Genomic DNA, 59,804 nt, shown 5'->3' on the forward strand with positions numbered 1-59,804 from the left:
TCACAGATACTGTTGGACTTCCAAACCAACTAACCCAGTGATTTTACAAAATAATATAATACTAATTACAGTTAGCAATTCTACAGAAGCGGATTAGGGCCACTGAAATGACAGAGATTTCTTCTCAGAATTTTGATTTTTTTCTTAGGAGTCTGAGATTAAAGTCAGAACTACAGGTACCTGTAAGCCAGTGACTTGGTGACGAGACTGTGGTGGACAGATTCTGACGAAGAGAAGGAGGATGGCCACAATGTCCGATTTAACCGATTTTTTGAAAGCTTGTGGGGTTCCAGATGAAGCAGTGGCTTTAATGGAAAAGCAAAAGGTGAGTAAAGAATTGCAATATGTGTTGAGTTGGTAGGCTACCTGACGCTCCTAAAACAGAAAGGCTTTGGTTAGCAGGTAGCTTGTTGGCTAGCATGTAATGCTGGCAGGACAGAATACTGTATGAAGTAACACAGAATTTGTTGCGTTTTATTTAGTTTCTCTTTCGTTTGAACTACAGTAAGGACTGTGTGCACTGTATTGTGGGCGCAGATGTACTCAGAGTTCTGAGGAAAAAAAGTCAGAATACATTTACAATTTTTTTTCTGTTATTACAATTTTTTTTTATTTTTTCAGTGGCCCTAATCCTCTTCCGTAGTCTTGTCATCAAGTCCCTGGCTTACAGGTACCCGTAGTTCTGACGTAATTCTGAGAAAAAAGTCAGAATTCTGAGATTAAAGAAAAGAAATTTTTTTTTGTCATGACAATTTTTTTTTCAGTGTTCCTAATCCTCTTCCGTACGATTCACTGGCTCTTTGTACAGTAAACTTTTCCATCTCTCTTAACCGAGGACCTTGTTTTCAACAATGATCCTTCTGAAAATGTTATTTATTTGATTAATTGATACTACTGTTGCATATTTTAATGGCATCGACCTTAATGATGTGTAATTATTCCTGTTTCACTCATACATCATAGAAATCCAATTGAAATGCAGCTATCCATCAGTACATCATCAACAGACTTTCTTATATTACATTCAAATATAATAATACTGGCTTGTTTTCCTTCTGATGCAACATGACTCAACATCTCCCGGAGATGCAATTAAAGCCTCTTTTATATTTGACTAAGACTTGAGGTTAATGTGGGCTGGGTTTAAATCCAGCTCTGGGAACATGCTGCGCCATAAGCAGTAACATACACCGCCATGATGTGTTACTTCCTTTCAACAGCAGCTTGTATTTCAGCTCCAGGTGTGAGAGCTTTTCAATCGGTAGGTGGGTCTGGTAAAAAGGAGTTGTTTTTGCCAAGCAGTGGGAGGCGATTTTTTTTTTTTTCCTCCGAATATAATCGCAGAGCTGTTTTACATCAAAGAGAGCTGCTTATTCACCGGGCCTCCCAGCACAGAGAAGCACCGAAGATGGTACTGAGGCAGATAATGAAGTGCGCCAGGTGGTTACAGTATCCAGCAGGGGAGCTCGACATTACAGCCAGCAGGTGTTGTAGATGTGACTCATGCTCTATCCCTTGATTTATGAGTGGCCACATAATTCAACCCACACTGTAATCCTCCTCTAAAGTGTCTGCTCGCTCATCCACAAGAGAGAGGAACCATCCTTTGTTAAATGATGACTTCTACTGACTCATTACATTAATTACTGAATAATATGAAGGTTGACTTACCCCCTGATGATGTGTGGAATCCTGGCTCCTTTATTTGATGTTAAGAACGGGGCACCATAGAAAATATTTACACATCTACCTACAGTTTAATATGACTATAGTGTGATAAAGCACAACAGTAAATTATTCTAAATTTATTATTATTCAGTGTGGAAAGGGCCAATGAGCTGAATCAATTTTTTAACAGATTTGATACAGTGACCCCAGTTCACCCTGCTAAGGACTCTTCAGCAGCTGAGCAACAACGACCAGCCACTTCACCCGCCCTCTCTTCCCCCACAGCTCATCCAGATGGCCCTGCTCGCACCTCGTCCTCAGACCCCTCGGATGACAGTCATCACCTGGTAATTACTGGTTCCCCACCTCCACCGATCACCTTCACCACAGAGCAGGTGAGAAGACAGCTGCAGAGACTCCACACAGGCAAAGCTGCTGGCCCTGATGGCGTGAGCCCGTGCCCCCCAGCTAAGTGGAGTACTTCATAATGTCTTAAACCTCAGCCTAAGTCTTCAGAGAGTCCCCGTCATGTGGAAGACATCATGCCTCGTTCCTGTTCCAAAGACGCCGCGTCCCAGCGACTTGAAGGACTACAGGCCCGTGGCTCTGACGTCACACATTATGAAGACTCTGGAAAGACTCATCCTGGAACAGCTCCGGCCCATGGTCCAACCACTTCTTGATCCCCTCCAGTTCGCCTACCAGCCCAGCCTAGGAGTGGAGGACGCTGTCATCTTCCTGCTGGACAGAGTCTACACCCACCTAGATAAGCCGGCAAGCACTGCTGACAGCTGACAGCGATGCAGGTGGATGCCCCACTGGTGTCCTTGATGGTGGACTATCTGACTGGCAGACCACAGTAAGGCGTACATACTGTGGTCTGCCAGTCAGATAGTCCACCATCCAGGACACCAGTGGGGCATTCACCTGCAGAGCTGTATGTCTGACAGACTGATCAGCCACACTGGGGCTCCACAGGGGACCGTCCTCTCTCCCTTCCTCTTCACTCTCTACACCACAGACTTCAACTACCGCACAGAGACCTGCCACCTCCAGAAATTCTCTGATGACTCTGCAGTGGTTGGATGTATTACTGGTGGTGATGAGAGGGAGTACAGGTCCGTGGTGGATAACTTTGTCACCTGGAGCGAGAGCAACCACCTACTGCTCAATGTGACAAAGACAAAGAAACTAGTGGTGGATCTGAGGAGGACAAAGGCTGCAGTGACCCCTACCAGCATCAAATGGGTCAGTGTGGAGGTGGTGGAGGAGTACAAATACCTGGGAATGTACTTGGACCACAAACTGGACTGGAGTAAGAACGTGGACACTGTTTACAGGAAGGGCCAGAGTCGCCTCTACTTTCTGAGGCAGCTGAGGTCCTTCAACATCTGCAGGACGATGATGAGGATGTTCTATGAGTCTGTGGTGGCCAGTGCCATCATGTATGCTGTTGTCTGCTGGGGCAGCAGTCTGAGGGTGAGGGACATAAACAGACTCAACAGAATCATCAGGAAGGCGGCCATGTTGTGGGAGAGGAACTGGACTCTCTGACAGAGGTGTGTCAGAGGAGGATGTTGTCTAAAATGAAGACCATACTAGACTGTCCCTCCCACCCACTCCACACTGTACTGACCAGCTACAGGAGCTCGTTCAGCAACAGACTCTGACTCCCACAATGCACCACTGAGAGACACAGGAAGTCATCCCTGCCCGTCTCAATCAAACTACTGAACTCTGAACTGTAACAGTCACTCAGACACTGTACATTCATACTGGTACATTCATGTCATGCTCTTTACTATGTAAAGGTTTTTATACAATAGTAAATATGTTCCTTAGATACAACTCAGGGATTTAAATGCTGTCTAGGTATTTAGATATAGATAGAATTTACCCTCGGGGATAAATAAAGTAATTTCTAATTCTGTCTCTCTATATATAAAACAATCTTAGTGTCACTTCCTGTATCTGTCACACAAGTTTCAACATTGCCCCTCCCCTTTAAGGCCCCGTTCACACTGGAGAAAGTCATTCCAGCTAGAGTAGGATTGAGCCCAGACAGCCTTTAAGCTGGATGCGTTCAGACCTATTTTCAAATCTGGCTAGCACACAGTTGTGTCCGCACTCAATCCGGCTTCATCCAGCGTGTTTGCTGTTCTCCAAACCACTAGGTGGCGCCTCGTAATATGGCTAATAATGTGGCAAGCCGGATTCGCTAGCCACATTTGCGTTCATACCTGAGCCACATTTGAGCCAATCCTGCTAGATCCACCTCTCGAGGGTGGATCTAGCCGGCTTGAAATCAAACTGGATTCAGCTGGATTGGAGGTGTTCACACTCGGAAAAAAACACATCTGGATTGATCTGGATGCGGCCAAATCCTGCTTGTTCACGCCTGGGCTCTGTCTGGGCTCAATCCTACTCTAGCTGGAATGACTTTCTCCAGTGTGAACGGGGCCTAAGAGACCAGCTGCAGAGTCTATTGACTGGAAGACGCGAACATTGAGGAAGTCCTTCCCATCATTGGACCATATTTCTTATATCTCTTTATATGAATAGTGGTCAATACAATAAAAATACAATAGACTTACCATTGGTTTAACCACTGACTGATTGATCATGCATGATTGATCAATAACGATCCACCCACACTGCAGCATTACACCTTAAGAACTACTCTGTACATTTACTCTTTGGGTTCGTGGTGAGTTCTCAACTTGAGCGAACTTGTTTGATTCTCACCTCTTTTTCAACTCTTTCTCTTTTCAAATGGAAAACTTTCAGGTTGACCAAGGTTGACACATACTGGGTCTGATGTAGAGAGGCGGTTCACCCAGCAATTTCACACAAAACTAAACATTTCTCTTGCCAAAGAGTCCTGCAGAGTCCATCGAAAGCAGTGTGACTCTGTCACTTTCTCTAAACTATCATCTATCATCTTGCCGCCAACTTGATTTTTTAATACTACAATAATCTATATCTAATTTTAAAAAATATCTAATAAAACCACAGTACACATTAATTTTGACTTTTCCTTACCTAATAAAGGAATAATCTGCATCATTTCATACCACCAGTGTGTTTGTAAAGCATCATATTTCAGTGTCTCTGCTGAATTTTAACTAACTTTGTTTTATAGTTACTATTTAAAACCTTGTCCCATTGTTTGACAAAAGCAGCTTTGCTGCTGCTCAGAGGCAAGGAAGCAGGCACACAGATGTTAGGAGCTGACGGGATAACTCTAACTTTATACATGCATACTTTATTTTCTTTAGCATTCTACATAATTACACAGGAGGTGGAGTTACACACTTCTCTCCACATTGCTGAATCATTCACACTAAGTTGCCCCACTATGTGTCATTTGACTATTTTTAAACTTCTTTCCATTGGAACTTGACACACTTGGCTGCAGCAGGCGATTTCTAAAGAAGGAAAATACTGCAAGTTTTATCTGAGCCAAACAGAGTATGACAGAATGAAGTGGTCTACAGCAGGGCTTAATCCAAGCCTTTTGTGGCAGCGAAGCAGGGAATGAAGGCTTTGAAGCTGAAGACTTCATCCCAATGGAAAGTCACATATGTCCAGCAACTGGGTGTGTGCTTTACATGCATGTAAAAATGAGTTTTTTGATTAACTGTAATGGTTACTCTCACTCTGTGTAAATATAAACCTATTCTAAATACTGAAAATTGGGCTGGTATATATGTCAGTCATGTGTGTAAAAATACCTTTATTTAGAGCAAAAAAAAGGTGACATGCTGGTATTTGCTGTATTTAGGGTATCAGCGAAAATTCAATACCGTACTATTTTTATCACTGGCCCCTCGATCCACTTTGTTCCTCTGGTGTGCAGCAGTAGATAGCTTATCCAATTAGGCCCTATCCTAATCCATCTTCTGTCCCCTGCAGCGCTGTACGTAGCCTGTGCCACCATGATCTCCATTTGGATGTTGCAGTGTTTTGATGGTAGACATCCCACTGTGGGGCTCCCACTACCATTGAGAAATGCAGGGCACATGTGGACTACACATACTGTGGGTATATGTCACATTTTATTTAAAGTGTAAATTACGTGCCTCTCTTCCCAACTGTTCTGAGTTATAGGCCCAGAAGGGAAGAAGATGTGAAAGAGGATCGTAGTCGTAGATCTTACTTTTTTTATATTTCTTAATGATTATTTATTCAACAGTTGTTGATGAACACTAATCTGACACAAAACATTTATAATTACAATTGTCAGGGTTTGAGGATGTGGCCAGCAGGCAGTAGTATGGCAATACAATGGCAATGGTTAGTTCACTAAGGCGATCTCCTCAAACACAAAGCTTGGTACAAAGTTCAAAAGGCACTCACAAGGGTCATAGGGTCATAGACAAAGGTTTCAGACAAGGGAGCAGACAAGAACAAAGGAGAGCACAGGACTTAAGTAGACATGGGTGACAAGACACAGGTGAACACAATCAGGGCGAAGCAGGTAATCACAAAAGGCGGGAGACCACAAGAAGCGGGAAACACAAGGGAATACCAAAGAAAGACAGGACTTTCAAAATAAAACAGGAAGCACAAGACACAACACAGCTCAGACAGGCACCACTAAGGACAGAGTAACAAAAACACCAACACTAATGCTACAAGGAAAATAATAACTGAACACAGGATTAAATAGACAGCCAAACCAAAGAGAACAATGCACAAAAGAAACACAGGATCATGACCATAATAACTAGTATGATGATGATTATTATTATTATTCTTCCCTTTATCTTTCCTCATTACAAATGCACAACATGAATTGGCACAAGTCAAGCAGGTTCCTTCAGGAAAGACTCCTTGACACATTGTCACTGGGTAGTTTAAATTCTGCAGAACAGCACATCTGTTGATGAAAAGTTCTAAATATCACTGAAAATAAGAAGCTAATAAGAACATTCATGACACAATCATTTGTACTTAGGTGTCATGACTGAGACATGAATTAATTACCATCATCAATACAACAGGGAAGAATGTGTGCCTAGTCCCAAAATATATTTGTCAACCCGTGGTTCCTCACAGAGGAAACAGTGTCCTCCTGTTGGCCTAGAACATACACAGACTCATCTCCAAACATACCAGTATTTTAGTCCTTGAGAAGTGAGAACAGAACAATGTCATCCTTTCATCAGCTACGAGCATAAGTGTCAGAGACCTCCTCCTCCAGCACATTGTTTTTTTTTTTTTTTTGAGTGAGAAATATTGAGGTCATGATACCGTGGGAAAATTAGCACACAGGAAATTCCATCAGAGCTTTTCTGCAGATTTAACCATGTGCCTTTTTTTTTTAACTTTCTCTCTCTGTACAACTTTTCACAGAGCAGGTGGGGAACCAAGGGGGCACAGTTTCCCTGAACAAGAGTGAGTAATAGCTCTGCGTGATTAGTTTCACAGACAGGCACATTCTTGTCCATCCTACACATGTGAACAAAATGCACTCAGAAAGAAACTCACCGAGCACTCTCATTTACTGGCTTCACGACTCATTTTTCTAAAAGCAAGAACTAATCTGCCGGTAGCTCAAGATAATTTAGCTTCTTCCATCCAACCATATATGGTTGAATATGGTTTAAATAATGAAAGAACCTGCAATATTATTTATGAACAGTGCTTAGAAAAACACAACTATACTACTGACAATATGGGATGGCATTTTAGCCGTAACTAACCCAATGCACCTCATCTTACATAAATCAGAATGATACATGACACAAAATCAAGATGGATGAACCTTACATGATGTCACCCAGTTGTTTTTGTACCAGGCTCTATGAGGATTAACTGACTTTTGGAGCCACCTTCAAGTGACCACTAGTAAAAACTGCAGTGGAAAGTGCATTGTGGCCTCATTTGATAGCCCCAAATGTTGGCCCAGGTACTTATACTTTTTAAATAAGCCAAACAAAAGATTAGTGGCCACATGTATCATGTAGCATCCAGCTTTGTCTCTATTGTGCAACTGCTCCAAACTGAAAGCAGTGGTGTCATCACCGTTATCCAGGTAACCAAGAAAACTGAGCAATAGATTATTCTGGCTGCTATCTGTCTTTTGGTAGCTGTAAGCTATGCTCTGTGAGATGGAAATTATCATAACAAAGTCAGAAAAGTTCCTTTGTGGAAGCAGATGGCTGGATATGAATGTTGCTTGGTGTTGCTATGTTTCCATAATGATACAGTAAAGACACAAAACCCAGAGGGGCATCACCCTGTCAGCACTTACACATCAATACTTCTTTCCACCATTTTCTCGGTCACCATGGAGACAAGACGCACCAGGCATACATGCAGAGATGTTTCTGTCAATCATTAAGTATCACAGGGTCATGCAGAGCGGGCTGTATGGGGTTCGCTGCTATGAATGTTGCTTTGACCGATAACCTTTAGATTTAAAACCTTGATACTGGTCTATGAAAACAAAATAGTCATAGTTTGTTCAGGATGTGTAGATGTGACTCATACAACTAACATAGCAGTATCACTCTCATCTTTTTTTCTTGAAATGATTTGATTATCAAACATTTGCCAGTGATCATCACTGCTCTTTCTTCCTCAATATTACACATATATGTTCTCACATAGTCTCCTCAGGGAGCTGACCAAGTATGACCTCTATCCTGCTGCTGGCTGTTTACGAGCTCTGTGAGAGCTGTTGGGGTTTAGGAGGCTGGCTTCATGGCACCTCAGTGTGCCTGTAGAGACAGGAAACAAATATTAACTTTCCCCATGCAGATTTTCCCAGCTGTTCTGGGGACGTGAACCAGGACCTCCTGTCCAAACAGAGAGTTTGTCTTGGCAACAGAGGATAGTACAATAAGAGTGAGAGTGGCCAACCGGATTTTGAACAAAGGTCAGTTTGTGGTATCATTATCTGAATGTCTTAAAGTTTCTGTTGGACAATTTATCTTCTATCTACCACATTTCTTACATTTAACTGAATACCGAAACTTATTAAAGAGTGGAGAAGATATGCACATTCATACTGGACTGAGGGTAAACAATTTGATGTGGACATAAAGACTAACACATACTAAGGAACTGAAAGAATTCAAAAGTTTACAGACAAGACTAGTAAGAAGGAATAACATGACAGGGTCCAGGGCAGTGGTGGAGGAAGTGCTGAAGCTTGGTACTTAAGTAAAAGTACAAATACCCAGCGAAATATATACTTCAGTAAAAGTAGAAGTGCTACATCAACAATCCTACTTAAGTAAAAGTCTTAAGTACTTACTTTAAATGTACTTAAAATATTAAAAGTAAAAGTACTCATGCACAGAATACATATATTTGATTTCCATTGCAAAGAATATCTGAACAGATTAAAATAAAGAAATAATCTTAAAATTAAAATGGACAATGTGTAGTTAATTTCCATTTTCAATACAGAAATCTTTGAAATGTAACCAGAAGCAGCTATGGACAGGTCTGTGCGTCATAAGGCAGGCTGTGGGCATCAAATGAACAGAGAGGCTGCTAATAACAAACAGGCATTCAGCATTTTTACTATGTCAGTATTCCTGCTGGAGATTCATGTTATGATTCATGTTAATCAGACATTAATGGATGGATCTGTGTTAGCAGACAGTAGCTAACTAGTCAGCTAACTGAGCCAGAGCTTCATGACTGAGGCACATTATAGTAACACAGCTACCAGCATGACACCATCTTCATGTTTGACCTCACATCAGTCCAGCACAGCTGTATGAACACGACTGTATTCATAAAAGTACTTGTAACTACAGAAATTGTAACAATCTGTAGTGGAGTAGAAAGTACAGATAATAGCTGCAAAATGAATTGGAGTAAAAGTATAAAGTATGCACTATTATCTTTACTTACGTAAAGTATAATTACATTAAAAAAAATTACTTAAGTACAGTGACAAAGTACAAATACTTAGTTACATTCCACCACTGGTCCATCTTTTCGGCAGCACCAGTAAGAGAAGCTTTGGCTTCACTTTTGTACAATGTGCAGAGGTGGAACCTAATTGTCCATCTAGTCTACGGGTAAAGTAAGAAACCAGCCCTATCTCACACAGAAATAACATCTGAATAAACTTAACAGTGTTTACAGCTTTGAAGTCTGTACCAAATCGCCTTGCATGACAGTCACAGCACGATGTTTTTATTCTGGTCCACCCCCACCTGTGTATCAAATCCCCAGCCTTGGCAGCAGCGCTGCCACCCTTATTTTGTTGTACATAAATCCAGGGCTGTATTTAACACAGTGTAAATGAATTCATTCAACTTATGAAAGTATGGTGTGCAAAGAGATGGCTGGAAGACTATAATTTCAGTGTATATGTGCCAACTGGAAGCTCAATTACAGTATGTGTCACCAGCAGTGGCCTGGAGGAGCTGCGAGAGGGTTTGAGGAGCTCTCCAAAGGCCATAACTCAGGTACACATTTCCTGAATGAAAAAGACAGCCGAGTGCCGGTAATGGGATGAAAATTTCTCATCACTGTGAGATGAATTGCCTCAGATTAAAGTGTTGTTGAGTGGTTGAAGTGCTGCAAAACCTGGGGCCCTGCTTACAACAGAGAGAGAGAGAGAAAAAGAGAGAGAGAGAGAGAGAGAGTATGTGTGTGTGTGTTCAATGGTCAGATCAGGTTTTTGTGCTGTACAACAAAGGTTCAGCCAAGTCCTAAAACTAATAGGGTTTCAATTACTTCACACTCCTCACACGCCAGAAATGATAAGAGATGAAGACGGGTAATATGTGATGACAGACAGTATCAGGCAGTCTTTCGTTTTCCAGTAAGATTTTATTTTCTTATATCTAAGTGGAGTCCCCTCCAGGAAATTATTGGGATTTTCAATTTCACTGCGCCTGCAGACTGGCACTGTGTTATCAAACGGAAGTACGCACCCACCACACACATACACACATACACGCACACACGAACTTCAGCCCTTCAACTTGATGGAAGTTTCCCTCTAAACTTTACATTCCGCGTGGCTCAGCCCCCCAGTTCAGCAGCATGGCTCTGTCCAACAAGTGGTGGATTTTGTGCGCCGTTTCGCTCTCCTGTCTCATAAGTTTTGGGTCTTGCAGAAGAAACAGAGGTAAGAAAATAATATGTGTATTCAGATTATAATTATTATCTGGTTTCTACTCGTTCGCACTTCCTCTACATTGCTTTAGTTCCGTACAGTAAGTGGAAGTTTTCCATAAAAGTCGTGCGTAAAATCATCCTGCGCCCGGAGTTTATGCATATGTTTATCTTATTTTGGGTTCTAGGTTGAGTTTATTGCTGTTGGAACGTTGGATATAGTTTCCTGTCTTTCTATATGAGTTGTTGTTGATGACATATTTCTACAATACTGGATGTTAATATAGAATAATAAATGCGTAAACCTATAAATAAACGGGATGTTTGCGCCAGAAAAAAAACGCATTATAATGCACATATTTTCTGCTGTATCGTGCAGTTTTGCAAAAAAAAAAGTGATTGATTATAAACTCTCCACACACTCCAGCTGAACTGAGCTCGGGATCAACGCCTCAGATGGCGCATTGAGTGTGTTTGTTTGTTGTGTTGGAAGCTTTTTAAAATCCTGATTAGTGAGGGAGAGAGAGAGAGAGGGAGTATGTGTGTGTGTGTGTGTGGCGTCAGGCGAGGCCAAAGTCCAGCTCGACAGCAGTTCTCATACCGGCCACGACCCACACCTGAACCGCCTGGCACCTCCTCCTGTACTGTCATGTCGCAACAACAGCGGTAACGAGGCTGCTGGGACTGTGTGTGTCAGATATCCAATAAGCTGAGGAAGGGCTGAGTTGGGGCAGGTCTGGTGTTAACTGTTATACTGAAACTCTGAAAGTCCAATCCCTGCAAGCAAACACTGGCATTCACTAATGAATGCTGTGTACTTAATAAGGATGAAGTGTGGTATAGGTCAGATATTGGCTGAAGACAGTGAGAGAGGTTTGCCTCTGTTATCTCTCACTGACATGCTTGTTTTATGCATCACTTCCAGTATGGAAGGAACATTTCAGGCAATGATTAGACTTTGTAATCCTGGAAACCTTCTTATGGAAACAAACTTGACATTTTCCAAATAACTATGCACAGTGTTCACAGTGTCAGAACCTTTGTTTAGATTTGCATTTATTTTACATTATTGTCACACTCATATTTCTCGATGAATGCATACACAGATACAGCAAAGGTTACATTGTCCTTCATGCTTGGTTAACCCCTGGTCACTTTGTAGTGCAGTAGTGGCCCCTGGGAGAATATTTTGCCATTGGCCCCTTTTTGGTTGTTTTCTCTCTTTGTGTTTTTTTATGTACTGTATATATCCTGTGTTTGAGCCAGGCTGCTGAATGTTCCATAGCCCTGCTGCTAACCTGAGTCAGAGTGGTGTAAAGACACTGACACAGACACTCAGAGTATGGGCTGATGTAATGTGCGACTGACTAACAGGGGCAAAGGAGGTGACTTTATTTAGTATGAAATGTCTTCAAAGCCAGTGATCATTTGTCAGGATATCTTTTTAAAGGTCACAGGACTCACTGTCTTGTACATAATCTAAATAAAACATGTAGTTTAGGCTGTTTACCACAATGAAAGCAGTCTGGAGTATGATGAGCCTCTGGTCTTGTTTCTAACAAAGGTTTGTAAAAAATAAGATGTATCCGTAGGAAGGGTTGTATTACACTACGCTACTAGCTCTGAATCATGTTAATGACAATAATCCTAGATGGGCAAAAAAAAAACAACCTCTCCTACAGCAGTATGGTAATATCATTGTCTCCAACAAGGAATGACTACACTACTGTACTTTACTGTATTAAGGAGTGCCCGCCATGAGTGTTTGTGTCAATGTAGGAAATAAGTCATCTATTGGTTTTTCTTGGGTTACTCACCAACCCCAGCTCTGGCATGTTGGTTGTTGCAGAATCCTAGCTTGGTACTTGCTGGGTTAGTTTAGCCCTTATCCCAGCCTGTGGATGTCACAGTATATTCTGTGTCTCATCAGAGGCCAGATCCTGTCCATACCACCTGACTACAGTGTTTGTGGGCGGTCAGTAGGCTACAGGGCAGCATTTAGGACAGATGAAACAGAAAATGTGAGATTAGTCTAATAGCATCTATTAAATGTTACCGTACATTTGAATTTGAATGTACTTTAGCTTTACAGGGTCTAATGCTCTAATATCCATTCTGTATACAAGCATTTAAATGTTTTTTTGCATATAGGCACCTCCATTTTCCCAGAAGCCATTAGCTGACATTAACACTTGAAAATACAATTTTATGGTGCTAACCTCAAAGCACATTAGAACAAATGATACATGCCTAAATATTCCAAAACAAAAAACCAAGCACCCAGAAAGTGCATTACAACAAACATTACCAGTGGCAATTATATTTTCCATCCTTCAGAGACATGCAAGCCATATGCAAATACAGAGAGGCAATTTGTGCTATAGACATTCCAGTGGCCTTCATTGAGGTCTGGTTGTTGCTGTTTGCATATCATTTAGGCACCCTTGAGAGGTTAAACAATGAGGGTCTGACTGAGCCAGCCTGTACAGCTGGAACTGCATATGTATCACTGAGCGCGGTCGTGGTCGGTTCGCTAATCGTCTCAAGGAAGCGCAAACATTGTGTCTCATTAAGTTGTGGAGAAATTTAATTAGTTGTTCACTTGCTGTTTGAAGTGGTCCTTTTATTAGAAAGCCTTGGGCCATAGACACAGAATAGAACTGTGTAGCATGTGACATCTTAATTAGCGTTTGTAGTAAGGAGTAGAACTTCAGAAAAGTGCTTGCCTAATGCTGCCACTAAAACCGTTTCACCATGAGATGACTAATACCTACCTTCGACTGGAAAGTGTAGCTTAATGTTTCACGCCAGAGTAAAGGCTTTTATTTTCTGCAAAAACAAGAAGACGTTTGTGTCTCAACACGAATCTCACCTAGAAATAAAACAGCAGCCTTTCCTGGATGACACAGCAGGATTATCAGACAGACTATTCATATCAGAAAAGCAGCAGGAGACTTTTTCTAAGAGGCGCAGTTCATTCTTCTCTGTGTGTGCACATCTAGTTTTTATTTGTGTTCATCTCTGCCTTTGGTGCATTCTGTTTGTTGAGTCTTGCTTGTTTTATTTTCAGTTTCCATTTCATTAATTATTTTTTTAAATGATTTCTGCAGTCTTTATTGTTCCTATTCCACCATTCAAAAACACTCGATGGTCATACACAGGTTTAAACACTAAGGCTGTTCAGAAGGCTGGTGAGCTTGTACACAAGACAAACTGGCTCGAGTGAAGACACACATGATATACAGTGGGAAGGGAGAGACAATGAGGCACACAGGTGAGACACATTAGGGAGGAGCAGGTAATCACCAGGGGGGGGGGAGCACACGAGGAAGGGGAAGACAAGACACCTGAAATAAGAGGGAAGTCAGTAATTCCAAAATAACACAGGAAATAATACTAACACACACAAACTACAAAATAAAAGCCATGACACAGGCTGAAACTGACAATATTTGCTTCTTATCTCCTTGACGACATGTGACTAAGAGGAGATTCGACCTGTTGACCTTATTGAAAATCGCCATTCAGTGTATCACTACTAAGTGCTGCAAAACATGAATGATTAACAACGTACTGTGAAAATGACATTTATATCAGAAGTTTAGACACACTTTGTGTGTTTGTTGCTGGCAACACAAAAAAGAAGTTTTGATTAGAGTAAGCACAGTACACTGTAAAAATATGAACACAAAGAAATAACGTGCAGAAAGATCCGTGGATTTCAGTTGACCCGATGAGATCATATATTGTTGTTAAGGCTTGTTGTAATGTGCAAAAAAAAAAGTTTGACAAGAGCTGCTTGTACAGATTCCCAGTTTTGTTTATTTTTTTCCACAAGTCAAGCTTGAAGAACACCCCCCCAATCCACCCCCACTATGTTTCCTTATCATATGAGACTCTGTTGAAGTTTTGACAGTGTTGTGTTAAGATGAAAATACAGGGAGGAATGACAAAATGTTCCAAATGTGCAAACACTTGAGACTGGATTTATTTATTTTCATTGTTTAAGATTTGTACCCAGGCTTGCTCTAAAGCAGTTTAAATTTTTATTTGCTTTGAGGTGTCATTTGAGTTTGTCGACAAAGATTTTAAGACGTGAGGATTGTTGTTGAAAAGACGCAATTCCTGACCTGGATTTTGCAAAGACGTCAGATTTCAGATATATTTCAGGTATGACTAAGATATGTTCTGAAAGATTTGACATGAATTATCTCCTGGGATGTCAGGTTTGCTCATGAAAGAAGAGAGCTGGGGGGAACAGTGGTGCAGTGGTTAGCACTGTCACCTTAAGAAGGTTCCTGGTTCGTCCTAGCTGGACGAACTTTCTCTGAGCCAGGAACCAGATTAGTTCTTGATAGACATGGCTGAAAAATCTGGGATGTTGACATGTTGACATCATTCCTACATTATGTGTTTTTACAAGGTTATATTTTAAAAAGTGTGCTTTTGAATTGCGTACAGCAGGGTACCTAGTTCTAATAATATTGATTAGTGAAAGTGATTTGTGTGAGTCATAATAACAGCGAGAAATGTGAAATTTTCTCAGTAACAAAGCAATTTCTGCTCTTCAAAAGCAGTTCTAAGTGCCTGAAAGTGTCTTTCTAATCTATGTAAAGTGCTGTTTTTGCTGCCTGACCATTGCTGCCCTGCGTGTCACCAAAAATATCAATATGTAACAATGTTTTGTAACAGAAACACAGACTCGATTGAATCCCATTCGTGCATGCCGTCTGGTATTGAGGCTCCAAGTGTGTTCCTGCTGCAGCATCGCTGTAAGTGAGGTGAGGGGCTGAATTCAGCTCAAGGTGACGCCTCCAGCTTCTATGCAGGGAATATTTTCCTCTCACTGTCTCACTATGGTGCACTGTATATCCTAATAATATTGACTGCATGCGCTGACACTGTACTGTATATGAATACAAACCTGTATTAGGATGCCTCGCAGAATAGGAATGATATATTTACTGTGCCTATATTTATTGACAAGGAACAAATTTGCCAGCTTTAAAATGCCACAGAGTGCAGAGTTCAAGTCCATTCGGATTCGTCTCCTGCAGAATATAAAAGAGAGAACGCCTCAGTGTATAACATGACAGCATGATGTCAGTTTAGGGCACAGATGAGAGTGTTTCTTTGGGCAAAGGAGCAAAGAGAAGAATGCAGAGGAGAGGCAGTACACAGCATATGAAGGGGGGTTATTGTCTATGATATAGTTGGGATCATGGTCACGTAGAGCACCGAATAAGCACAGATCGAATAAGTTACAAGGGGACAAGATTGTCTTGTCTTTCAGTGGCTACCATGCTGGTTTTCTCTCTGACCTGATAATTTACATTAGAGCATAAAGCTGCATAAACACCAGTCAATCAGTGCAATCACCTGAAAAATTCAATCAGTGCTGTTTTTCTGGCGAGGTCGGGCTCCCATATAGTCAGTAATAAAATATTACAATGGATGCAAAAAATGAGCAGGGAGGCCAGAGATTGAGGCATATGACCTCATATTTCTGAAGCCAGCCATAATCCTGGAAGGGCTCTGTTGAATTTGAAGGCAATAAAAGGAATCCTGGGTAATCCTGTAGCTGTGTAGAAAGCTTTATAGAACAGCCGTACTTAAGTCCTGAACATTTTCCAAGACTGGGCATATCTGGAAAAGTATGCAGTTAAGCATTCTGCTTTGTGTGCTTGTTAAATGATTGTAAAGGACCTTTTTCCTTTGGATAGGCACATCAGGACAGTGTTGTGCTCTAAGAAACTTAGAGGTTTCAGAGTTTTCAGTCAGAGAGGACCCGTGCTTGGGAGGAGAACGCTGTCAACCTTTCAAAAGGTCATTTTAGCCTATCAGATCAACCAAAGATGAAACACCACAAGACCCTGAAAGCTAGCAAGTGGCAGTTAGCATGCCTGTAGATTATATTGTCTTTGTAAGGAAAATATGTCCATAAATATGAACAGTACTTTTTTATATCATCCCCAGAGCTCCACATCACATCTAAACTGCCAGTTCTTCCTCAAGGACAGTGATTGGTCTGAACTACTGATGGTTCGGCTGCAAGCATGTAGCTTGGAGCCAGATGGCATGGATTTTTGTGAGACTGTGCCTTCACAAGTCTTGCTAGAATATTTTATGGCAACAGTTCATATATTAAAGCAATACCTTCACTAATGATTTATTATTTATTTTTACTTTAATATAACAGAGCCCTATCATATGAGACAGTGGGCAGAACAGCTTGGACTTCTAGCCTGATTCCTATCAGGTTAGAACCATGCTGTTTACAAAGTGTGATCGCTGAGAGGGGAGAAAGAGTTTGTGAGTGCACTGGGATGTGATGATAGTCACATAGCTGGGCTAATTAGAGTGTTGCGACAAAGATTGGCAGAAATATGAGATTCCACTGGGTTTTAGATATAAACTATGCCTTTATAAAGTGCGGTTCACTGACAGAACAAAACTCTGGAGCCAGGAATGGAAGGATGGGAATGCGGCTGGAGACAAAAGGTGTGGCATTTAACTAAAGAGAAGATTTAAATTCATGATAGCTACATGAGTGTAGCCAGGAAGTGTCATTAGTGATGATATATAGTACAATACTGTGAACATCCAAGGGTTTTTTATGGCAGATATAGATGTCAAATCATTATCTTGAAGAAAAACTTTTCAATCCCTACTTCAAGGAAAATATAGAGTAGTATTCTGAGAGACAACACCTGTCCACTGCAGTTTGTTACAGCTGGGTAGGTGCCGAATGCACTAGGAGAAGCATCAGCCACAGGTTAATCTGTGAGTCCTGTGCACTGTCGCCTGGAGAAATTGGCAAAACATTCTCCCATGGTTCTATATTTAGAGATAAGATATTGTCTTCACGGTTATTTCTCCACTAACTTGACAGTATTTGGTTCTTTAGTCTGTTCTTCTTCAGTCAGAGCAGGGTAAGCCTCAGAGCCAGGTCACTGAGAGCAGACTTGTTCCCAAAACTGACAATCGAGAAATCTGTGTGCCATCTTATTTTCTTTCTAGCTTAATATTGCAGCTTGCAGGCAAAAAATATTTCACAGTGATAAAGGAGACCAAGGAGATTAAAGTGAGTTTTATTTTGCGATAGTGTGATAGTGTTAGAATCATTTAGCTCTGTTTAATCGCTGTTCTTTATCTGTAATGGGGTTGTGAAGTATTTACTCTATGATTTATACATGACGAACACATTCTCACACCCATGGCGTCACATGTTGGATGCCTGGTCACTTATGCAGGTATTGCTTGTCATAGGTCAGCTAAACTCTGTCACCCCGTCTGCAGTATCAATTGCTGCCTGAAAAGATGTGTCATGGCATCTAAGCACTTCCATTGAAGTCTACTGGGTGACCTTTGACTACACTGAAAACTGATGACCAACTGTCATTGGGTAGGGCAGTGAGACTGCCCTACCCAAACACGTCATCCTCTCTGTATTCAAATATTTTCATTACATCCATTTACATCTATGGATTTACATGTAAGAACTGTTTAATGCTAGGCCTCATCAGAAATATGTATTAGGATATTAGTATCACCTCCTTTAGAGCTACCACTGTGCGCATAGTTGCAGTTATATGCGTTGTCACCATGGTACCTGTTTAACAGCTGGTGGCAGAAAGAAACATTTTTTCCCCTCCTCCCTGCTCCCTCCTAATTCTATGATTGCATGTGTTCTAAACATAACGTTTACCCAAACCTAAATCTGGGTTAGCACCACCAACCACCGTTCCAACCGCTATGTGGCCATCCTGGTCCCCTGATCAGATGACGTGGTTGCATTCACCCATATCAAGATATTCTGAAATCTAGTGAATCCAGTAAATGTAAACACATGCAATATCTGTGTGTGTGGGGGGGGGGGGTGTCAACCAATTATATGGCATGTAGCTGTGGGGATATGTTGGCCCACACATTGTACTGACCATCTTTAACCACATTAAGCACCTGCCTACAGCAAAATGAATATAGAACATAATACAGTTCTTTTTTTCCTTTAGACTTCCTTTAGGCAATTTAGGGACAAATTCCAGTCTAATCTTTACAACACGGCTGGCTCAGGTTTGACTTTGAATGTACCACATAAATCTATCAGATATTTGATGTTTTAAACTGCAGCTGACTGACCTGATGGGGCTGTTGGAGCTCTGAACCTCTGCAGTCATTGCAGTTCATTGTAAATTGGCTTGTGTTTGAAGAATAACACATTTAATTCCTGACTTTGGTGATGTTGCTTTATCACCTCAGGTGTACAATAAGACAGAGCGGACCTTTTATTCAGATGTCCTTTTTATCTGTCCACGTCCACAGCGTGTTGTATGGTACACACATTGGACACATTGTTAGTGTCTCTCTCGCCTTTATCTCTCAAATGTTGACACATAATTGGCGTTTTGCACAGGGGGTGAATGACACCGACACAGATACTAATTAGGAACGCGGCCCTGTGCTGCTACGGATGACTGACTCACTTATCATAGTGCTATCCTCACTGAGTCTGGGAAGTTTTTTAGCAATTTCCTGTGTTAGTGGATGAACGTAAGCTTTATTTAAGTGTCAGGAAGTTCTGCCTTCCAGGATATCAGGCTTGTGGGAGATAACAGCAGCAGTCTGCTGTATGGAAAATAATGTTCAGCCAATGTTCAGATGTCTGAAATGAAAAGGGAATTGTGTGGCATGAGATAAATGCTGTTAAATTACTTGCATTATTTTCTTTAACGTATATATGGAAGAAAAGGGGGAAAATAGTTCTTCCATCATGAGAGAGTACAGATTAACTGTGAAAGCTAAGCTAATGTCAGAAGAGTGGACAGAGGGTTTAAGGAATAAAAGAAAGACGTGAGCTCAGTCTGAACTTGTTGGAGCACCATTCAAACTAAAGCTGTGATGAAAGGGCAATCACTCAGTCTACACTAGTTCAGACAAGGAGTAAATGGATGATTGGCTTCTTGTTTCTAACTGTCACTGAAAATGAGCTTATGCTGCTCAGAATTATTTGCCCGAATGAGGCTAAACAAAGTGTGAAAAAAAAGGAGAGGATGAGGTTGAATTAATCACACCGGGCTGTAGTTGGATCTGTCTTTGTTTACTTTCAGCCCCGCAACCTTTGAGAGCCCCATGCACGCATCAAAGTGGAGAGCGGGTGTCAGGTTCAACGGAAGTCCACTCGGTACATGTTAAAAGTCTTAAGCAATCTCCCCTTCATCCTGGTGGAACTTTCACATCTACAGGATCTTTAGAACATGAGGAGAAAAGTAAAGCGTGTCGGGGAAGCTGCTAAACAAGCTCCTTCTTGCCTCCGAGTGTCGTCACCTGAAAATAACGCAGCTGGCTTGATAACTAACTTTAAACGTGGATCGATTTGTGTGACTCATCTGCAGAACTGAAGCAGAAGCAGAGGAGCTCTACTGAAAACATTTTATTATTAGAAATGTGCCCTTTTTTTAAATCCACACTGAGATATGTTCAAATGTACAAACACTAAAAAAAGAAGAACAGCAGGGTATCAGTGCATTTATTTAAAGACAATGGTAGTTAGCTCCCCAGTCTTTTTGCGTTTTTGTGTTTTTTTTCCTAATTCTAGAACAACACTGCTTCTTTCTCCTTTTTTACTTCATAAAACATGTGCATGATAAAACATTGTTTTTCTTTTTACCTATGCTAATAACATCCCTCTAGATATCAACACAGCCACCAGTATACAGGACCGGGTACACTCTTCCCCTAGAAGATGAATCCTAATACTGTTGGCTCTCCCCTGACTTTTTCCTCTAGTACCACCGTGAGACAAAACAGCAATCAGATGGATTGCCACACAACCGTGCTACAATATTCTACATCCTCATCAGATAACTATCAGTATTATCTCAGGTGATCCCATAACATCTGGCACACTCCTCTTGTTTTGAATTCAAATTTGTGCAGCACTTCATGAATAAATTCTCCAAGTCAAATCTCAGCTCTGCTTTTTGTTTACTTCTAATTAGGCATGTTGATGCTACAATATAAACATTTTTTAAATCCGTTTATGAGTTATAAATTCACTGCTTGAGTAAAAGCAAAGGTAGAAAAGTCTCATGCTAATGTTGCATCATTTACATTAAGATCATTGCATATTTCTGGAGTGGAAGATTGATTGACAGCTCATGCTGGGGGGAATATTCAAGTGTGACTGTACCAACTCAAAGGGGAATGAGGGTTATCCACAGTATTGGATATCTGATATGCCATTGGCTGATTGGATGTGCACCCGCCTGTAAAACAGGTGAGCATTAGTTCTTATCTGGTTGCCAATATTCCTTTAAGAGCTGTCGGTGCTTCTTGTTAAAGCCATTATTGGCCAATGAGCAGGTATCGCTGTTAATCCTTAATTTAAACTGTCAAATGTATTTCCAAATTGCTGTTTGTACAGTTAAAAGTATTGTTTTTTTTTTGTTCTATGTGGAACTTGTGAAGATTCTGCCAATGTCACTGTAGATCCTGCTGAGGAAAACAAAGGCATAACAAACTGCCAAACAAAAGCGAACTTTAATCTCAGATTAACCACGTATCCAATGATTCCCTCCTCAGGTGTGACTCCAGTAACAGCGGAGGAAAAAAGCACGCTTTGAAACTTTTCAGTCTCACTCTCACATTGTCGATAGAAGAAGAATTATACGTTTTTTTTCCTAGTCTGTTTCGTTTGGATGATAACCTGCAACACAGAAAAGGACTGCTGAATTGATCCAACCGATCTAATGAGGAGTGCATCTACAGCACAATCAGTCGGGGATGACATTTGCACAGATGGGGGAATGAGCCAGGTTTTCTGTCGGATCATTGATCCAGCAGTGTAATCAGATCCACATCAGAGCAGAGGAGGCCCAAACATTCATGGTTGCTATGTGTGTGAAGAAGCCATCGGGGTTCTTTCACCATTTATCCAATGACACCTTCATTGTATGGAGTATTGATGCATTAAGGAAAACTGAATGATTAGTAACTCAGGCTGGATAGAGGAGATGATTGCCAACCTGCTTGATGATTGTGATGCACGATCCAGCACGTTGTGTGTTATTGGCTGTGGTTTGGTCCCTGGTTGGAATAATGGGATTTTTGGCTGTTACTAAAAAGTGTTTTTCAGATGTCCTCACACACTATGATGCAATGGTGTGACAGCCTTAGAGTCTAAGATCATGTATTTGGTGTGCTCTTTACCTTTTAGTACACAACCATATTTATGTTGAGATAAGATGGATGAGGAGCCTTAATTGTCAGTGTGTGCCACAACATTCATATAATATATAGGACTAATATAAAACAAAGTTACATAGTCAGGCAGTAGTAAAATAAGTTGATTATTATCTGGTGGTGAGGCTTGTTGTGCTTCAAACAAGGGTTAGGAAGTGTGTGTCCTGTGTAACCGTGTGTTCACACCAAGAGCAACTAAAGCTGTATAATTGCCAGAAGTCATTCACTTTCTATATAAGCTATGACGCCTTTTGGCTGTAAAACACTGACAACCAATTGGAGTGTGGACGTTGTTCACTTTTTTTTTTCCGGAGCGGAATCACACAACACAACTTGCAGTTGAAGCACTAGCTAGAAGCAAAGTCGCACGGCTGTCAAGCTGTCTGTAGTAAAAGCATATGGCTCCTTTAAATGGATAAGCAAAATCGAACGTGATTGATTTGAGTGACAACAGAACTTTTTACATTTCTTGTATGGTTAGGTTGTCTAGTTATCTCTGCATAGTGCATTTAGTGCATTTGCACTATTCTCTTGGTATTTGTGCTTAAGATGAGTAAATTGGGAAATCCTGCCCTCCTTAACTAATGTAGCCCAGCCAAATGTGTTTCTGCTGTTTTCTGTTTCTCACCACTCCTTTTGTGTAAAACAGATCTTGCTTTTACGGGACCAGCACGGCTATAATACATACATACCTGTATTGCTAAAAGCGTCACAAAGTTTTTTGTTTAACCACAAGAGTAAATGTAGATTGAACTTAAATACATCAGTTGTTCGTTGTGTGTCAAGATGAAAACAATGAAGTTTGAAGCTGTGTATAAATGTTCAAAGCCTTCATACAGTACAGACATTTTGATCTAACCTCATTATAATGCCGCCGTGCTGCTTTTAATAAAAGCCTTTGAATGTTTCCTTTCAACACCTCCATTCTTCCAGAATCATTTGGCTGTTACAAAGTGACACGATGAATAATTCACCAAGTCTTTTGTAAGTGGGCCTTCCTAAATTTGCCAGATGGTGCTGTGGTACTTTTCTCCCTCCCCTGGAGGCCTGTGCAACTTATGGAAAACTTATGCCTGCATCATCGTTTGCCATATGCCCCTTCTGGACTGGAGAAGCCATCGTCTGTCTGTTTTGCTCCTACAAATGCATGCTTGATTTCTCGTGATCGTGGATCTTGGTCACAAAACCTGCGGTTCAGATAAACATCGCAAAGCATCCCTCATTAGGCTGCTGTCCGGGAAGCACTGTTTGTCCGATTGATTGGATGGGAACAGCCGTGACAGACTCTTAATTGGCATTGAGTAGGATTGTTTGGTTCGGCGGTGTTTGGACTTTGCAAAATGTCAAAGTGTGGATTTGGGAGATTCACTGAAGCAAAAGGGATTTCTTGTTTCCACTTTCCAAGAATGAAGAAGCAGGTAGAGGCTCAACCTGGATATTGACAGGAAGAAATAATGTCACTGCAGAGAGGAGACAGAATGATGAGATGAGAGTTCAAAAGTTAAAGCCACAAAAGAAAGTTTCGTTCTTTGTTTGTCTGACTAGAGTAAAGAAAAACAAACTTTTGAGGTCATGAGTGGAAGAGACAAGCTGAGTTAAATGTTAAATCTGCCTTGGCATGGACAAATGAGTCCACATGAGCTATCGAACACAGCAGCTACAATTAACTCGCTCATTGCGCCTCTCCTCCCTCACCACCTGCCACAGCAACACGCCTGCTCTGATTAAAAATGCATGGGTCTCACAAGCGTTTTAGATAATTAAGAATGTTTCCCTGCAGTCTTAAAGCAAAGCACTGTTGCAGTGGTTTTTAGCAGCACCAGATAAAATAAACACAGAATTACCCAGAGCTAATTTCTGGAATCTAATTTTACTAAAAAAAAAATAGCAAAAACTTTTTTTTTCTTTTCCCACACTTGTGCAACAGTCGGTCTACCGATCACTTTGTGTTATGCTCTGTGTATTGAGGAATACAGGACTAAAAAACTTCAATCAGTCTTCAGGGTAGCCCCCCAGCCTGTTTCCCCGACCACACGACGTGAGCATTCAAAGGTTTTATTGTTTGTAGAAACAGCAACACATATTTCCTGGAGGCACAAATATGTCCGTGTTTCAGAAGGGATTCTTTTGATGTGTTGGTGAAAGTGCTTGGGAAGGTGCTCGAAAGCCACTTTGATCTCCCAACATAAAGAGCCACTGGATAGAACTAACCCCCCCCCCCTGTTTATAATATTGCTGCAGGAATGAGGTCATCTTCCTATAGCTGCTCAAAGCTCTCTGTTGCCTTAATGAGGTGTATGTGAAATCATCTGCAGGATCGCTTTTTGCCTGCATTTCCTACACCCCCCCCCCCCCTTTCTTTAAAAAAGATTCACACGCGGAGCTTTCTTTTGTTTCAAATGTGGCGCTTTGAAAAACACTGGACTCTACACAAAATATTCCACTAACAAGATCATGTGTCAGGAGGCAAACCTGAAAGAAAAACTTTTCTAACTGCAACTTTTATTTATTTATTTATTTATTTATTTATTTTTTTGGGGGGGGGGGGGTATGCTGATTACTCCATTGCCAGTCAAAAGATTGAGGCTTTCAGATTACTTGTAGTTTTCATATCCAAACTTTACATTATGTAGTCACTTCTGCTAAAATCATATATTAGCATAGCTAGCAGATATATTTAGCATCACTAAATCTTTAGCTAGGACGTTTTCAAACTTTAGCAACCAAATGTATATAACATATAACATATATAAGCAAGATCATTTAGTGATAGTGAACACTGTTAAACATGAGGTGTGATTGTGTAGCCGTGGAGCAGTGGCAGAGGAACATGCAGATGAGGTTCTAGATGAGGCTGTCACACATAATTAGACAAAAAACCACATGAAATATTACTACTAATTTAGTTTTACCGTGGTGCTGCTACTGCAGTACAGTGGAGCTGGAGCAAGATATAGTGCAGCTTGGTTGGTGGATGAGCTACAGGTGTGAGTGGGAAGGAAGGTGAGAGGGCTTGATTGTGGATGATTGTCAGGTGTGTCATTCCCACACACACACACACACACGCACACACCAACACACACACACACACACACACAAATGTAAGCACTGGTTGCAATGATCAAGGGTTTCTAGTTTGGTTTTGTTGTGCATTTAATCTTGTTAGTGCAGGGGGTTTTATTAGAGCAACATGTAGACTGAAGTCATCATCATTTTAAGCTTTGTCATATTTTCTAAAGGAAAGTTTAGACATCACTGTTAAAGTTTGGTTGGATATTAACAGGCCTTGAATACTAAGGCAGTGTTTCCATTGATTGCAGATTAAAGTGAGAGTGACTAAGCACACCTGATTTAGAGGGAAGAAAGGTCTGTTAAAAAACTTCAGTACAGCTAATGCAGTGAATGAAAACGCAAGCTCAAAATACAATAAATACACATTTCAGATACAAACATACATTTCATAAGTGATCATTGTTATAAATAATCATCCACATGCTGACAGGTGACAGTTCAGCCAAATGGAGCTACTGCTCTGCTCTGCTCTTGAAAATGGAACAACTACACACCTTTCTTGCAAAGCAAATAAAATACGTTTAAAATATGTTTTGGAGCATTGCTCATTGACACACAAATGCACGCACGCACACTTTTGTGAGTCATACATACAGTATAATGAAGGTAGCCTCATGTAATCTGAGGTCAGCTGTAAAACCTTAATGCGCTGTGACTCACCTGAAGGCAGGGCCCTGATAAACACTGACAGACAGTTCTTACATTGCTGGCTTATCTGTGCACACAGTTCATGCTTTCAGTTTCTTCATAGGAGCACACACACACGCACTCCAAGTGTGTGTGTTTTTAGTGGAATAAGTCCTTCTGAACTAATTAGAAAAGTGAGTCAGTGAAGGAGATATACCGAGGTTAGTCAATAAAAGGGTGCATTTATCTAAGGTTTTTATTTACTGTTTAGTGAGATTTATTTTACACTGTTTTTATTTTATCTAATGGGAATAATGTGAATGGCGTCAGAAACCTGCAGGGTCCGTGTATATCAAGGTAACTTCAGGTTTACCCTGGGATTTTCAGTGTCACAAAGATGGTTGATTTTAGCCTGGTCTCAGCTGTTCTTAGGGACAAGATATACAGGTAAGAAACCTAAAGAGAGATGAACCTTCCATGAAACGTAAATCCAAACATGGGAAAAGAGGTGGAGCCTGAGTGAAGTTCAGGTGGGCGGTGTGACAGCTGGATGCAGGCATTGTTACCCATTTGTCACCCAAAGCAGTTTTGCCCCTTATTAGGTTTAAAGAGTAGCTGGTCTGTTGCCAGGAGACTGTGCAGCCAATGACGAATTGATGATTGGTCATCTGATGCCAACACGCTCCTTTAATGTGAACATGCTTGTGGGTTCTCCTTGCTCTCTGAGAGGATCAGAAGTCCTCGATTTTAAATACACTTAAGCAAGAGTAACAAAAAGAAACTTAAACAATAAGCACATCTAATGCTACGCTCATGGTTTCTGTCTCTTTGTCAGGATTTTCACATGGTCACCTTGGTGAGATAGAGTCTTTATATGCAGTATGTTTTACTATTTCCCAATTACAATATGAGTCCAAGCACTATTTTTCTGTCATTCAGCTCTTAGGCTGCAGATAACAAATCCAGTGGGAGCTGTCAGGGCCATGGCACATCTCCTCTATTTCCTTGCAGTCTGTCTCAATCTGTCTCACTTTCTCCAGCTGTTTTTTTTAGTACATCATGCTTAGCTGCCATCCTGATAACAGAGCGCTCTTTGATGCTCTGTCTTTCACTGAATCATTGGGTAATGGGCCACTTCTTGCTCTTCGTGGCTGCTCTACAGCTGGTAATTCAATCCCAAAGATACAGGATAATCTTCTGTTACACCAAACAAGCTGGGACTGGGCCTCAAAGAGACTCACCCTGCCTGTATTGGGAATTACATCGGTGGGCTTGGCACCATGCGCATGTTGAGCAACTCAGATCTTTATCCAAAAATGTGCAGATCTTGGCCAGGCTGAACCTGTCGGTAATGCTCATGAGTGGAGCTGCCAATGGAAATGTGATTCATCTGAAGGCTGCTTCTCTATTCAGCAGCATCCATATTTCAAGCACCAGGCTGAATTGTTGGTTGACTTCCAAGGATTTCACTGATGCATTTTGTGAACAGGACTATATTTACCTACCCTCTACGCAACAATATGGAGGATTCCTGATGACAGATCTGGAGCTTTGGTTGGATTAGTTCTGTTTGCATTTATAGCCTGTATGTTGTTGTTGTTGTTTTTATTAACCCAGAACACTTAAAAAGATTAATAAATTTTATTACACTTAAAAAAGTCGCACCAGTTCTGTCAAACTCACATTTTGGTGCTGTGAGTGTCTCCTTCTTAAGAAAAATTGATGTTTCAGGCTTTAGTTAATTTAAGTCCTGATTAAACTTTATTGCACTGATATTTTTTTTAACATTAAAAGCCTTCTTATAAAGGCGAGGTTGCAACATTTTAATAACATAATTCTGAAGAAAGTGTTTCGTTTGACAATTTTTGGAGGAAAATGAGGAGTTTGAATTCCTGATGGTACTCCAGCTGTATTGATGGAACTAATGCCATGAAAAATAGACTTTATTCAACAGGAGGTCTCTTCCTCCTTCTTATGTGAAAAAAGCTATTTTCCCAAAGGTCTGCTTGTTAATGGAAACAGGCTGTGCCTCTTTTATTTTGCTGTTGGTTAAGATCAGCAATCACAATCTTTAGAGTACATAGAGATTGTAATCTAGGTCTGTAATCTGTAATCTACCTTTCAAGGTACTCTACCTCCCTCCAAAATCCCAAAGACAGTAATGGTTGGTTAACCAGGGAATCTGAATTGGCTAGCCCTATGATAGACTGGTGACTTGTCCAGGGTGTACCCAGCCTCTTGCCCATTGAGCTGGGATAGCCGCCAGCTTGGGTTTGAGTGATATGTTACAATTTTCTAATGAGGCTCTGTCCTTCCATCCATCAGTGACTAAGCAGTGTTCACACTATTTGAAATGAAGGATGTGTATGCATACATCATATATATATATATATATGTGTATGTAAACAATGACGGTTTGTAACATGACTCTTTTAATGTAGTTGTTCAAGGTGATTTATGAACAGACAAGGCTTTTCACCATCAACCAATCCAACAGGCGGCCATTGAAAAATTGTCATTAATCCTCATAGCTGAAAGAAATTACTGCACAAAAACATGCATAATATGGCCTCTAAATACCACGTTAATTGAATTCACTACACACTTACACATTCACTACATACACACATTCATTATTAAGTTAAATATTTAAGAAAGAAGAAGTAACATTATACTAATGACAATACTTACATTTGTGGGGCTTCTATCCTTACCACACTGGAATGGGACTGGGCCTGGTGTCCATGTGGGTCTCCTTTTGTCTGTTTCCATGCAGAGAAAATCTTTCAGTTTGATTCGCAACATTGTCTTCTGTTATGTGTCTTTAGCCTGCCACAGAATAGGTCTGTATGGATGGTGGACAGGAATGAATGAAGCACAGTGTTCATTGTACTTTGGTTTGCCTCAGACAGGAAGAATGGAAATCAATATGAAGAACTATCCTGGGTGGACAAATCCTCACTCATTGAACATTCTTATTTACAAGAAACTGTTTTTCACAAAGACCAGTCTGCACCATTTTTCCCTTGCTTTGTAGCAGCCATGGTAGCTGGAGGCATTCAGTAACAAAGATGAGAAAAAACTATTTCAATTTGCCATTACTCTCTCTCTGCAAAGTCTGTTCACCGCTGCTCACCAATAAGGCACGCTTATTTAGCCAAAAAAATGTGCTGGGTAGCAGACAGAGACCCACATATGTAATTTCTCCCCTGCTGGATGACCCAGCCTGCCACTGGTTATCAGCCACGACAAGAAGAACGTAAATAAAAAACACCACAAGCCTCTGCAGGGAAGCCCCCGCTGCCCTCAACACACCGCAAAAGCAATAGCACAGGTCTGGTGGAAGGAAGCAGATTGGGAGTATTTGATTGGTGTCCCCCAGTGCCTGGTTATAAGTTGGAATTGGACAGGTAAAAGAAGAGGGCAGGTTGAAGTGGAGAGCTGCTGCCCTCATTACCTTGCTTGGCAGAGGGACTGTTTGTTGACTGCAGTGCTGATAGGAGAGAGGCGGGGTGGCTCCTATTAGAGCATGTTTGGATGGAACTGTACAGGAAAGGAAACTTTAACTTGTTTTTCAAGCTTTCCAGCCACATCAGAAAGATAAATGATGATAAAGATTACAATGATGTTGAAGTGAGGAAACGTGTTAAAATGCAGTTTGTGACTACAAGTTTTTAACGTGATAACGTTGATAACGTTTGGGATATTTTACAGATTTAGAATAAAGCAAAAGACTGAGGGCCAATAATTGTAAACACATGTATGTCACATTCTTATTAAGTTCTGACACACACATATACACAGAGCAGCATAAATGATAAAATAATTATAAAATAATCATGTAGATAAAACCATAGGTGGTATTTTGGCGACAGTTTTCAATGTGAACAGTTCAATGGAAGGCCAGCAGGAATAGACGCTATCATGCATTTTAGAGAGCATGTCAGGTGCAGAGCTAAGATGGCAGACAGCAGGCAGTGAGGTTGGCAAAAGCACAGTCTTTTATTACAGGCGTAGGTCAAAAACACACTCAAAAGGTCATACACAGATTTCTAAGAATTACAAGAGATCCAGAAGGCTGGTAAGGCTTGGAACAATTTGCAAGAGGCACTGATTGAGGGGAAGACGCACATGATATACAGAGGGAAGGGAGAGACAATGAGGCACAGGTGAGACACGTTAAGGAGAAGCAGGTAATCACCAGGAGGTAGGAAGGCAAGACACCTGAAATGAAAAGGGAGATCATTGATTTCAAAATAAAACAGGAAATAATACAAACACAATAAAAATACAAAACAAAAGCCCTGGCTCAGGCTGAAAACCTGACACAGCAAATCCTATTGTAGCAGAAGTAACCATGGCAACCGAGGCCTAAAGCTGCAGTGAAACCTGATGAGTGTTAAATGTGTATCATGTGCGAAGCCTACATTGGGTCCAATATGTTGAGATCTGTCAGATTTACATGTATTATAATGCCATGCAGCTTTAGGGGTGGGTGTCCTTTCATAACAAGCAAAATGCATGACAACTACACATGTTTAAGTCACTCACAGGCTCTGTATCCTTATGCCCATTTGTATGGCGGCAGTTTTATGTAATACAAATCGTAGACTTTACATTAAGATACTAGGGTGTAAATCCTCTGTGGCACCACTGTTCATGTTATACTTGTGTTTTTAAAATTGCCCCAGCAGATATGGTTTAAGTTTTACTGGAGAGTAAACTGGGTACTGGGTGGCAATATAATAACACAGCCTCTTAATTGGCTGATAACTTTTACATTAAGTCAGATAAATAAATTAATGTATGTACATTATGGTCTGAACAAAGGTATGCAGTAGATCAGCTAAAGAAATTGCAGTTGTGCAAACAGATTGACATTCTATTCAAGCTGATTACTATGTGCCAATCACAGACAACTAAATCTGTTCTGCCATTTTCCTGTCTCAGACAAACTTTTCACCACTGTGACCAAATCCCTGCTCATGCCTGTCACCGATGCTTGTTAGGGTAAAGCAGGCTGAGACACATCCTCCTCACCTATCCCCCTGGAGATTGTCCTAGAGTGCCTGAGATTTTCTGGCATGCCGTTTTTTTCTTTGCCACAAATTCACTTTGGAGTGGCAGTGAGTGGCAGGCAATTGGACCTCAAATATTGTCTTTATTTACCTCTAACTATGCAGCATTTTTCTGCTGATGTTCCATAGCAAAATGGCAAAAAATGTCTGGGGAAAAAAAAGACAAGATTACATCAAAGTTATTCAGTATAAGAGCATGTGCAGAATGCAGATAGACGCTTTCAAACGCTGTCACTCAGGCTTTGACCATCTGAAAGCCCCTATGGACAGACAGCCGTGATAGGACAGAGATCTCAGCAGGGCTGAAGTAACTGTGTAGTTCTGCGGGCAACCACAAAAAAAGAGAGTTGACCTAGAAGCAGCATGGATGAGGGCAGTGAAAGCCGTTTCCCAGCAGCACACTGAGATGGTGATTTAAGAGTGGATAGGGGGCGTCACGTCAGTTTCTTTTCCTGGAACTGACAGAAACATCCTTTGTGAATGATAATGACATCATAGACTGTCTCTGTGTAGTGCTCCATTGTTAGGAAAAAGTGTGACTTCTCCTACTCCATTGATGATGCAGCAATAAATAGGCGGGCTCGCTGCTGTGCAGACTATTTCTGTGTGCCGCTGCATGCTGTGAAATTTTCCCTGCTTTCGCTCAGTCTCCTCTCTCCAGCTGCCACCTGCCCGGATCTACTTTTTAAGTACTGTGGGGGGTTTATATGCTCCCCAATGGTTAAAAAAAACACCTAAAGGCATGTGTCCACACTAGGAGCTTTAATAGTTGTGTCATAAAAATGAACAAATAATGTAACATGTATGACTTTTTAACATTTACTCTCTATCTTTGTAGAAAATCATACCCAGGGTATAAAAGTAGTTAAGCTGCCAAACCATTCACAATCAAAATTATACTGGCATGCATCTTTACCTTATCTCAAAGCCTGAGGTTATAGGGTTTGATGCTGTGACCTATTTTCTCCCCACTCCCCACAAAAAAAAAATCCTTTTCACTGAGTGCCACAAAAAAAACATTAAGCCTCGTCTTCCTCTCTCACCCTCAGCACATGGAGCACAACCTGAGCTCTTCATTTTCAATGAGTTATGCGCCCTGAAGGATGACCCAGGACCGTGCAAGGCCATTATGGACAGATACTTCTTCAACGTCAACACAGGAGCCTGTCAGATGTTTGAATACGGAGGCTGCAGAGGAAACGCCAACAATTTCGGGACCTTGGAAGAGTGTCAGGAAATGTGCGTCGTCTCAGGTTAGTCTCATTGTGACGGTTGTTAAATTTTCTCTTTGATTTAAAAGTGGTGACACACACTCTCTGCTGTACCCCCCACCCACAGTAACACAGGACAAGCTTGCACTTACAGTTTTTAACGTTGTTAGCAAATGATCATTTTTGTTTTCAAGGACTGTTGTTCCTCATTAGACTTTATTGCCCCCATGGGCATAAAATCCTATTACAGAGTCATTTTGTGTTAGTATGCGGCTAACATGGAACACTGCCAGCACATTAATACTGAAAAGTTTCCCGGAAGGCATCTGCAAAAAAGAAAACTTCTTTGAAAGGCAGTCAGGATTGTTTTATTTATAGGCCGCACTAAACTGATGAATAAGTGGAATTAATTGATCACAATTAATTACAGAACCTGTAAGCCTAGACCTCTTTTTGAGGATAGTCTATTTCAATGACAAATAAGGGGAAAGAAGACATTTTTCACTTTGTGGTCTACACATTGGTGTGGATGTGTGTGTGTTCAGGAAACTATGGCTACTTGGCTACCTTGAGTGGATCAGTGTGTCAAAGATGGCAACAAGGCCAAAGCTAATCTATGAATTCCTGAATGGCCACCTGTCCTAAGGCACATGCTGTCATCACACATTGTAAAGTGAAGGCCTCTCAGTATCTATCAAGGATTAGAGTGCAGCACAGTGAGCCTGCACTGAGTGAAAGAGGAGAACTGACATGCTGAAGTGACATCTGTTGCAGCTTTTATTAGCTAAATGAAGCTACAGCTTGCAAGCATAATTATGCTATTAATGTAAAAGGGAGCAGCATTGTTGTAGTGCATGGCACTACTTCTATTAGTTGTAAGCAAAATGTATTCCTTTATAGGTAAATGTATTTTTTTCAATCAGTGGGTCAGACTGAGTTTTTAACACGACCTTGTAATAAAGTAATATCATGTCATTTATTTAACCTCCACTACATGCTACACTGTATGCTGTTTGCAGTTTATCTGTGCATCATGTTCTGTCACTGCTAACCATGCCTGTGCTCTGTCACAGTCAGAGCCACATTTACACAATGGGTGTTTTAAGCTCTCGATGGCCTGTAATGCTACATAATAATGATAGTCCATGTCAAGCAGGTTGCTGTCTACGGATATTATTTTGCAGCCACACCTCTCCAACATGTTGACACGGCTCTAAATCTGTACAGGCTTTGTTTTACATGGTCTGATTGGAGTGGATGGTGAAGATACTGATTTGAGGGGGTTTCTCAATTAGAGTGAAAAGAGCTAAAACAGCTAATAATACTTTGTCCTGATGGATTGTGAATGGGTGGAGAGGTGATTTTTTAATTACTTTTGTATTACATGAAAATGTCACATAGCATTGCTTTAGTTCTTTTTCACCTCCATGGAGAGAAGCCACATGTTTGAGCATGCTATGTGGCAGCTGTTTGCTCAATTGCAACACTAAATGCTGGATTACACACACACACAGGAAATTGTATAACAATTTCAGAGGATGACTAAAGGTAGAGAGCTAAATGTCACTGTGTGTTGGTCAGAATGTAAATACAGTGACAGGCAGTCTTTATTGGTCTTTGCTGTATCCTCCCCGATCAATGGGCGGTAAAAGCATGGTGCTCAGCGCGGCCTTGACAGTGCAGCAATACATCCTGTCAATCAGCACACCGCACTTAGGTGCTGCTAAGTGGGTTGTCAGTAATATAAACCCCTGCACTTGAAAAGCAATAAAAAAGTGCAGGAGCTACTTTTATAACTGAAGCCTTTATTTGTTACAAAGTTAGAAGCTAGTGTACAAAGTATCTTATATATTGGGCTTGTGATGCTTTTCCACTGAAAAGAAGGACTGGGAAAGAGCTTGTGTGGTTCCTCCCAAAAAAGCAGTACTTCAACACCTGTTGTGCAATGCACTTAGCTTGTTGCTAGTAAAAACAGCTGATCACAGGCATTAAAATTAAAGTTATAACAGTAGTGGAACATTTGTTGTGCTAAGCATATACAGCATATAAAACTTGCAACAATAATCTCTTTAACAACTCCACTAGCTGTGTTTGCTTCATCTGGCTTCTTCTTAGGATCATATAAGACACCCCAGTTTATGTCAGGTAAATGAATGACAACAATATTCATTGACACATACTGACCAATTCAAAACCTACACAGGGCAGCTCAACCACTAAACTCCAGCTTAATAACCAACACACACCTGGTACATCAGGAGTTAAACTCAGAAACCTAACCACTAGACCATATGGAAATCCAATTCATTCATACTCGTCCTGTTTATTTGTGTAGCAGCAGAATAACACATTTATACTATATGAGCATGCATCAGTGCAATTGTGCCCGCAAACAGTACACCTTTAATACCGAAGCGTCTCTGATCAACATGAAGTACACCCGTCTGTGCATGGCTCAACAGCAAATCTAAATGCCATGTTGATAAAGTGCTTTCTCCCACTGGCGAACAGTAACCTTCACCTTCTCATTGCACGCCACTGAATGCATTATACAGCCAAGACAAGAGTATCATCATGAATGAATTCATACATTCTGCAGGCATTGCCATATAAAGCAGCCACCTTTTCTTTTTATCAGACAACACACAAACAAAACAAATCTGCACTGCAATGACAAATCAGGTTGTGTGGACTTTTTTTGGCCTGGGATGATCCAAAGGTAAGTGAAAGAAAAGGCTGTGAGGATGATAAAGCTTCAGACTCTATGCTTTTGATGACACCACAGCAAAGGTAACTGTAACTGTAAAACACAGTGTACATATTTGTGTGATGACATATAAAGGGCACTTGCAAGGTTACATTTATTGGTCTGTAGTTGAACAAAAAAAAAAAAACATGTTATAGTGCAGGATAACAGCGTGTAGTAGTTGCTTTTATCTAAATTGAATCACACTTCCACGGGTGTATCCATTTTTGTTGCTGTGCTAGGTGGTGACTTTGGTTTAATACTCAAAGTCGGAGCTACACTGGAAAGACACAAACTGTGCCTCGGTTATGTGATTGATAAGTCTGTGGCCTAAGGAAGAAGGAGACGAGTTATGCAGGTCTTTAACTTTTTGTGTGTGTTTTTTTTTAATTTCTTTATCATTAAGTCAAATTTAAGGGAAGAAACCAGTCTTTAAAAATCAGTTTTGCCGGTATCTGCTCTCGCTCTCATGTGTTTATTGCGGAACGTGGCAAGAGTACAGGAGGGTGCACGATCTTACAAGCAGGGTAAGGGACTGCTCGATTCAAACATGGCAGAGTGAGCCTGGAAGATGACCGCCACAGAGCTGAGTGTCTCTTAGGGAAGTGTCCTTGCAGTGGGATTGCTGCTTATGGCCTCTTTGTTGCGTGGAGGTTGTTGCCTGCTACTGCCTATATTTGTCTGCTGTTGATCAGCTAGGTCATTGTGCAAAATAGCATCCAACCATCCATCCATCCATCTTTTGAACCCGCTTTGTCCTGTAGAACAGTGTCACACTATCCCAGCTACACACTGGACAGATCACCAGTCTATCACAGGGCTAGATTAGGTCTCCATGTAGAAGATGGTGAGTCAGTATCACCTGGACAAGGATTGCACTGTTATGCAGGCTGACTGTGCTGATCTCTGAAAACAACTGCAGGACTGCTCTTCCAATACGTCCACAGTTGAGATGGCAGCCATCCAGGATTTGAACATTTGAACATCACCTGCTTCTGTGGCCACTCTTGAGTTGTAAAAAGATGGATCTATATAGTTCTGCAACCCTCAAATACTACCGAGATTTTTAAACTATCGCGAGGGTTTAACGCGGCTCCGCGAGATGCCGCGTGATTTCCGCGTCTCTGTTTTAAAAATGGCTGCGCCCTGCTCAGAGCACTGCGGTGAGTCAGTTCGACGGGAGCTACAGGTAGTTAAACAATTCCTCTTAATGTACTCTGTACTTTTTATTATCGTAATTGACTGGTTCACTTCTTAATCCTTTTAGATGCCTCTTTTACCGCATACAAACCGTCTGCAAACCGTAATGCACAATCGACCAAGACTGGTGAGTCAATTGTTGTTGTTGTTTGTCAACTCGGACCTAGCGTGTTAGCCTAGCTCTGAGCTGGTGCTTTGAGACAGTGTGGGTTGTAGCGCTGACTACACTTGTCCCTGTGTTATTGTGGTCATTTAGCACAGTCTTTTTTTAATTAAGTTAATCATGTACATGTGGAAACTGTAAGAATGTTTAAGTATTGTCAACTTACTGACTGGTGAAAGTCAATGTTATGTTTAATACAATGTTAATTGTTGGACCTGTTTTACACAGGCCAGGTCCTATATGCAGATGGCGAGCTACCCTTCTAAGAACCTGAAACCCTGAATACTTCCTCCAGAGCGGTAGGAAGCATTGTAGCCTGGTTTTACCTCACTGACCTACACGGACACCTGAGAAAGAACTGATTGAGCTAACCCATGAACTGTTCCGTACACTCTTTTGCCAACTGGGAAATCTGAGACCAAGAGGACAGTTTTATAAACACAGTTCATCGGAATTAAGAACATTTAAATGGAATGAAAGTCCTGCTTGGACTTGAAACTGACATCATGATGGAGCACTGCTTAAGCAACATCAAATTCTAGAATCTTCTTGTAAATATGACTCACTGTAAATAGTATTTCTTTTCCCTTCTGTTACAATATATTATATTTCCAGCATACTTGTGTTTCCTGTGGTGTTTTAAACAAATCCACGTTCCTCCCTGAGCCGAGCTATTAGATCTTCTGAGCCCAGTAACTATATGTAAAACAATAACATCTACATCATATTGGTTACATAAATTTTGGCGAGCTAGCCAGGAGGAACATTATATTTGTTTAATTCACCGTTGGTTCATTGATATATTGATTTATTTTCTTTCATTTTGTTCATCCTTTCCAATATGGATGAATTTCAAAAATTAGGCATTAAGGTACCTAATTCAGTCTTGGTCGAAGGCATAACAGGAACAGTGATTGATGAGGAAGTGATTAATTTTCTTAAACGGTATGGGTCGATTAATAAGACTGAAATAATTTCAGATTCAACCTCAGAGTTTGATGAGGCACTAGTTGTTGAATTCAACAGTTGCGCAGCTATAGTTGAACTGCAGCCGATATTACCATACACATTGACTTCAGTCGATAAGGAAGTAACGTTCTTCATCTCAGAACTATCAACCGTTTATGCCGCGTATGTCGCCAAGAAGAAAACCAATGCGTATTTGTCTGAACTACAGAATGTAGCTAAACTGTCTGGAAGAGAGTATACAGAGGTGCTAACGGCAATGATGACTCAGATTGGACTTTCTGTTGCGGAGCTTCAGCCAGCTCAAGTGAAAGAGCCACCGGAGGACATGGAAGCTTCAGTGTCACAGTCAAAGCCATCACTGAGGAGATCACTGACAGTACCACCTGCTACCACCGTGCCTGCTCCTAATACCACGGATTCCAGATCAGGAAGTGAGCCACCTGCTGCCGGGACAAATACAACACACGCAGAGGTGAGACAATCGATCAGAAATGTTGATATAAATCCACCAGAAATTCAGCGCTTAGTAGTGGAGCACATTGTGAAAAAGGAGGAAAAGCGAAGGCTGAAAGTTTTTTCAGGCCGATTGCCGAGACCAACACAAGAAGCAGACTATGAAACATGGAAATCCGATGTTGAGCTTATTATTACGCGATCCATCTGTGTCTGATCTGCAGCGATCCAGCAGAATTGTGGAAAGCTTGTTACCTCCAGCAGCAGACTTGGTCAAGCAGTTGGGCCCAGATATGCTGCCAGCTGTGTATTTAAACACATTAGAGTCTGCTTACGGAACAGTCCAAGATGGTGATGAGCTGTTTGCAAAGTTTATGGACACTTACCAGGATGCTGGGGAAAAAGCATCTACTTACCTGCAACGGCTTCAAGTAGCTCTGAATCTGGCTGTGAAAAGAGGGGGAGTGTTAGAGAACGATCTGAACCGGCACCTACTGAATCAATTCTGCAGAGGGTGCTGGGACGACACACTGATTGCTGAACTACAACTCAAGCAAAAGAAACTACAACCACCCACTTTTTCTGAATTACTTCTTCTTCTACGGACAGAGGAGGACAGAGAAGCAGCCAAAGCACTCCGGAAGAAACAGCATTTCGGGTCCGTTAAACAGAAACCCAGCACACATGTTCATTCAGTTTACATGAACAAGGAGGAGGGAAACGCCATTGCTGCTCTCACCCGTGTTACCCAGCAGCTAGCCGAACAACTGGCAGATGTGCAGCGACAGTTAGCTAAGCTAACAACAACAGCCAACCAGCCACAGGTCACTGCTCATCACAAACCTTCAACTCCAAGGAAACAGTTTGGAAGAGAGAAAGTCACCCCATCTCGACAACTTAGACCAGGATATTGTTTTCGGTGTGGTGAGGATGGTCACATTAGGCCACAATGTGACAACAAACCAGATCCTGCTCTAGTTAGTCGAAAGAAAAGACAGTTTGCGAAGAACCAGAACTCTTCATCCCACAATAATCCTTTAAACTGAACTCGGTTCCTGTCGTGGGACAAACTGGAACCAGAGGGAAACAAACCTGTCCCAGGAAAGAGAAACCTGTTGGCTGTGCAACATTTACATCCAAAGAAGGGGAAAGAACAACTATACCACAGGGATTAATTGGATCAAAATGTTCAGCAGAAATAGAAGTAAATGGACACACCTGCAGCTGCCTTTTAGACACAGGTTCACAAGTCACAACCATTCCCATTTCTTTCTACAACCAGAGACTGAGTGATCAACCTGTGAAACCACTGCACGACCTAGTAGAGGTGGAAGGTGCAGCAGGACAGACTGTGCCATACTTGGGGTATGTAGAGCTGACCATCACGTTTTCTGAAGAGTTTCTAGGAACAACCTTTGAAGTACCGACACTTGCTTTAGTGGTACTTGACAACCGACCACAAGGACCATCATCGGTACTTGTTGGAATGAACACCCTAGAGCCCTTGTATGAACAGTATTTTGAAAGTGAACGTTCAGATTACCAGCCTACTGCTCCAGGATATCGTGCAGTTCTGAAGATTTTGCAGTTGAGACACAGGCAGAGCAAAGGGGGAAGTGCTGGAACGGTGAGACTGACAAGTCAAACTCTGGTCCTCATTCCAGCTGGTCAGACTATTGTCCTAGAGGGTTCTGCAAAACCGAGCCCCCCTTTCAAAGTTCCCTGGGTCGTTGTGGAGCAACCTACTTCACCCTTGCCGGGAGGGTTGTGTGTGCAGAGCTGTTTAGTTACAGTCCCCAACCATTTACCATATAAAATCCCTGTAATAATGAAGAATGAGTCTGGACAGAATATTTTCATACCACCATTCTCTGTCATTGCCGACATTGGTGCAGTACCCACCATTCTGTCTCAACGAGTCACTTCTTCAAAACCTGAACATAAGCCCCTGGAATTCAACTTTGGTGATTCACCTATTCCATCCGAGTGGAAGAAACAAATTACTTTGACACTGAACAGCATGCCAGAAGTATTCTCGCACCATGATCTGGACTTTGGATGCACAGACAAAGTGAGGCATCGAATCACACTGCATGACAAAACTCCCTTCAAACACAGAGCACGACCAATTCACCCTCAAGATCTTGAGGCAGTCCGAAATCACCTTCGTGACTTACTAGAAGCTGGTGTTATCAGAGAGTCAGAATCACCCTTTTCATCACCCATTGTCGTAGTTCGTAAACGCAATGGTGACATCAGATTATGCATCGACTACCGGAAATTGAACCTACAAACGGTTAAAGATGCATATGCACTGCCAAACCTGGAAGAATCATTCACTGCATTAACCGGATCCAAATGGTTCACGGTCTTAGACCTGAAATCTGGATACTACCAGATAGAAATGAGTGAAGAAGACAAGCATAAAACTGCTTTCGTCACTCCACTTGGGTTTTGGGAGTGGAACCGAATGCCGCAAGGAGTAACAAATGCTCCAAGCACATTTCAGAGACTGATGGAAAAGTGTATGGGAGATCTTCATCTCAAAGAAGTACTAGTCTTCTTAGATGACATCATTATCTTCTCTGACACTCTGGAAGAACATGAAAAACGACTACTTCGAGTGTTTTCTCGCTTGAAAGAATTTGGGTTGAAGTTATCACCAGAAAAATGCAAATTTTTCCAAACCTCTGTGCGATACTTAGGCCATATAGTATCTGAGAGAGGTGTTGAAACAGATCCTGAAAAAGTGAAGACATTAAAATCCTGGCCAGTCCCACAAAATCTGAAGGAACTTCGATCATTCCTGGGTTTCGCTGGGTACTACCGGAGATTCATCAAAGGTTATGCTAACATTGCAAAGCCACTAAACGAACTCACCCGTGGTTATGCTCCAGTACGCAAACCTACCAAGGTGAAGAACACAAAAACAAAATACCTTGACCCAAAACAGTCTTTTGGAGAGAGTTGGACCGATGCACAACAAACTGCTTTTGAAACAGTCATTGATAAGTTAACTTCAGCACCTCTTCTTGGTTTTGCTAACCCCAAACTTCCATACATCCTACACACAGATGCAAGCATGACTGGATTGGGAGCGGTGTTATACCAAGAACAAGAAGGTCAATTACGCGTCATTGCTTATGCCAGCCGAGGGTTGACATTAAGTGAGTCGAGATATCCAGCTCACAAACTGGAATTCTTAGCTTTGAAATGGAGTGTAACTGAGAAATTCCATGACTACTTGTATGGAGCCAATTTCACAGTTGTCACAGACAATAATCCACTCACATATATACTTACCTCCGCTAAGTTGGATGCTACCAGTCACCGATGGTTAGCTGCGTTGTCAACTTATTCCTTCAATTTACAGTATCGAGCTGGTCGACAAAACATTGACGCTGACACCTTATCGAGACGAACAGATGGAGATGTTCCCCAAAGTTCTTCCGGTACGGAAGAAGAATTGGTTCACCATCTGACCAGAAAACTATGTGAACCCATTGAAACACAGGACATTCCTTCTGACATCGTGGATGCAATCTGTCAAAATTGTTTAATTAGGGCACATCAACCCACTCCATCTCAACCCATGGTTGCTTTGGTTGAATCCTTGTCAGTGTCTGTTAATTCCATCCCTGACAGTTACCTCCACGAAGACAGTCATGGTTTACCTGTGATCCCATCTTTATCCCACTCAGAGCTAAGAGAAGAGCAAAGAGCTGACCCCGCTATCCGTGAGGCCATTCATCAGCTTGAGACGGGGGAGAAAATTCCTCCCACAGCCCGTGACGAGTTACCTGAGCTTCCTTTGCTACTACGTGAGTGGAAAAGACTGGAACTGGCAGATGGAATCTTGTACCGGAGGCGACAGGAAGAGAACCAAAACCTCTTACAGTTGGTCCTCCCGCCAGATCTTCGTCCTGTTGTTTTAAAGAGCTTACACCATGATATGGGACACATGGGAATCGAAAGAACTCTTGATTTGGTTCGCCAACGCTTCTTCTGGCCGAGGATGGCAGCTGATGTAGAGCGCACCATTAAGAGTTGTGGACGATGTGTGAGGCGCAAGACACTAGCGGAGAAAGCTGCTCCATTAGTTAACATTCAAACCAGCCGGCCACTTGAACTTTTGTGTATGGATTTTCTAACACTCGAACCTGACAGTAGCAACACCAAGGACATCTTGGTTTTAACAGATCATTTCACCAAGTTTGCCGTTGCTATTCCCACTTCCAACCAAAAGGCCAGAACAGTAGCAAAGTGTCTCTGGAATGAATTTATGGTATATTACGGAATTCCTGAACGCATACATTCAGACCAAGGACCAGACTTTGAGTCCAAATTGATCAGAGAGCTGTGTGAAGTTGCTGGAATCAAGAAAAGCCGAACAACACCATACCATCCGAGAGGAAATCCAGTTGAACGCTTCAATCGCACTCTACTTGGCATGCTTGGTACATCAGAAACCAAACAGAAGTCTAAGTGGCGGGAATACGTCAAACCCTTGGTACATGCATACAATTGCACAAGGAATGATGTCACAGGATTCACACCTTATGAACTGATGTTTGGTCGTTGTCCACGTCTTCCCGTTGACCTAGCTTTTGGATTGCCAGCTCGGGAAGGACAGTCCAATTCCCATTCACAGTATGTAAAGGACCTTCGGACTCGATTGGAGGAAAGTTACAAACTTGCTTCCAAAAATGCACTCAAATCTGCTGTAAAGAACAAAACCCGGTTTGACCAACATATCACGCCTTGCAGTCTGGATGTTGGAGATCGAGTGCTAGTCCGAAATGTTCGTCTACGTGGGAAGAACAAATTGCAGGATAAATGGGAGCAGCAGGTGTACAAAGTCGTTAAGAGAGCTGGAGATCTACCAGTATACACTGTGCAGCCCAAAAATCAGGGTGGACCTTCTCGCACTTTGCACCGAGACCTACTGTTTCCATGTGGGTTCCTACCAGCAGAGGACATTCCCACAGTTACACCTGCAAAACGACCAAAAACCAGAAGTCAGACTCAACCACAGCTGAATGTTGAAGAAGAGGAGAAAGACACTGATTCAGATGTCTCCGAAAATGGACCTCCCATCAATTTCAGTGTGGCATATGAGAGACCATTGGAACCGATGGTTGAACCCTCAATCATTCTTCCACCACCCATTGAAATCCCTGGGTCCGAGGTAGAAGAATTACCACCTGTGGAACAACACTTACCTGACGAGGATTTGTTGCTTTCAAGTGATTCATCTACATCTGGAGAGGGGATACCAGTGGAATTGCCTGTGGAAGAAGATCCTGAACCAGACCTACCAGAACCAGCAGAGTCAACTGAGGAAGAGGAAATAATCCCTGAAGTACATGTTGAACACTTACCTGAAGATGAGCTGTCATACGAATCTGAGGCTGAAGACCCTGGGGTTGTCCAATCTGAGTCATCCAGGGATCGTAGCAGTCTTAGGTCTGGTGCCACACCTCATAATTCACCTGAATCCGAAACAGTACTCAGGCGATCCACTAGGGAACGCAGATCACCTAACCGCTTTAAGTATTCAGCGTTAGGTAACCCATTACTTTCAGTTGTTCAGACTCTATTGCACAAAATATCTAGTGCATATATAGAGGCACTCCGCCATGTCCCTGTAACAGATATTGCTCCAAAAGAGCAGACTTTATTAGACCCATGCAACGGGACGTGCATGAACTAAAGGGGGGAGGGTGTAACCCAGGTCATTTTATGGGGTTTTGTATTTTAATCACCTGTTTTTACCGTCCGAACTATCGCGAGATTTTTAAACTATCGCGAGGGTTTAACGCGGCTCCGCGAGATGCCGCGTGATTTCCGCGTCTCTGTTTTAAAAATGGCTGCGCCCTGCTCAGAGCACTGCGGTGAGTCAGTTCGACGGGAGCTACAGGTAGTTAAACAATTCCTCTTAATGTACTCTGTACTTTTTATTATCGTAATTGACTGGTTCACTTCTTAATCCTTTTAGATGCCTCTTTTACCGCATACAAACCGTCTGCAAACCGTAATGCACAATCGACCAAGACTGGTGAGTCAATTGTTGTTGTTGTTTGTCAACTCGGACCTAGCGTGTTAGCCTAGCTCTGAGCTGGTGCTTTGAGACAGTGTGGGTTGTAGCGCTGACTACACTTGTCCCTGTGTTATTGTGGTCATTTAGCACAGTCTTTTTTTAATTAAGTTAATCATGTACATGTGGAAACTGTAAGAATGTTTAAGTATTGTCAACTTACTGACTGGTGAAAGTCAATGTTATGTTTAATACAATGTTAATTGTTGGACCTGTTTTACACAGGCCAGGTCCTATATGCAGATGGCGAGCTACCCTTCTAAGAACCTGAAACCCTGAATACTTCCTCCAGAGCGGTAGGAAGCATTGTAGCCTGGTTTTACCTCACTGACCTACACGGACACCTGAGAAAGAACTGATTGAGCTAACCCATGAACTGTTCCGTACACTCTTTTGCCAACTGGGAAATCTGAGACCAAGAGGACAGTTTTATAAACACAGTTCATCGGAATTAAGAACATTTAAATGGAATGAAAGTCCTGCTTGGACTTGAAACTGACATCATGATGGAGCACTGCTTAAGCAACATCAAATTCTAGAATCTTCTTGTAAATATGACTCACTGTAAATAGTATTTCTTTTCCCTTCTGTTACAATATATTATATTTCCAGCATACTTGTGTTTCCTGTGGTGTTTTAAACAAATCCACGTTCCTCCCTGAGCCGAGCTATTAGATCTTCTGAGCCCAGTAACTATATGTAAAACAATAACATCTACATCATATTGGTTACAAACAGGTTTGCTGTTTCATCATGTCCACGGTGCAGCAATGACTCCACTACAGCCAGAGAAGGACACGCTGATGCAAACAATGCAAGGTTTTAATAGAAATGGTTAAAGGCCTCTCACGTCACTTTTTAAGTACATTGAAAATATATATGTATATATATTACATTCTGAGGCACTAACTGGAAAAACAAAGCTGCATTTCAAAGTGCATAGTGCACTAGTATTAGTATTTCAAAAACACACATGAGTGTAATTGTTTGAAACATCTAAAGCCATTAATGAAACAATTAAGCAGATTAAGCAGCAAGCAGCCTAGAGCTTCACTGTAGTACAAGCAATGTTACATTTTAAGTCTAATAACATTATAACTGAAATAACAACAGTATTTGACTTTTAGGGTCTTTCCTGTATCATCTTGAGCATTTCTTTGTGCAAATACATACATATGACTCTAATAATATGTGAGGCCATGATGCATTCAGACATTTCAAAATGTCATTCAGATCTCAGGTATTATTGTGTTTCTGTTTTGTTGTGTGTGTGCACTTCCTGTAATTCTACTCCTTTTATGCAGCAGGGTCATTATCATCAGATTAATCTGACACAAACACCACAGACACAGGCTGATGTCATTTATTCCATGCTTCTAATGTTTCCTGCATGTGATGACACAGCCATGAACAGATTAACAAGAATGTTCTTGTGAAAGGTCACAAACTGATGTGAAGAACATTCTGGCTTATGGTCCAGGACATTTTCTTTTTTTTTTTCTTTCAGTCTGGCAGAAAGGCTGAAATTTTGCTCTTTACTGCAGACGTTTCACCGAAACCATAGTGACTCATGATCATTGTGTCCCCAGTTTTTCCTTTGGTCTGCTGTCCTTACTACAGCTCTGCTCGAAGAGGTCAGACATAAAGAAAGGCTTTCTGTGTGACAGTCTGAGAGCACAGACACTGTTTGGAAAAAGAACAAAAACTAACCACAGCTCCAGCTCCCCTGATATTGGTGGTGGTGGAAGGAATTAATCTTACTTATCACACATAAGGAAATAAACATCATGGTGTTTTGTCATGGTGTCTTCTCTTAATGCTAAAAAGTCTGACAGACTATTGTTGATGCTGAAAACTGATGATAAAGTAGAAGGATAATGATAAAAAATGCTAGTACAAAGAAAAATTGATGCCAGTAACAGGTTTCCAAAAAAGTCAAATCAAGGCAACATTTACCGCTGCGCTGCATCAGCTCTTTTATTTAATAACATCTTCATTTTGGCATGCAACCCAATGCTTCAGTTTGAAGTGTTTCTCCATTATTCCTTAAAATGCTGAGTGTAGGGCCTTCTTTGGTCTATGTTTTGTTAGGAGCCAATTGTTTTATTAGGTGAAAATGAACTCAGGTTTTTTATTACCAAGGGCTGGTTTAGATTGTTACAGACTCAGACGATAACACCCTCCTCCCTTTGCACGCTAGAGTCCACATGACACCTTCACATCACTGTTAATGGAACCAGTATCTGTGGGCAACCGAGAACCTCCACCATGATGGAGTCTCTGAGGCTGACCCAGGAGTCACTAGGAGTGATCTCCCTGCTGGCCTTGGAGGAAGCTGATGGAGGAGGTCTGTGCTGTTACTACCATGGCCCTGAATTAAATGGTTTTAAGAATTGATGGATGGATGGACTCTTACTGTGGATTAAGCAGCAACCTCCGGGGCTCAGACATGAAGTCAATGCAGAGGTGTTAAAAACTGCAGTTGATGCCGCAGCCTCTAGGGGCTGGCTCTAAATGCCTGTCAATCCCAATGAAATGCCACCTTTAAGGCAGAAATAAACATGTTTACAGCCAGGTTCAAAGTCTCAATTGAGAAGTTTACTTTTGTAATATTACTTACTTGTTTTAGTTATATAATGACTTAAAATTATGCATAATTACGGGCGTGTGACAGGCATGTGTCGTATCACGGCGTAAGCTTCCGTCATCGAGTTTCTTTCCATCTCAGCTCCTCCTATTTGTCCCTATTTGAAGTTTGGGCAAATGATAAGGCCTTCTACCAAGACTCAAAAAATCATCAGGTGCAACACAGAAACTTTGTGTATAGTTACTGTCAATGCTGTGGTCTCGAGCAGTTGTAATGCCTGCAGAATGTGGGTTAGCAAGTGCTCTACAGATAATGTCATCTGTGCCTTCAAAGGCTTGTGCCATGTGCACTAATGCACCTCCATCCTATCTCCTATGCTGGTTTTAGAGCAGTGCAACACAGGCATCAAACTGTCTGTCGCCCTCCTATTGTTTCTGTTATATAACTTTTTTTTTATATAATTCACAAATCACTGCATTATGTCTCAACTTTTTTGTAAATAGGGTTATAAGCATTAGGCTGCAGCTGTGCCTCACTCACAGGAATGCATAATTTTAGAAAATGATTCAGCCCTTTCAATGTATCGAGACAGTTTCTGACATCCAATTTTTCTGCAGAGATAACACTCACGTCTCCTCCCCTCGGAGCTCACTGACCTTTAACTCTCTGTGACATTGGTGCTTCTATCACATGCGATAGAAGCACCATAACAAAAGTAATCCGAAATAATATAATAAGATATTTTCGGTGGTGGGAGGGGACGTTACTGTTGAGGTCAGTGTCTTCCTATGTGAGTACGACTGTCTCCATCCTGTGGCCACTGTTATTTTTACACACCAAGTTCATTCTTTTTTTTTCTATGTATTAAATTTGATTCCATTAGTGATTTTTCTATAGAAGCCTTGCCAAGACTGTGTCAGCACTTTCAGAGGTAGAACAACAAAAACCTTTCAAAATATGCCGGGGAAAACAAGCAGCTGAGGAGGTGAGGAGATGAGGGAGAGAATGGGTGCAGTCTAAACATTGTTAGTTTTAAATAGATTCACTGTGCATTGTCCTGTGTCTCAGTATGTGAAGACAAAGTGCATGTCTCTTCATACACAAACTGAGCCAGCCCCTCAAACTCTTTCATCCCATATTTTTTCTAAAATATTGAGGGTCCCTGTGGAGAGCAGCCAAAACTTTTAGGACCATATGATTCATATCCAGCATTAGAAAGAAGCTGACCAATAATTCTCTTCAAAACACAAATCACATCTCCCACCTTCACAGCTTTAATAGAGAATTGTGTTTCTGAATTATTCATCGCTGCATTGCTCCAGAGAGAGAGTGCTAGCCTATACCCTTTTGACACTTCTCTGTGCCCATGCTTTTAAGTCAAAGTCACCTCATAAAATGCATTTAGATGTTACAGTGATAGCATTTTAATCGTGCTCACACTTCAGTGAGAGTGTGGTTATTCACAGACTTAACAGATAAACCAAACAGAGAGAGAGAGAGAGAGAGAGAGGGTGAGTGAGCATGTGTGAAAGATATAACACCGGCACCTGTATTAGAAGTCCGCTGACGCTTGGCCACAGTGAGTTTACACTGGCGGCAGCATGTATTTAAGTTAAGAATTCTAATAAATGTGATTGATTTTGTGTTTAGTTGGCTTGTTAGCCAGCAAATCACACACTTTCTGGACAGATAATTGTTGCAGCATTGATATCTTTCCATTCAAACCGAAGAACGAAAACACATAAGTGTACGTTGAACTGAGCCTGTTTGCTCAACTCTATATCCTCAATTATGTTTCTACACACTAAAGGAATGTATGGTTTTAACAACACCGATTTTCTTGCAGACCCACAAAGAAACACAATGCACATATGGCAACAACTGCATTGGTGGATAACATGAGAATAGCTGTACATGGCCTTGCTAGAAGCTGATCTAGCTATCCAAACAGCTAAACACATATCCAGAAACTTCACAGACTCCGAAAGGACGTTCAATGTCGTTTACTGAATCAATTTTTGTGAAACTGTAACAATCCAGAAAAAATACGGCATGCTATAAGCAGCTGATTAACACATGTAAACCAGAAGTTATACCCGTTAGCTTAGTGATTAGCAACCGTGATTAGCATATGGTCTGACACATTTTCAGTGCCAAATGTGATATCAAAGGCCATTGTGTATTTTATCTGACCATTCTTACAGCGTAATACTTACAGACGATGCTTTAACAAACACCAAAACAGAGAAAACCAGAGGAATAGCGCTGCCGCGTACTACAGTGAGACCGTTCATAGCGACTTCCAGTCTGAGTTCTTCTTCTACGCCTAAAATAAAGCGAACAGAAAACAACCACTAGATGGCGCAATTCCCTAAATTGTAAACATAACATTGTCCACAGTGAACATATCAATAGCAATAGCCAGTAATTCTTAATCCTGACCCTAGTACAAATACTTGTGGGTCTTCACCATAGACTGTAAACACAGATGTGAGGCACTCTGTGACTTTATATTCTCACCCACACCCTCGATTATCCACTTCACCCTCAAAAAGTAAGCATAGCTCTTCTGCAGGTTTTCAAAACTGAACACAGTGGTGACTAATGCTGCCCCCCTCCAAAAATCAACCAAAATAGATAACACATCCAAACTTCACATGATGCTCCTGAAAATCTAGGCCACGGTGTAAAAAAAAAAAAAAACACTGAAGCCCCCTAAAACTCAAAATCAAACATGTTTATCACGGAGGAGCCCACATTTTTGTTACAGCCTGGTTTTGAGATGTGTCCCGCACATAGCTTTTAAGTGCTGACAGTTTAATTAAGTAATTATATAAATTTACATAAATTCAAACAGTCAGAAAGTGTTTTTGCTCGAGGGTAAATTTGTGAGTGGATGCGTGTGTGTATGTGTATGTGTGTGTGTGTGTGTGTGTGTGTGTGTGTCAGCCAGAGGAGAAGAGAGCTTGATTTATAAGGTCTCCACCTAGTAACTATGTAAAAACAAGGAGGAAAAGCAGACACAGAGAGCGAGGCCGTCACATGGTGGCCAGATTACATTATACAGAGCAACTGTTGTTGAATAAATATTATGTTTAGGCACTCAGACTTGGTTACTGTAAGATGGGGGTAATAGTGAAATAGTCTCATATAAATCAAAATATATTAAAGCCACCATCAAAACTAACTTTCAAGTGCCCACAACATACAATGCTTATATGTTTTTTTTTATCTCCTTTACGGCTTAAACGCTTTTATCTTTCCTAACAAGACACAAAAAAAGCTGTTTTCTATGCACGCATCATGTTAACTACATGTTCTCAAGCAATGCCTGCTTTGCCCCCATCAGCTGAAAACTGGCAAAAGTGTCAAAGTTCTTCATATTAGCCTGCGGGATAGCACTAACAACAATCAAATGTGTTCATTTTAAGCTGACATGTTAGAATTCATAGCCAGCTGATAAAAGTAACCTGTAAAGGTTATGGCATTTACTGTAGCCAGCCACCAGGGGGCAGTAACTTCTGGTAGCTGTCATGTCCTCCATCTTTATTTATGCTCCATCTGATCAGTTCAGATGCATTCTATCATAAATGTTGCCAGACATTGCATTTATTATTTTATTTCTATATGTATTTGAAAACTCTTCTTTCATTCCTCTTTTGAATGTAAAATCATATTTTTCATCATAGCAGACGACCAATAACACTGCACTCAAGTCATTTTACATAATTATTATACTTTACAGACCTTTATAGGATCTTAATGCAATTTCAGAAATTCAGAAATCCTGTCTGTGTTGTTGGCTATAAAATCCAGTGTACCTGCCATGGTTAGATGGACACTGTTGATCAGTACAGCCACGGCTTGTCAGGCTGCACCTGTCTCACCTGTCAGTGCCAGTTCACTGAAATGGGGTGCATTTCATACTGCACCTGTGATTTTATTACTCCATCAGTCTGTCGCTGTCGTGTTCATATTTTAAGGTCTTGTGACAGCTTAGTCAAATAAACAGAAGGGCTCTGCCATGCATCAATGCTTCCCCATTGAGTGCAATATGTGAGATTTCACATAAACACAATTGTGGTCAGTTTGGACGGTTAGAGCTGCAGTAAGTCCAAGACTTCATGGTCGTAATATATGCTGAGGTAAGAAAGGTAGAGGGTAGAAAGAATGGATGGGATGTGTTGACTTTTCAGCTTGTGGTAGATTTGAAACCTGGAGTGAAAAGGTCACTGTAGCACTGGGGAGACATGAAGCAGGCAGGAGTGTCCAGTGATTCCAGAGTGGGTCACAGCCTGCAGATCATTTTTTTTTTATTTTACACTATACACATATTTGAATAGCAATATCTTCCCTCTCTCAAGTGAGTCTTATATTTATTGTGTCTTATCTTCCCCTTTATTGGCTTTCCCAAGACTGCACTACACCTGTGTCACCAAGCTGTCACCAGCTTTAGTGCAAATGCTTTACACATTTTATAATAATTTACCAGTTGGTAAAGGAAGCAGGAAGTGAGGAAGCAAAGTTTCTTTTCAGTTTTACTTTTTCCTGGGAGGTTGATTTAAGAATCTTTGGAGCTTTGTGTTCTGAACGAAAATGACAGCAACTGAAAAGAACTATTGATCCGATCCAAATAATGTGAGGGTGATTCTATAAAATGTGAAATGTACTGTGGGATAGCTTTGTCACTGTGCTTCTCTCCTGAAAACAAATCCACCATGAAAGAAGATACATCATTGTGCTCAATAACTCAGTGAAGTCGTAAATGTCAGATCAAAGTTGAATATGAAAAAACTACTGTGGAACACTTTGTTGAAAAAGGAACATCACACAGTGAGGACTTTATAATTACATGCTTTCTTAAAATTGTTTTCTCTTTTCCTTTTACTAGACGACAAGAACCCGTGTCACCTAGCGGAGGCTCCCGGCCCCTGTCGAGGGCTGCTATCCCGCTACTTCTTTGACAGCGAGAGTGGGCAGTGCAAGCATTTCTTCTACGGCGGCTGCTTTGGCAATGCCAACAATTTCAGGAGCATGGCCGACTGCCAGGCCAGGTGTCAGAACCCAGGTAGGGCTGGTCGTAGCTTACATCCTATTACGGTAAAAAGATGCAAACACCACAGATGTCAGCACAGCAACAATAGAGCCACAAATACAATGTAGAGGGCTGGAGGAGTAGCATGTACTCGACAGCAGTTCGGAAACAGGATTAGAATGTAGCTTGCCTTACTACATCCTTAGCAACATCCGTACAATTGCTAGTTAAACAAAAAGAACATCAACAAAATATATGAAAATGATTTAATTAGCACACATTACAAATTGAGTGTAATACCACATTGTACCACTAGATGGGACAGGGAGTCTATGCAGCATCTATTTTATCCAAACATGCAGTCAAAAAAAGACCGTTAGCAAAAGGCTAAGGCCCTTTATACATATTAAAAACCAGAAGCAGGAAAGAGCCAACTAGCTAGCATTTGTTTTCGCTTAGCATAGACCATTTGTATTTACTCAGTGAGGGCTAAAGGCCTGAAGTCCCTTAGACCCAAGTAGCTTGTCCATAATACAGACTAGGAGTTGGATGATGTCTATACTGTAGCACTCTCTGGTGATGGAATGCACAGGCACAACATATTAATGTGCTGTTGAGAGTATAAATAAAAAAAAATATGAGTGTTGTGGACCGTTACAGATTAGTGATGCAACAAGAGTAATTTGAGGGTCGAGTTGCAGACTTAAAATTGCAGTCTACTGTGCCATGTTGACTGTGTCACTGTCTGCTTTTTAACCTGACCTAACAAAAATAATTACTTTCCCATCATTACCTCACGGCATCATGCAAAGTTTCATTTATAGACTTTCAGGACCCTATTCAGCAGAGACACGGCAGATCACGGCTGCCGAACAACAACTGAAAACCCATTTCAGAGAGGCGACAATTTAAAAAAAAAAAAAAGAAAATAGTTCCAACCCTAGAAAATTAACTTTCTGATTAATTTTAGCTGACCATGAAAATCACATTCCACCTTGATTTAGCATTTAAATCGTTTTAAAGTGACCAAAGCAAAGTCAATTACGCTGGACTTAAAAGTCATTTAGATATTGAAATTGTCAAGAAAAAATAAGGAGCCAGTTGCTCAGCTGTGACCAATTCCACCAGCAGCCAACGTTTGACAGAAAATCAATTGAAAAAGGTTCGGTTATTTCAGATGGATGACTGTTTGGGTTCATTTCTAGATGAGATGTATACAGACCAGCACCCTTTTCTCATCTGATACTAATAAAAAATATTTTAATTTTCATCCATCAGTGGGATTCTTAATGACATTTTATTTTAAATATAGAGCCTGCAAAACCTACTGCGGCGCCAGAAGTCTACACACAGCAGCCTCTGAGGAGAGAAGTTGTTGAGTTGCCGACCATAGAGACGGGTAAAAACTGAATGTACAGCACACTCATATGTACAAATATGCTCACATTATCTTTAGAGCTTGGGTGTTTCTCCTAGCTTAACATGATGGAAATGGGGGGAAATAGCTCATCATTGTTAACAGGATGAAGTATTGCACACAGCTTATGCCTGATCACAGGCCCAATTCAGGGCTTGTTGCGACCTATTATTTGTCCAAGTAATGTTATTTTACTCAAGTTCAATTCTCCCTGATCTCATATTAAACATGTTCAGTATTTATAGCTCTTAGTCGGACTACAACTGCCTTAATAGCCAATGAGTGCAAACAGGCTGGGAAGTGTCATGATCTTGATGCATTTTACAGCTCACAAATATGTGGTCTACCACAATACAGTACAATTATGGCAACAACATTGCCTTTATATTGTCTCATGCATGTCTCAGATCACAACAGGGTTGTAAATTAAAACTCATGCATGAACAAATCAGCCCCATAGTGAAATCACTATGGAAGAAATTGCGACTGTAAACAGCAGGCGTGTGGTCTTATGGTCTGGCCGAGTCATCTAGTGGAGGAATGGTCATCAGAGGATTAGAGCTGGTTGAAATCATTCCTACGTATTTTTCAAAATCAGGATTAAAGTTTGAAAACCCTCTGTTGAGTAGACAGTGTAACTGATTGTGTGATTGTTTAATAGATTACATGTTTGGTCTTTAGGGGAACTGACCATGAGTGAACCTCTGGTGCAACTGAACGACACCCATCAAGTAAAAACAGGTAAGAAGTCGTGACTTGAAATGTGATACGATGTAAGGCTGGGTGTTACACAGAGGTTTTAGAAAGGCATATTTTTAATCAGCACTAGATTACGGTGACATTTCATACATGCTGTTCATCACTCTGCATGGCTCATCACTGTTAGCTGTGGTTGGGTGCCTCTCCTTCTCTGTACAGCATGAGAGACCATTACCGTTTTTTTCACCCTCTCTTATATATGTCTTTGCTGTTGTTTAATGCAGGCCATTAACTCAGACGACTAAATTGTTTTCACTGATTTTTAAAAAATCCAGTTTTTTGATTTACTTTGAAGAACCGTGTGCATGATTTTGTTTTAAATAGTTCAAGCACTCAAATGCAGAAATAAAATATTCATTTTGGTTAAAACCTGATTTAAATAAAACAAAAAACACTGAAATTAACAGAAAGTGGCAAAACTGAGGCAAGAGGATACAGACTGAGAGGAGGCACAAAGGGAGCACATGGATTAAATACACAAGGTGATGGTAATGAGGCGCAGGTGAAAATAGTTAGGGGGAGCAGCGGAACACAAAGGAGCGATGAGTATGTAACACATGATGACACAAACAAAGACAACTGGCAACGTACAACATGAATTCTAACTAAAACGCAACAAACAAAGGAAATACACATTTTCACATTTTCAAAACAAGTCATGACCTGACAGCCAAAACAACTGGCTGTTTGGATAGGAATAGATGAAAAAGGTGATGATTGGGTCAGGATGGACCCGCTCACAATGACTCCTCAAATCTGCAACAAGCTTTTCCACCATTTTCTTGGCTATCCGTCCTTTACCTAGCAGCTGGATTGTCACAGGTTTTGCTAAAAATGTTAGCTCCTGAGAGGCAAAGACAGACAGATAGTTAGCCAATCGCTTGCCTTGTTGTGCGTTGAGTCCTGCCAACAGGTCCAAGGTTTTAATCACCATATAAATCAGCCTCTACAGTCAGTTTGTGAAGAGGTTAAGCAAATAGAAACAAATATATATGGTTCTAAAAGCTAACTAGCTATTGCTGCCGTCCTTACGGGCTGTCAGGCTACTTAGTGATACAGACATAAATAATATGAGGCTACATTTTAGAATCAAAAGATCCGCCCGCTGTGTAGCTGATTATCATTTTGTTAACTTTGATCCATGAGAATAATAAAAAAAATATTCTGATTAATGGAATAAAAATAAATTCAGACAGCACAGGCACAAAGCCAGAAGCAGTACACGCAGTACCAGACATGTGGGATAGATTAACCGTTGTAAGGCATAATTAAATCACTCATCTTGTCCTCGGAGCAGCAAGCAGGCTATGCTGAATTCTGTAATATGCTTAGACCTCAAAGTGAACAAATCCAGGCCATTTATTAGAGAAGGAGCATGTGCTGCCAGGAGCTTTTTTTGTAAAGAGAAGAAAGAAAGAAAGAACGTCAAGGTGCAGTGATGCATAGATGGTAGACAGCTTGGAGAATTGCTTCTGTTGTGAAAAGTAAAAGGGGTAAAACAGAGTGCATCAGTGTCTCCTTCCACCCATCCATTTGTCACATATAGCCACTTACTAATTTTCTGTGTATTAGCAGCGAGGGGACATATATATCACCACCGCTGTGCTCCAAGGCTGTCTGGTGCTGCACAGAGAGGCCCCGGGCCCTCTCCCTCAACTCATTCTCAGAGTTATAATTCAATTTCACTCGTGTCAGAAAAATATTGAGAGGGTAAGATTAAGGATGAGTTAGCCTCAATGCCTATACCTCCTTATCCATCTGTTGTTGTTTTTCAGTGTAATTCTACAATTTCAAGCATGTAAATAAAAAGAAGCTCTCAAAAACAACATCAGCATTAAAGTTAGAATAACATGAGACCTGATATCAGAGTGATTTGAGTGAGAACATTTGGTGATAATTTATGCCAGTAACAACAAGCTCAGGTTTTCAGTGCCGTGCTGAAGTAGAGCATTTCCACATCAAAGTCCCAAACGCTTGGAAAAAATGAGCATTTGAGAATTTGGCATGCATTTTGATTACGTGCCTGCCAGGCTGATGTGGCCATGTTGAAATGAAAGACTGACATCTTGTGGCTGCACAACGATGTACACCTTAGGAAAAATGATGCAGAGGAATATGTAGCCCTAACTAAAGCCAACTCACTCTATTTTAGGCCATCACACATTTTCTATAAATGGATGTTGTACATCTTTATAAACAATATTGCATTGCAGTATTCTTTGTAAAATGATGGGCTGTCAGGATTCAGGATTCAGAGTTCAAACAGGACACTTGAGGCCTTGGCATGGTGGTGCAGTACCTGCGTGGGTTTTCTCCAGGTACTCCAGCTTCCTCCCACATTTTAGAGATGTGCTTCTTAGGTTAATTGGTCACTCTAAAATATGCCCATAGGTGTGAGCGTGAGTGCGAATGGTTGTTTGTCTGTATGGGCTATCGACCTGTGAGAGGCGAGGTACACCAGGGTGTTACCTGTAGATAGCTGGGATAGGCTCCAGCCCCCCATGATCCTGCACTGGTTCAGCTAATGGATGGATAGGATACTTGAACCGACACAAACAAAGGGGAGCACAAGATTTACAGAAAAAGACACAGGTGAGACACATCATAATGGAGGAAGGAAGAAGCAAATCACACAAAAATAAAACAGGGAACACAAATTTTGGTTCTTTGGAGCCATTGTATTGACCATTGGAAATCAATGGTAATCAGTTGTGGAAAACACCTCTCAAGCTCTCCTGCAGGAGGAATATGGCTCTGCTCTTCACATAGAAGAAAAGCGACAGAATAAATCAAAGAGGATAGCTTCGTCTGCCCCGTGGGAGGACATGAATACAACTCCCACTACTTCTGTTTGTTTAATCTTGAGTCTGAGAGCCAGTAGACACTGGACAAAATCTATTGCAGACCAACAAAGGAGACGTATGTGGAGCTATAAGACAATGCGTGTAAGATATAGGCTATATGTTGATTTTTAAAATGTCTATTTTTTAATTACAGACTTCACTCCCTCAGAGAGGTGCTCCCAACCCGTGGACGAAGGAACCTGTGATGGTTCAGTGAGGAGGTTCGCATACAACCCTGAAACCAAGAGATGCCAGATGTTCGCCTACAGCGGCTGCGGAGGGAACCAGAACAACTTCATGTATCGGAAACTCTGCATTCACAAGTGCATTAAAAGGAAAAAGGGTACGAGTGTATGACGAAATACAAAGTTTGCTGCGTATTGAAACTTTAACATGGAACATCTCAGAACTAATTGTGACTGTGGTTCTGTTGCAGGCAATGGAAAGTTCCCCATGATCCGAATCAGGAAGAAAAACATAGACAGCATCGTAAATCGCTCGGCCCAGACACTTGGCTCTGCCTGAGATCCTGCATCACTGTGCAGCCATCTGTATTTATGTCTATATTTCCTTTTAAGCTTTACTCATAGCTCTTGTTTTGTAGTGCTACAAAACATCACCAGCCAAGTCTGCCACTTCATTCTAATGCATAAATACGCTGTTCGGGGCTCCATTCATTACATGCCAAACACCATCTGGGCCTTAGTGTTTAATTCAATAAAGGTTTGTTATAATATTTTACAATAAATGCCCCGCTGTGCCTGAGCTGCACTGTCCATCATGTTTCGCAATCAATTCAGTTAGGTAGCATTACAATATTAATGTAATGAACAGCTGGGCCTTATGCTGTTACTTTTTAAATTAATTTACATGTTGTAATGACCAGTTTGCACTTTATAAAAACACTCATTCTGATATCAGCATATCTGTATCAGCCGATAATATCAACAGACTGACAGGCAGAGAGTTACAATTGACCAACAGAATCTGCTTTGTTACGTAAAAGAAATGGTAGAAATAAAAATAAATAATATAAATAAAATAAATTAGGCCAAACAATACCTCTTTAAATATTACAAAAATGAATAGAACACACGTCACTAAAACATAAACAGAAATCAGATCAAAAACTGTGTCCCGTGCCAGTTTTAATCATATTGCAAGAAGATAATTATAAGAATTTCAAGCGTTGTGTGCAGGCGAGGAACATTTAAAGGAACCTGAACACGTCGGACTGATACTCATACTGAGAACATGCTGTGGCACTTTTGCCTCAAGATAACTGTATTTAGTTTACAAAAAAAAAAATTAGAGTACCTAAATTTTTAGGGACTGAATCATATTCTTCATTGTTTTGAAATTTTACTGACAAAAGACATATTTGTTTTGCTGATGTTTGATATTACAGCTTTCTGCACTGATGCTTTTTGTAGACATATGTATTATGTATTTGTAACTTTACAATAACCCTGATTCAAACTTCTGTAACCTTTACCTCAAAATGTTGCAGAAAGAGCTTATCACATTACTCAGTCTTATTTTATTAAAGAATCTAAATACTTCTGAAACCAAGTGTTGCCGCTGTAGATTTCCTAAATTATTTCAAAACAAGGGGGTAATGATAATCAGGCAATATGGTAGCTGGCCAGAAAAGTAAATACAGGCATGAATTCCAGGCAGAGGTGCTCTGGATTAAAAAGAAAAAAAAACATCTCCAAGAGGTCAAAACAGAGGCACCCACAGGGAAACGCAGGTAGGTGCTGGGTCAGAAACAGGCAAAGAGAGCAGAAAAAAACAAGGATTAACCGATATTATAACAAAACACGGATGCAATATTGATCCAGTTAAAAACTGATAATATAATTAAATATTAAAAATATATTATCACGTGACTTAGTTTGTAACGTATGAAGGGCATCCTCTGCACAAATGTATGGACTTCAGATTATTTGCCCAAATCAGATCACAGGTGATAGAAGTTTTATAAGAACAAGAGTAAATCAAAACTGTTAAGTCGTACACTGTTATTTTAAAAAATGTCTTCAATAGCTGCTTGATGTGAGCGACCATTAGGTAAAATATAAACTTAGCCTGTCAAACTCTGAAAATTGTTTCATGATGTTCAATCAGATAACTGATCCGCACATAAATAGTAGTGTTTTAATGGTACACTCCTTTTACCAAGGAGAAAGTGCTTCATTTTATAATTCAACGGTAATTGACACTAAGTGAGAGGGAGCTCACTGTCCCAAACAGTACCATACTGTATGGTGGATGGGACAGGTCTAGTAATTCAGATGTGTACATCAGAACTGCGAGCCTAAAACATACATGCAGACTGCATAAGAGTGGAATAAACAGATGATATACATTTACCGCCAGGTACTGTGACAGAATTGTTACATCACTATACATTTATTCATTCATTCATTCATATTTATACAAGATTTACAGAAATCACAAATCACGAGGGATGGTGTAGTCGGCCATGTTGGGAAGACCAGAAAGCACACAGCAGCTCAGATCACTGCGGTCGACGTCCATGTCGCAGACCTGAGACCACTCATTCGTCTCACTGTCATAGTATTCAACATTAGAGGTGATGGTGAAGAGGCTCCTGAAGCCCCCGACAACATAGAGCCGGTCCTCAACTACTTCGATGCCAAAGTTGCGGCGGGCGGTCATCATGGAGGACACGTTGCGCCAGGTGTTGGTGTGAGGGTTGTAGACCTCAGCGGTCTGCAGACTTCCTGTTCCATCAGAGCCACCAACCTTTGGAGTCAAAGATGAGAAGAAGATGCATCACTTATCAATTCAATTGTCACATAAAAACTAGCCGCTTTAAAGCGCTGATGAAAGCTGGTCACACATTTCTTTCATGCACTTACTGCATAAACACGGTTGTCATATGCAATGACTCCTACTCCACTGCGCCGGCTGCTCATGGGAGAGATCAGGGTCCACTGGTTGGTCTCTGGGTTGTAGCACTCTGCTGTTTGCAGGAACTTATTCCCGTCAGATCCACCACATATGTAGATCTGAATACAAAAAGGGGGGTGGGGGGGGGGGCAATAAGAAATGGTCATTTTTGTTGGCTCAAACTGGCAGCAGTGTTTTGTAAACAAATCTTTCTGTTCTCTGTTATGTTCCATTGTGTTCCACCCACCTTGCCGTTGAGTGCTGTGCAGCTGGCGCTCCTCCTTTGCTCATGCATGGGTGCAATTTGAAGCCACTGGTTGGTTTCTGGCTGGTAGAACTCAGCACTGCTGAGATGTTTGTGCTTATCATAGCCTCCCATGGCGTAGATGCACCCGTTCAGCACAGTCACGCTCACATTAGCGCGGCGATAGTACATCGGTGCCACCTCTTGCCATGTCCTTGTGCTCAGGTCAAACCTGCACACACTATTGGTAGCCATCAACACCTGGTCAAAGCCACCAACACAGTAGACATACCCACCGACGTACGCTGCACCATGATAGGCGCGAGGAACCTCAGAAAGGTTTGTTACGTTCATCCAGTGATTTGCACGGACGTCAAAT

At 41.2% G+C, this 59,804-nt stretch overlaps 1 protein-coding gene across 2 annotated transcripts; it reads left to right on the forward strand.

The window, feature by feature from the left end:
• Positions 1-10,345: 10,345 nt before the first annotated feature.
• tfpia (tissue factor pathway inhibitor a) lies at positions 10,346-57,961 on the forward strand. Of its 2 annotated transcripts, none has more exons than XM_028393947.1 (7): positions 10,346-10,774; positions 31,832-32,035; positions 51,100-51,276; positions 52,556-52,642; positions 53,342-53,401; positions 56,432-56,605; positions 56,699-57,961. In XM_028393947.1, exons 1-7 carry the CDS (start codon positions 10,690-10,692, stop codon positions 56,785-56,787), a joined length of 876 nt encoding a protein of 291 aa, XP_028249748.1. In that variant the 5' UTR covers positions 10,346-10,689; the 3' UTR covers positions 56,788-57,961. The 2 variants fall into 2 exon arrangements, with proteins under 2 accessions (XP_028249748.1, XP_028249747.1); XM_028393946.1 differs by having other exon boundaries at positions 10,350-10,774; positions 56,417-56,605.
• The last annotated feature ends 1,843 nt before the right edge of the window (positions 57,962-59,804 follow it).

Source organism: Parambassis ranga, chromosome 21 (genome assembly GCF_900634625.1).
Source record: "Parambassis ranga chromosome 21, fParRan2.1, whole genome shotgun sequence".
Classification (NCBI taxonomy): domain Eukaryota; kingdom Metazoa; phylum Chordata; class Actinopteri; family Ambassidae; genus Parambassis; species Parambassis ranga.

What these genes read in the sequence shown, in the direction of transcription:
- tfpia (XM_028393946.1), top strand. Translation starts at nt 10,690, where the DNA reads ATGGCTCTGTCCAACAAGTGGTGGATTTTGTGCGCCGTTTCGCTCTCC. An exon ending in GGAAATGTGCGTCGTCTCAG is followed by an intron (nt 32,036 to 51,099) that starts GTTAGTCTCATT and finishes TCCTTTTACTAG; the next exon opens with ACGACAAGAACCCGTGTCAC. An exon ending in GGCCAGGTGTCAGAACCCAG is followed by an intron (nt 51,277 to 52,555) that starts GTAGGGCTGGTC and finishes TTTTAAATATAG; the next exon opens with AGCCTGCAAAACCTACTGCG.